The sequence below is a fragment of the Salvelinus fontinalis genome, chromosome 22 (assembly GCF_029448725.1).
Source record: "Salvelinus fontinalis isolate EN_2023a chromosome 22, ASM2944872v1, whole genome shotgun sequence".
Taxonomy (NCBI): Eukaryota; Metazoa; Chordata; class Actinopteri; order Salmoniformes; family Salmonidae; genus Salvelinus; species Salvelinus fontinalis.
In genome coordinates, this window is record NC_074686.1 from 9,722,639 (window position 1) to 9,778,835 (window position 56,197).

The following is a 56,197-nucleotide window of genomic DNA, read 5'->3' on the forward strand; positions in this document are numbered from 1 at the left end:
TGCAGCTTGAGAGTGCTGTTTCACTAAGGGCCATATGCCTGTCATTCAATTATCCTCATAGGACACTAAGTAACCACTTTTATAATCTGATTCTATAATGTGTCTACTTTGTCTGCAAAAGTTCATAACCAAATTTCTGTTTTGATAAAAAAGGATCTGTCATAGAAACCAAGTGCTACTTGTATGTGAAGATGCATTTGCTGTGTTGATGGTCTACTCTGATGGAATGTAGTAATGAATCAGAGTGTTGATATCCTACTCTGATGGAATGTAGTAATGAATCAGAGAGTTGATGTCCTACTCTGATGGAATGTAGTAATGAATCAGAGTGTTGATGTCCTACTCTGATGGAATGTAGTAATGAATCAGAGTGTTGATGTCCTACTCTGATGGAATGTAGTAATGAATCAGAGTGTTGATGTCCTACTCTGATGGAATTCAGTAATGAATCAGAGCGTTGATGTCCTACTCTGATGGAATGCAGCAATGAATCAGAGTGTTGATGTCCTACTCTGATGGAATGTAGTAATGAATCAGAGTGTTGATGTCCTACTCTGATGGAATGTAGTAATGAATCAGAGTGTTGATGTCCTACTCTGATGGAATGTAGTAATGAATCAGAGTGTTGATGTCCTACTCTGATGGAATGTAGTAATGAATCAGAGTGTTGATGTCCTACTCTGATGGAATGTAGTAATGAATCAGAGTGTTGATGTCCTACTCTGATGGAATGTAGTAATGAATCAGAGTGTTGATGTCCTACTCTGATGGAATGCAGTAATGAATCAGAGTGTTGATGTCCTACTCTGATGGAATGCAGCAATGAATCAGAGCGTTGATGTCCTACTCTGATGGAATGCAGCAATGAATCAGAGTGTTGATGTCCTACTCTGATGGAATGCAGCAATGAATCAAAGTGTTGATGTCCTACTCTGATGGAATGTAGTAATTAATCAGAGTGTTGATGTCCTACTCTGATGGAATTCAGTAATGAATCAGAGTGTTGATGTCCTACTCTGATGGAATGCAGCAATGAATCAAAGTGTTGATGTCCTACTCTGATGGAATTCAGTAATGAATCAGAGTGTTGATGTCCTACTCTGATGGAATGCAGTAATGAATCAGAGTGTTGATGTCCTACTCTGTTGGAATGCAGCAATGAATCAGTGCCTTTAAGTGACTCTGCTTATTCTGCCCTGACAAATGAGGCCTATGAGGAGTTATGTCATGCCTGAACTTGATATGTTGCGCCATCTGGCCCCAGAAACTGCAGATGGAACCCAGTGCCCACTCTCTCCCAAGGTTTGTTTTATTTTTTTGGCCAATTAAATGTTTAATCACCCTCAAAAAACACTTCAATGCATAATATCAATTCTGATGTGTCCCTCTTTTATAAACACAAATGATCTATTAGAAACATCTCTGTTACATTTTTGTCAAAAAGTTGCACAGACTAACAGACTTCAAGTCTTTCATTTTATTTGTTTATTGGGATCCCCACGATCTGTTACAAAGCAGAAGCTACTCTTCATGGGGTCCAAAAACTATAAAGTTGTATCCAAGTATATTTGACATGTCTTTACAGGACAATTGAACAGTGTTGGTAGCAGTGGATGGGCTTTTTGGTTTGCCTTGGAAAAAGTTGTCTGGATCAAGTTATGAGCCACCAAAACATGAGGAAAAGTACTTTGCAAACCAAGTTGATGTGGATTGATTCATTTGTAAGCCCATGCCACCAACAGGGGTAAAGTGGTAACAAACTGCCTGAATGTAATATGCACTGCATTTTAAGGATAACATGCATTGTTACCTTATGCACAACTTCCCTAGAAGGGAATGTGAACGAAATCTAGAATTATTTTAACTCATGATATCAAACATTGCTACTAATTCAAATGTAAATGATGCAGTTTTCCCTCCACTTCATCTGTTTGACTCAGTTGTTTTATGGTTGAAGACGGTGTATCGGTATTGCGTATGTTGAATGTAATATTATTGGTTGTCTCATGCAACATCCATTTAGGCACTGAACCTGGCACCACTGTGTTTGATCTGCTTCAGACAGCAGCTAAGTAGGTTATACCTGTACTGTACTTGATATTTAAAAAAATATGTAGGGTTGTCAGGGATTTGAAGCAGGCAACGCGATCAGGTCCAAACCCAAAACAACGAAATTCGATGAGACAGGCGTGTTGGGAGTTTCCTGCGAGCATGAGCACCGCTTCACTTCCTGAACATGAAAAAGGGTGAAAGGTGGAATGCAGTAATAATGAGTTGGTTTTTTTCTTTTTCATTATTTTTTTCAGTGTTTGGTTAATTTAGTATGCAAATAAAGATGCATCTCTTCAGTAGTTTGTCAAATGCAGTGTACCTGCTGCGAGAGGAGGGGATGAGAGGCAAGAACATCAATCTCATCTTCATGTATGACATTGTATGAAAGATGCAACCACATGTGCAAGTAATTCACCTTTTTTATTCAAGATCTCGTTTACTTTAACATTTGAATAGCAGTTTTCACCCAAAATATTATTTTACATTTACATTGTGTCCATCATTTTTAAAGAAACTTTCCTGAATTGAAGCTTGGGACCAAATTCATTGTGCCAGTTTTCCATGCTGATGGACATGACTTGCCATGTCAGGTATTTGAACATGATCATTAATATGATCAGTAGGTATTTATTTATATTTTATAAGTTTTAACCAAATAACCCTTTTACTATGGTATTACATGATCTTATATTTCTAAATGAAATTCAACACAAGATATGTGGAAGGTGCTGGACTGGCAGATGGGGAGCAGATGGAGAGGCTGTGGTCGTATCTGAGGTGCTTTGGGAATGTCACCAAAGGGATGTCGCTGTCCCATTGTATTGACCTCCTGATTGATGCCCTTCTCCACCATGGGAAAAAGATGCACCAGAGGCAATGTTAGTATTCAGGCAACACACTTGGAATTGTAGGCTGGACAATATTACGAGTCACAATTCACCCAAGGCTGAAAAACGGCAAAAGAACTTTGGCTAAGCTGGAACACTAGCGCAAGCCCATAGCAAATGAATGGAATCAAGCTTTTGCCTGTTTTGACTGGAGTGATGCTTACAATTCAATTTTGCCTAAATGGCACAAAAAAATGTATCCCTTTTTATTTTACCACTAAAAATCTGTTCATCGGACGAAACTGTAAAAAAACTACTTGTGTAGAAAGTAAACATCCGCACCTCGATGGTGTCAACTGTGCTTATGTTTGTGTAATGAAAAAGTAGGGGGAAAATTAAAACTTCTGACTATTTCTGGTCTAGTGATCAATGAGAAACGAGCTCGCTGCCCAGACTTACATAATTACAAAGAGGAGATTCTCCTGATTAAAATGATGCCCGACGTAAAAAAAAATCTAAATATACACATTGGGAAATATTTGGCGAAATAGACCGGCATGCCTCTCCATTGGAAAACAATGGGGGGAGCTCAGCGTTCCAAGGGAAAAAAGTATTTTGGCGCTAACTGTCACGCCCTGACCATAGTTTGCTTTGTATGTTTTATGTTTTGTTTGTCAGGGTGTGATCTGAGTGGGCATTCTATGTTGTATGTCTGGTTTGTCTATTTCTATGTGTTTGGCCTGATATGGTTCTCAATCAGAGACAGGTGTTTTGCGTTGTCTCTAATTGGGAACCATATTTAGGTAGCCTGTTTTGTATTGTGGGTTGTGGGTTGTGGGTGATTGTCTATGTGTAGTGTTAGTGTCAGCACTATTGTTATTTAGCTTCACGGTTGTCACTTTGTTGTTTTTTGTAGTGTTCAGTTTCTTTCATTAAATAATGACGAACACTTACCTCGCTGCGTATTGGTCCTCCGATCCTTCTCTCCTCTCCTCGTCAGATGAGGAGGACGAAGACATTCGTGACACTAGCATTTGATGACAAACGAGCTCGCTGCCCAGACTTACATAATTAGAAAGAGGAGATTCTCATGATTAAAATGGCGTCCGACTTGAAGAAATCTAAATGTACACATTGCGAGATATTTGGCGAAATAGACAGACATGCCTTAATTTCCCCTATAGGAAACAATGTGACGACCTCAGAGTTCCATGAGTGATTTTTTGCTGTTGTTTACATTGAACTATAAACAACGTGAGCAGGTCTGATTGTCGACAATAGCGAAGCAGGCATTGTGACGTAGAACAATAATCTGGGAATAGATTTTTCGGAAGGTGAGTTGGTGACACAGTGCTCAATAGAACTAATAGGAGCTGGCAGGGTGAAAAACGCCCTACAATAAGGCCTGTTTTTTCGTGATCACTTCAAAACTCGACGGAAGCAACTAGGAAATATGGTCATATTAGGAAATTGGGCTCCACGGTGGATGCAATGAACTATCTTTTATCAGAAAAAAGTGTCCATGTCACGCCCTGACCTTAGAGATCCTTTTTATGTCTCTCTTTTGGTTTGGTCAGGGTGTGAGTTGGGGTGGGTATTCTATGTTCTATTATTTGTATTTCTATGTTTTGGCCGGGTAGGGTTCTCAATCAGGGACAGCTGTCTATCGTTGTCTCTGATTGAGAACCATACTTAGGAAGCCCTTTTTCCCACCTGTTTTTGTGGGAAGTTGACTTTGTTTATGGCACTTAGCCTACAGCTTCACGGTTTGTTTTGTAGTGTCTATTGTTTTGTTCTGTGTATTTTTCTAATAAAGAGAAAATGTACGCTCACCATGCTGCACCTTGGTCCAGTTCTTTCAACGGCTGTGACAGTCCAACCTTCTACTAGTGATGTTCCTAACATTTCCTGTTCTGTTTTAGTGGACTCTGCCACAGCGGCTTTCCCCAGCAACAGAAGTTGCAACAGAGGCTGAAAGGGAAATGTCAGATATTGCACAGTCTAACAGGTACGCCATTGTTTCAATTCTCTAAGCATAGATTGTCAGTATTGATTAGAATTTGTTGTCACATCTGTCAATGTTTTTATGTTTTAGAAACAACACTGGACACCATTGGGGATTGTGTCAGAAATGTCAGTGTCACACTTGAGAGGCAATATGTTGCAATTCTCCAGCAACATACAATTGCAACGTATGTAATTAATTTCAGATGACTGAACAGTTATTTTTTTACAGGCATCCATTTTTATTTTCAGGGCATAGCAGGAAAGTGGCAATGGAACTGCTGTTGGTCTTGCTTGTGCAGATCAATAGGTACTTCTTCAGTTAGTTTGGAACAGTGTTATATCAATGAATATAATTGATCTCCCTGGTAAAAGTATTTAGAACCTTTCTGATGACAGAAAAGGCGTGGAGAGGAAGAACAGCATCCTCAATCGATGGTCCACCACCAGTAGTGGCTTCAACTCATATATGCAAACACAATAATACATTTTACTTTTTGCTGTTTCTGAACTTGTTTCGGTTGGTAATGGTCTATTGTCAGATGGTAATAGAGTAATTGTATAGCAGCTCTTGTCATTTTTCAATGTTTTGCCTTTGTCTATTTGTTGTGTGTTACTTGTTTATTGAACATATCCATTCTGTTTTAACACAGCGCGCCTCCAACCCGGAAGCCAGCCGCACCAATGTGTCGGAGGAAACACCGTGTACCTGGCCCCCCTTGGTTGGCGCGCACTGCGCCCGGCCCGCCACAGGAGTCGCTGGAGCGCGATGAGACAAGGATATCCCTACCGGCCAAACCCTCCCTACCCCGGACGACGCTATGCCAATTGTGCGTCGCCCCACGGACCTCCCGGTCGCGGCCGGCTGCGACAGAGCCTGGGCACGAACCCAGAGACTCTGGTGGCGCAGTTAGCACTGCGATGCAGTGCCCTAGACCACTGCCCCACCCGGGAGGCCGGAGCCGTTATTCTTAACAATGCTGTACAAATTATTTTCTCATATCGTTACAGTTTTATAACAGACATATTGGGGGTGGCCTGAGTGCCAGTAGGTTTGTGCTATCATGCCAAAGAGTTGGTAAGAGAGCAGAAACAGTACCCAGGCTATTTAAAAAATATATTTTGTGTGATTTATTTTTCTATGTAACTGTTAGGTTGAGGATTACAATCATAAATGTGTATATACGGTTGATTTAATATCTGATGACATCACACCTCATCAGATACCGTCCCCTTCATTCTCTGGTACACAGGCTATACAGCTCATCTAGTTACTTGACCTTTGACCCCTCAGGCCAGTCACCAACATGGCTGTTACGACACAGTTACTGTCATCACTAATCAGACGTATGAAAAGAAAACACACAACTACAACCCTCATTATAGTTCACTCGTGGGAACAAACATGGCAGACAAGGTAGACCTATGTAATAGACAGGATTTGAATGACCAGTTGTCTACTGGAGAAAGACTAGTGAACTGGTGTAGACTATGTAAGCATTATTGATGCCTACATATCAGTGGTTCTCAAACCTCTCCCCAGGAACCCTATAATTAAATGTATTCATCAGTATCACCATTAAAACATCTCAATAATCGATTACATTTACTTGCACTTTCTCTTTCAACTTATGTTTCTCAGTTCTGCCTGGTGCCTGATGACATTGTAATTCTTTCATCTTCTATTGGATCATAATTCCTCCACTGGTGTGTTTTCATGTCATCTACTGCATCATACCCAACAGTCACTCATTGTTATGTTTTATGTGTGAAATAAAGATAACACCATAGCAAACATTTGGTGGCTGTATTGGCAAAAAATAGAAATTATACAGTATTGTAATGAAACAGGCAGCGAAACAGATCTCGAAACCTGGACCTTCTAGCCAGAAGTCCAGCGCGCTATCGACTGTGCCGCAAAAGCATGCTCGAACGGCAGAGCCGATATCCGCGCTTACACTATATATAATTAAGTGATCCTATTAAGCTTCTAATGTCATTCAAAATGTAATCTTGCTGAAATACTTTTACACATCCAATTAACAGAAGAAATCAGATGCCTTTTCAGTAGAAAATTTACCCTTTTTGGGGGAGGGGAAGCTCATCCTAGATCTATAACTAGGGGAAACTTCACCTGACAGACACCCAAAAGTGAAGTGACTCATCATGTGATTTCTTTGAAACAGTAGTGAGGAGAGTTACAGTCTACATATAGATGGCACTGTGGCATCGTTTATCCTTCACTGTAGCCTATGTGGCGGCTGGTTTTTGACCCTTTTATTGTTCTTTCCAGGGACTTTCCATTCACAAACTGAACTTGATTTGGTTATTCCCGTCACACACATACCAGAACACACTGTGGGAATGGACAAGAATTCCAGAACATGGTTCCATCTGGTAGAGAATGTGTAATTATTGGTGAACAATAAGATGAGACCTGGTTAGTGCTGTAGTTACTTTACAACATGGCCAAAGAGTTTACATCTATTATCTACTGCCACTGTATTTCATTTAGTATATACGTTTTACATAGAGTGAGACAAAAAACCCTTGTTGAATAGCAATATTGTATGTTCATGACAGTAACAAACAAATCATATTTATCAATGCAAAGCATCCCAGTCAGCAGTATGGATATGTAAAACCATCCATGTATAGGCTACTAGAACTAGATGATGAGTCAGTGTCGGCCATCTTATGATTGAGGATAGACAGACACAAGATGGCTGCATGCTGACGCTCTTACTGGAAAGGGTGTGGGACTTACCTCAACACTGTTTGACTCCTCCCACCTCTGTATGTACAAGGTACTTACCATTGCATTTCTATGCTGTATTATTTTATTGCTGTGTTTTTCAATGTGATGATATAAAACCATTTCCTATCAAATGGAGCTGGATCCAACACAATGCACCTCCTTCAATGGGTTACATAATTATGCCAAATAAACCTCCATGGACCATAGCCTGAGGCCGTGTCTAGACTTGACAGTTCATGGAGATTTATTATTCTGATCATAGAGTTCTGATCATGGAATTCAGAATGTGTCATGCTTCTACAACTACATTTAAATGTGTCTACCGTGTTCGGATTCCCTTTTCCCGCACTATATTCAAATGACAGCATGCATTCTACAAATGCTGGAATTGTCATGTTTTGTCATTGATCATCATGTCTTGTCCCTGTGCTTCCCTCTGCTGGTCTTATTAGGTTCTTTCCCTCTTTCTATCCCTCTCTCTCCCCCTCCCTCTCTCCCTCTCTCGCTCTCTCTCTCTATCGTTCCGTTCCTGCTCCCAGCTGTTTCCCATTCTCCTAACTACCTCATTTACTCTTTCACACCTGTCCCCTATTTTACCCTCTGATTAGAGTCCCTATTTCTCCCTCTGTCTTCCGCTTCTGTCCTTGTCGGATTCTTGTTTGATGTTTGCTGTTCTGTGTCCTTGTTCCGCCCTGTCGTGTTTTTGCCTTCTTCAGATGCTGCGTGTGAGCAGGTGTCTATGTCAGCTACGGCCTGTGCCTTCCTGAAGCGACCTGCAGTCTGTGGTCGCGTCTCCAGTCGTTCCTCTCTTCTGACGAGAGGATTTCAGTTTCCTGTTTTGGATTTACCTTTGATAATATCCAGGAGAATCATTGTTTGTTTAAGACTGGAATAAAGACTCTGTTTCTATTACGTCGCTTTTGGGTCCTCATTCACCAGCATAACAGGAATAGGCTAAATATGATACTAACACAACAACAACTGATGGCAGTAGCTAACTACTGTAGCTAACTAGCCAGCTAACCTCTGTAGCTAGCCAGCAAGCTAGCAAGCAACGCTAAAGGGATTGCAAACAGGTTAGGATAACTCTAGCCAAACAAAAAGGTGTTTTTTTCCTAAATATTAGCTTGCTGGCTAGCATTTATGAGGCCAGCTAACATGTTCCTCACACGCTAGGAACATATTTCCTCCAACGTTCTAAGTTTTCTGGAGACTTGTGGGAGGAGTGCTGATCAGTAGCCTGATTGCATCCAGACTGAGGAGTAATCCGCACACAATGCATCCCTGACCACCTCCTGAAGTGGTCAGCCAGATCTGAACACAATCTGACCACAAAGCGACTTTTGTGCGTCTAGACCCGTCTTTTCGATGTGATCTTCGTATTCTGATAGCAGAAGTTGCATGTAAGTGTCAAGTGTAGACATGACCTAAGACAGCTCTATTGTGCAATCCTCCCAAACCACAAATCCTCTGAGAATACTATAGGAAGAATACATCGTTTCTCCTCTTTCTCATCAAAGTCATCCTCCTCCCATGTTATTGATTTTAGTCAAGGCCATTGTAAGAACTTAACCTACAGCAGCAGATTGCTGGAAGACCTCCCTGTATGTAGGCCTACCACAATACACTTGCAGGTTATCTAGACTGGCTTGTCTTAGATTAGAAATATATTACTTTATTGTCAATTGTCACAGACTATTTGTCTTTTTCCTTTATCCCAATAAATCTGATATATGCCAAAGATGACCTGTCAACACTTTGTGGTACATTTTAGAGGTGGGGGCCAACAGTATAACTACATGAACTTGGCAAAGATCGAGATTACATGTTTTACATTTTATTTAACCAGGTAGGCCAGTTGAGAACAAGTTCTCATTTACAACTGCAACCTGGTCAAGATAAAGCAAAGCAGTGCGACAAAAAACTGAGTTACACATGGAATAAACAAAAGTACAGTCAATTACACAATAGACAAATCTATATACAGTGTGTGGAAATGGAGTAAGGAGGTAAGGCAATAAATAGGCCAATAGTAGCAAAGTAATTACAATTTAGCAAATTAACACTGGAGTGATAAATGTGCAGATGATGATGTGCAAAAGAGCAAAAAAAAGCAAATAAAAACAATATGGGGATGAGGTAGGTAGTTGGATGGGCTATTTACAGATGGGCTGTGTACAGCTGCAGATATGGCTTCTCATTCACAAGTCTGCCCATAATACTGGTCATTCTAAACAGTGTTAGGTCCTCTCAGTGAGGGGGTGGTCTTTTACTGTATGTTTCTGCATTAACGCCAAATAACTATCATAGACTTAATTACATTATGACATCAGACATTCTCTTCTGTTTCAGATCAAATACAGCTTTACATTAGTTTGCTTGTCTGTATGTCTGTCCTCATTTTCCCCTGCAACACGTGCTGTGTTTTCATGACAAGTTGATACTGAAACCTACAAACTCATATCCGTGCTGGTGTGATGCTGTTTGGGACACTGCTCTGTTAATATACATGATCTCAGTCTAACAGAAGGAGGAATAGAACAGAGATGAACAACAACCTCAAACTCTAGTGCAGATGACCATGACAATGAATCAGCATACTCTAATCTAGACTTCAGAGAGGCATGTGAGGTAATGACATAGATATTGACATAAATAATAATTAACATTATTGACGTTGCTCATTTATAGGCCTTTAGTTTGTCCCTATATTTGAACCCGCATGCACTCTCTGGAGACACTGTTTTGGGCCTAACGGTTGATTGAAATTCATACAACTTACTTTCAGCTACGTAAAACATTGTATTTTTTAAATCAAGCTCTGCTGGTTGGTTCCACCCAGATTTTAGGCTACTGGTGCTACAGGAAAAAATGGTTTTCACTTTTGCTAACCTGTAACACTGAAGTTGTTACAAACTAAGTCCTTAAGTTATGCTGTGCCACAGTGTCAACACCCTGGAATAAGGAGTATCACAATTGTCTTAATAAAGATAATATTAATAACTTCAAGCTTTTGGATTATCTTTCTGCTACACAGGTATACCAATCAGAAAATGGAAACCTGGAAAGTGATTACATCAATGTAAAACTAGTGATAAAACTAAAATGATGCCACATTTTAATCCCCTCAAAATATATCCCTGGGTTTTTGTGATACATACTCCCTGGTGTCCAGCAATGCTCTGCTACATCATTGTATAGTTGTTTTATTCTTAACTATGCTGTACAAATTATTTTCTCAGCTCTTTACAATTTTATAACAGACATATTGGAGGTAGCCTGAGTGCCAGTATGTTGACTCTGATTTCAGAGGGCTTGGGTTAAATGCGGAAGACACATTTCAGTTGAAGGTACCGACTGGCACTCAGGCTATGTTGGAGGAGGTTATTTATTTTATATATTTTGTGTAATTACAATTTCTATAAATAGAATTCTTGGGTGGAGGATTGCAATCATAAATGTGTATATACGGTTTAATTTCAGAAATAAATGGTTGCTAACTTACTAAATGTGTTTGTGCTTCATATTGTTGTCAATGAGCTTTGAGGAGCTTCAATCAGCAGCCAAACAGAACATGCACCCTGGTCACATGATGTAGTTCTGAAAATACTTAATTCACTAGTGTTTGCTACTGGGAATGGACAGATATTACATACTGGACTTCATACCCCTTCATTCTCTGGTACATACTGTAGTCCTCTCATCTAGTTACTTGACCTTTGACCCCTCAGGCCAGTCACCAACAGGGCTGTTAAGGCACAGTTACTGTCATCACTAATCATACGTGTATGAAAAAGAAAACACACATCTACAACCCTCATTATAGTTCACCCATGGGAACAAACATGGCAGACCAGCCAGACCTATGTAATAGACAGGATTTGAATGACCAGTTACCTAATGGAGAAAGACTTGTGAACTGGTGTAGGCTATTAGTGAGGCCTATATATATATCACATAGATATTTATTGTATATAACTATAAACAATATATAATGTTATTTATTCACTAGTATCACCATTAAAACATCTCAATAATCAATGACATTTACTTGCACTTTCTATTTCAACTTATGTTTCTCAGTTCTGCCTGGTGCCTGATGACATCGTAATTCTTTCATCTCCTATTGGATCATAATTCCTCCATGGTGTGTTTTCATGTCACCTACAGCATCATACCCAGAAGTCACTCATTATTCCATGATGTTTTCTTTTTTATGTGTGAAATAACATCCACAACACCACAGCAAGCATTTGAACCATAAAGACTTTATTGCTAAAACATGTTTTTTGTTATAATGAAGAGATCCTATTCAACTTCTAATGCCATTCGAATATTGCCTAATATGTTTTATATATCCATTCAACAGATAAAATCAGCTAACTTTTGAATAGAAAATATCTTATTTTTCAGTCTTCCCGGGTCGGAATGTCACAGAATATACAGACTGTTTGCAGAATGCAGAGAAACAAGGTACAAGAAGGATTCCATGACCTGATACTTTCATCTGATTAACAAGCTATGGCTTCTGCTCTGATGATCTTACTTCCTGGTGCATGTGCCAAATTCCAGTTCTCTGTTGACATAACAACTGGCTTTGCCAGAGGGAGTCGATAGAAGTTTCCCCCAACCACTGATACAGTGTCAGATATTTTTTTCACCACCCATTTTTTTAGTTAAGATTGGAAGTAGGGTAATCTGATCCAAGATTTGTGATGAGAGGCAACTCCTACATTGAACATGACCGAGACAGAGTAGGGTGAAGTTGCCCTAAGACGCTGATCTTGGGTCAGTTTTGCATTTTCCCCAATAATGATTAAGGATTGGGGGAGGGGAAGCGGATTATAGATCTGTACCTAGGTCCTGGAGGAATCTTTACCCTGGAGCGACAAAGACACCCAAAAATCAAGTGACTCATCATGTGATTTCTTTGAAACAGTAGTGAGGAGAGTTACAGTCTACCTATAGATGGCACTGTGGCATTGTTTATCCTTCACTGTAGCCTATGGTTTGATCCCTTTTATGAATCTTATCAGGGACTTTCCATTCACAGACTTATTAACTAACTGAACTTGATTTGGTTATCCCCTCCATATACATATTAGAACACACTGTGGGAGTGTTGAACAATTCCACAACACATTTTCATTGGGGAGAGAAAATGAGAAAATATGATCAACGATGACTTGGTTGGACCTGTAGTTACTGTAGTTATGATCAACGAGTTTTCAGCTAGGATCCACTGGCTCTGTTTAAAAGAAAATCAGTAGCCTAGTCTTTGTGAGACAAAAACACTTTTTAAATTAAAATAATGTGAGCTAACAAGCAAAGAATGTTTCAACGTAAAGCATCCCACTCAGCAGTTTGATTATGTTAAACCATCCTAGTTTACTAGAACGAGATGATGCTTCAGTGTGTCGGCCATCTCAGGTTTGAGGATAGACAGACACAAGATGGCTGCATGCTGACGCTCTTACGGGAAAGGGTGTGGGACTTACCTCAACACTGTTTGACTCCACCTTCCACTGTATGTAAAAGGTACTTTCCATTGCATTTCTATGCTGTATTATTTTATTGCTGTGTTTTTCAATATGATGATATAAAACCATTTCCTATCAAATGGAGCTAGATCCAACACAATGCACTTCCTTCAATGGGTCACATAAAGTATGCCAAATAAACCCTAAATAGCCTGAGATAGCTCTAAAGTGCCATCCTTCCAAACCACATACAGCCCATTGAGAATACTTTACACAGGCTATAGGCATAGGTTTTTCCTCTTTAGCATCAAAGCATGTTATTGATTTGAGTCAAGACCATTGTAAAAACTAGGCCTACAGCATTAGGTTGCTACCAGACCTCCCTGTATGTAGGCCTACCTACCACAATATGCTTGCAGTATCTAGGCTGGCTAGTCTTAAAATTATTTATTGTCAGTTTGTCACAGAGACACTGAGATTTTAATTTTTCCATTATCCCAATACATCTGACATACTGTTTGCTCAAGAAGGACATGTCAAATTTCAGAGGTGGGGAATTACAGTTGAAGTCGGAAGTTTACACACACCTTAGCCAAATACATTTAAACTCAGTTTTTCACAATTCCTGACATTTTATCCTAGTAAAAATTCCCTGTCTTAGGTCAGTTAGGATCACCACTTCATTTTAAGAATATAAAATGTCAGAATAATAGTAGAGAGAATGATTTATTTCAGCTTTTATTTCTTTCATCACATTCCCAGTGGGTCAGAAGTATTTGGTAGCATTGCCTTTAAATTGTTTAACTTGGGTCAAACGTTTCAGGTAGCCTTCCACAAGCTTCCCACAATAAATTGGGTGAATTTTGGCACATTTCTCCTGACAGAGCTGGTGTAACTGAGTCAGGTTTGTAGGCCTCTTTGCTCGCACACGCTTTTTCAGTTCTGCCTACAAATTTTCTATAGGATTGAGGTCAGGGCTTTGTGATGGCCACTCCAATACCTTGACTTTGTTGTTCTTAAGCCATTTTGCCACAACTTTGGAAGTATGCTTGGGGTCATTGTTCATTTGGAAGACCCATTTGCGACCAAGCTTTAACTTCCTGACTGATGTCTTGAGATGTTGCTTCAATATATCCACATAATTTTCCATCCTCATGATGCCACCTATTTTGTGAAGTGCACCAGACCCTCCTGCAGCAAAGCACCCCCACAACATGATGCTGCCACCCCGTGCTTCACGATTGGGATGGTGTTCTTCGGCTTGCAAGCCTCCCCCTTTTTCTTCCAAACATAATGATGGTCATTATGGCCAAACAGTTCTATTTTTGTTTCATCAGACCAGAGGACATTTCTCCAAAAAGTACGATCTTTGTCCCCATGTACAGTTGCAAACCGTAGTCTGGCTTTTATATGGCGGGTTTGAAGCAGTGGCATCTTCCTTGCTGAGCGGCCTTTCAGGTTATGTCGATATAGGACTCTTTTTACTGTGGATATAGATACATTTGTACCTGTTTCCTCCAGCATCTTCACAAGGTCCTTTGCTGTTGTTCTGGGATTGATTTTCACTTTTCGCACCAAACTACATTCGATTTTCTTTTCTTTTGATTTTTCCATGATGTCAAGTAAAGAGGCACTGAGTTTGAAGGTAGGCCTTGAAATACATCCACAGGTACACCTCCAATTGACTCAAATTATGTCAATTAGCCTATCAGAAGCTTCTAAAGCCATGACATCATTTTCTGGAATTTTCCAAGCTGTATAAAGGCACAGTCAACTTAGTGTATGTAAACTTCTGACCCACTGGAATTGTGATGCAGTGAATTATAAGTGAAATTATCTGTCTGTAAACAATTGTTGGAAAAATTACTTGTGTCATGCACAAAGTAGATGTCCTAACCGACTTGCCAAAGCTACAGTTTGTTAACAAGAAATTTGTGGAGTGGTTGAAAAATGAGTTTTAATGACTCCAACCTAAGTGTATGTAAACTTCTGATTTCAACTGTACATCTACAAGAACCTGTCAACGATCAAGCTGTCTTTGCATTTAAAAGTCATAAATAATACAGGGTCATTCTAGCAAAGGGCTAGGACTTCTTACTGAGTCGATTAGGTGTGTTAGGAGTGATGCTGGTTGGGACCATGTTCTGTTTTTACATGATCTCAGTGTAACAGGGAGATACAGCACTAACAGAACAGAGATGAAGAAGAGCCTCAAGCTCTAGTGCTATGACTAACTGACCATGAAAAATGATCTGCATCACTCTCTGGAGACTCCATTTCAAGAGGCAAGTGAGGTCAAGTTAAAAGTTGACAGAAATCTTTGATGTCCTTTATGCACTGGAATATCGATGATTGCATAATTTCATTCAAATTCAATTGAAAGTATACTGTGTAATCAAAAACATCTGCTATGACAAATTAATTTTGAATATATAGTCAATGAGAAAGAAGAAAGAAAAAATGTGTATGTTTTTCATTCATAGACCTTTTGTTTCTCACTATATTTGAACTTGAACACACTCTCTGGATTCATACACTACCGTTCAAAGGTTTTAGAACACCTACTCATTCAAGGGGTTTTCTTTATTTTTCCTATTTTCTACATTGTAGAATAATAGTGAAGACATCGACACTATGAAATAACACATATGGAATCATGTAGTAACCAAAAAAGTGTGAAACAAATCAAAATATATTTTATATTTAAGATTCTTCAAATAGCCACCCTTTGCATTGATGACAGCTTTGCACACTCTTGGCATTCTCTCAACCAACTTCACTTGGAATGCTTTTCCAACAGTCTTGAAGGAGTTCCCACATATGCTGAGCACTTGTTGGCTGCTTTTTCTTCACTCTGCGGTCCGACTCATCCCAAACCATCTCAATTGGGTTGAGGTCGGGTGATTGTGGAGGCCAGGTCATCTGATGCAGCACTCCATCACTCTCCTTCTTGGTCAAATAGCCCTTACACAGCCTGGAGGTGTGTTGGGTCATTGTCCTGTTGAAAAACAAATGATAGTCCCACTAAGCCCAAACCAGATGGGATGGCGTATCACTGCAGAATTCTGTGGTAGCCATGCTGGTTAAGTGTGGTTGGAACCAAAAATCTCCAATTTGGACTCCAGACCAAAGGACAAATTTCCACAGGTCTAATGTCCATTGCTCGTGTTTCTTTTATTTATTGCTTTTATTTTTTATTTTTTATTCGAAACATACAATATACTTGCAGTGAAGCCGCTCAACAACTACATCATATCAGTCATCCAACAGATTCCCATTCAGAGCGACACACAGAAGCATCCAGGGTCAATGCCCTGCTCAAGGGCATGTTGACCGATCTACCACCAGGCCAAAAAACGTGAACACGAACCCTCCAAGATCCCCCCACAGTTCCCCAATAGCTGTCCCTCAAGTTAAACAAAGGACATCAAGGACAACTAAAATCATGACAGCAATGCCAACTGTATATGTTTGTGTGCATGTCTGGCACGATTACATGTAAGTGTGTGTTCTTGTATGTTTTTTTTATGAGAGTGTGTGTTCATGCATGTGTACAAACACCTGCACGGCATCAGCCTCAGGCAAACCGGCATTAGTTGTAAAAACACTGCCACTTAGTGTTATTGAAATGTACTTTTATTATGTTTTATTTTGACTTGTTTTAAATTATTTTTTACAACTTTTATCTTTGACCATAATTCTATCTCCCACACAGCAACTCCACTCCCACTTGTCTCCAATTCCACATACCAACCCTCAGCTTCCCTCAGCCTATCCCATCTATCTCTGCTGGCCACCCACTTCAGGTTTCTACGCAACACATACAATTTCAATCTATCTAATCGAATAGAATCCATAGATTGCGAGTTGAAGATAAATACTTTTACTAAGAATATTAGTATATTAGTAATTGACTGACCCGGTCTCTCCAGATCTCCTAACAGTACTATTTCTAGGGTCAATATTAGATCAATGATATGCATTTTCAGCTATTCTTGAACCTGAGAACAGAAACAAGCAACCTGAGGGCAATACCAAAATAAATGGTCTATTGATTCTCTATCCTCACAACAAAATCTGCAGAGCTTCGATGATTTTAAGCCCCAAATATCCAACATTTTGTTGGTGGCAAGAATCTACACAATAATTTTTGCTGAAAAGCACGAAGTCTTGAATCTTGCGTTGTTTTATATATCAACTCATACACCCTGTACCATGGAATTGGTACATCAAAAATCTCTTCCCAACTATTTTTCAATCTGTATGGTGCAGTTGTCAACATCGTGGTCCTCAAATGAAACTGGTATACTTTCCTATTTATGCTATTTTTATTCCTCCGCCAGTTTTGATCCTTTATATTGGGCAGACAGACCATTTCCCTACCTACTCCCGCTGCCACCTGCCTCCTCCATTTTTGGGGTAAAGCTGTAATCAATTGGTTGTACTCTTGAATTGAGCAGACCTTTCCGTACAATTCTGATAACTCCATGAAGGACATAACTCTAAATCAAATAAAATTTTATTTGTCACATACACGCGCTACCATTCCTATTCACAATATAATTTAAGAACAATATACCCTTTTCAAACATCTTTCCCATAAATACAGGTGTTTTATCAACCAGCACATTTGAGTTCAGCCATAATATTTGTTGTAATATTTGTTCTATCTTTTCAGGGGGATGAAATTGAAATTGTAGCCAGCTCTGCAAGGCTTGTTTGAAAAAGAGAGATATTTTGAAAAAAGTATCATTTTCAATTAATCGAAAATGAGACATGGCAATCTGCACAAAGGCAAAAAGGCCATTTTTAAACAATGGATGAGCTTTTCTTAGTAATCTACTTGAGAACCATTTAGGGTTCAAATAAAACTTTTGAATGAGTGAAGCTTTTAGAGAGAGGTTTAGTGCTTTTATATTTAATAATCTCAACCCACCCAATTCATATTCATCATATAGATAGGCACGTTTTATTTTGTCTGGTTTAGCGTCCCAGATAAAGCGAAATATTTTTTGCTCATATGATTTGATAAACGAATCATCAGGAGTAGGCAGCGCCATAAGTAAGTGAGTAAACTGAGATGACTAAGGAGTTAATCAGGGCAATTTTCCATAAATAGACAGGTATTTACCTCTCCATGGTTGCAGGATCTTGTCCATTTTTACAAGTTTTCTATTGAAATTCATTGTGGACAGCTTATTTATATATTTTGTGATATCCTTTGCTCGTGTTTCTTGGCCGAAGCAAGTCTCTTCTTCTTCTTATTGGTGTCCTTTAGTAGTGGTTTCCTTGCAGCAATTCGACCATGAAGGCCTGATTCACACGGTCTCCTCTGAACAGTTGATGTTGAAATGTGCCTGTTACTTGAACTCTGTGAAGCATTTATTTAGGCCGCAATTTCTGAGGCTGGTAACTCTAATGAACTTATCCTCAGCAGCAGAGGTAACTCTGGTTCTTCCATTCCTGTGGCGGTCCTCATGAGAGCAAGTTTCATCATAGCGCTTGATGGTTTTTGCGACTGCACTTGAAGAAACTTTCAAAGTTCTTTAAATGTTCAATATTGACTGACCTCCATGTCTTAAAGTAATGATGGACTGTAATTTCTTAGCTTATTTGAGCTGTTCTTGCCATAATATGGACTTGGTCTTTTACCAAATAGGGCTATCTACAACCATTGGCTTAAACACATTAAGAAGGTAAGAAATTCCACAAATTCACTTTTAACAAGGCACACCTGTTAATTGAAATGCATTCCAGGTGACTACCTCATGAAGCTGGTTGAGAGAATGCCAAGTGTGCAAAGCTGTCATCAATGCAAAGGGTGGCTACTTTGAAGAATCTCAATTATAAAATATATTTTGATTTGTTTAACACTTTTTTGGTTACTACATGATTCCATGTATTATTTCATAGTTTTGATGTCTTCACTATTATTCTACAATGTAAAAACTAGTAAAAAATAAAGATAAAGCCTTGAATGAGTAGGTGTTCTAAACTTTTGACCGGTAGTGTACATTATCTTGAGTTGCAGTAAACCATCAAAGTTAGTCGTGAAAATATCTAGACCCCCATCCCGAGGCCCAATGAGAGCACTATTGGGCTGGTTGGGATGGTTGGGAATGGTTCACTGACTACACACAACTTACTTTCAGTTTCGTAAGTTAACCTTTGCTGCTCAGTTCCAACCGGATTCTATTGATGCTTGAGCTAGCTAAATTATCATTGGCTCAAAAAACGACATACACGCGCATTATAAATTGATGCGAAAAAAACGTCACCACATTCGTTCCTTACTGCTGAAGTGGGTAACGCTGTTAGAGAGAATCTAACACGTACTTCGGAATTGATGGACGTCAACATGAAGGGTTTTATCTTGCTGGTGCTGGGAATAAGCCTTCTTCATACAGCATCTGCTGGTCAGTATAAAGTTATTTTAGATTTTACAGAAATATATATATTTCCGTGTATGTAGGTAATTTATTTAAAGCCTATCGTTATGCTGACATGAATTATACGGCATTTTTGCAATGAAGTCTTGTATCTACTTCCTCAGAGCCAGATTAACTCGTAGATATCATTTTTATGTCTGCATGCAGTTTGAAGGAAGTTGCTACCTAGCGTTAGCGCAATGACTGGAAGTCTATGGCTACAGATAGTCATTGCGCTAACTAACGTTAGTTAGCGTTGGCTCGCAAAACTACCTATAACTTCATTCGTACTGGATGCAGAGACAAACTACAGCCTAGGTCTACGTTCTTTATTCCGATACAAAAAAAGATGTTTGAAGGATTTATGCAATATGGTAATTAGAAATAAAATAAAATGTAGATCTGTAGGAGTTTTGAAATATTCAAAATCACTGTTGGGTCTGCCACAAAAATTGATATTTTTTTATTGAACCTTTTATTTAACTTGGCAAGTTAGTTAAGAACAAAATTATTATTTACAATGACGACATAACCCGGCCAAACCCTCCCCTAACGAAGCTGGGCTAATTGTGCGCCGGCCTGTGGGACTCCCGACCACGGCCGGTTGTGATACAGCCCGGGTTCGAACCATGCTCTCTAGTGACCCATACTTGCACTGAGATGCAGTGCCTTAGACACTCGGGCTACTTTGTTGAACAGTGTTGGATTTATGAAATGTACAAACCTGAAGATTTTCTGTCCATTAAGTTACGTGACTCCCCCTGTCCTGCCAAGTAATACCTTGATAGGACTGCTCCTTCACCTAACTGACCAGATGATAGTGGGTTGGTACTAGATAAAGTGTTCACCTGAATGTAATAAGCATTTGAGGGGTGCAATCACGGCCTGGGAATGTGTACTGTAATTCTAATATTTTTAAGTTACAGTAAGTTCAGTTTCAGTTCCAATCTTTTTGTGATGAAGGTGAAGATGTAGGATATTATGAAAGTACGTCAATTTGGCCTGCAAGGAAAAGAGGTTTGACATGTTATTTTGCAGTAACATCCTCAAGGTGGCAGTATAATACCAGAAATAGAGTTACTCTGCTGTCTCTTATAGAAGCAAGCATCCCATTGCCTATCAAATCAAATTTGTCACGTGCCAAATTCAAGTTGAAGAATTTACTGTGAAATGCTTACTTAAGAGCCCTTTCCCAACGATGTTGGATTCAAATAATAATACAATGATACTGAAATGAAATATACAAGAATGAGTCTATATACAGGGAGTACCAGTACCATGTCGATGTACAGAGAGAGGTACGAGGTAGTTGAGGTAGATATGTACATATAGGCAGGGTAACGTGACTAGGGATCAGGATAGATAATAAGAGTAAGAAAATAGTAGCAGCAGCGTATATGTTGAACATTGTTAGAGCGTTGGGCCATGAACTCTGAGGTTGGTGGATTGAATCCCTGAGCTGACAAGGTAAAAATTTGTCTTTATACCCCTGAACAAGGCATTTAACCCACTCTTCCTAGGATGTTATTGTAAATAAGAATTTGTTCTTAACTAACTTGCCTAGTAAAATAAAGTTTGTCAGACCTGGGCAGAACGTTTTTTATTTTGTAGTTTATGTGAAACTTCAAATACTCAAGGTTGTCAACTATAATTTATATAGTTTCAACTGAAAGGCAACAATTTTCTTAGATATTCAAATACAGGTCTCAGGGGAAAAAACGAATATTTGATAGCATTTTGAATACCTCTCAGAAAACCATTTGAAAACAGCTTGCTTAGAGCCGCAGACAGGACTCACTGCGCAGCAACAACAAAAAAAACCGAAAGAAAAAACAGGGCACTCACCATTCGCACCTTTCATTAGGTCCTGTACTCTCAATATGGCATATATGGCAAGTTATTTGAAAGAAATATATATATTTATTTGATGGCTGCCAAATATCTGATGAAGAATCAAAAAACTACAACAGTTAGTTGAATTAGTAAAAATATGAATTAGTCAAAATATATGATCATAAGCACATGGTTTCGAGGGCTCTTGTAAATGGATTTTAATATAGCCTATAATTAAATACATGAAGGACATGGAATCACCTCAACATTGAATCACCTCAAGCATGGAATCACCTCAAGCATGGAATCACCTCAAGCATGGAATCACCTCAAGCAGACCACTATTGCAGCTTCAAAATGACAAACAAACATATGTTCTTAATGAGTGACATCCTGAGTGGCGCAGTGGTCTAAGACACTGCATCTCAGTCCAAGAGGTGTCACTGCAGTCCCTGGTTTGGATCCAGGCTGCATCACATCCGGCCGTGATTGGGAGTCTCGTAGGGTGGTGCACAATTGGCCCAGCGTTGGTTGGGGAAAGTTGTCATTGTAAATAAGAATTTGTTCGTAACTGACTTGCCTAGTTTAAATAAAGGTTATGATAATAATAAAAAAACAATGTTATACAGTTGACATCGAGATCTTATTCGTGTGTAGTAACTTTGATTAATAGCAACATTGTTTTTACGTCGGACTTTGGAGATTGCATAATAATGGAGTTATTATATAAGTGTAAGAAGGAACAGTTACTGTTCCTCTTGTGTTCAGTACTTAAAAACACTCCCAGGTCATTGCTATGCAATTGCAAAAGTATTATGCTCCAAAAGTAATTAGTGTTATTACACAGGCATGAGAACAGTTTAATGTTCAGTGTTACTGAGAATGCTAACGGTAACAAAATGTTGCTATTAGGCTAAGTGTTGAAAGAAAACTAAATATCCAAAAACGAATCAACTATAGCCAAGGTAGGTGGGAAATCATGTTAGTTTGTATTTTGAGTAACTATCCCTTTTTAAAGATGGTTCAGTGTATGTTTGAAACAAGAACTGTTACCCTCAGATGGACAAAGAGTTTCACAAGTTGTTTTTGCTAAGCATCCAACTTGCTGTTTGCAAATGGCTTTGAATTACCCAGCAGTTTTTCAGGTATAATAAAATTAATTAACATTTTCAGTGGCGTACAGTAGTTGAGCATCACACCATTTTTACTTAGTTGAAGAGAATCCATAAAAAAACATGCCACTTTGAGAACTTACACAGCAGGCTAGGATAAGTAACGTAGCAGGTTAGGAAAATTAGGTTAAGGTTAGGAAAGGGGTTAGAGAAAATTCTCTCCTAACCTGTTACAAAAAGTTGTAATGTATTGATTACATGCTGATCATTCACAGTAGAGTGTTTTTAGGGAGTCATATCAGTTGAAAGCATCCAATCCAATAGTTTCAGGAAAGAAAGATTTGTATTCAAATCATTATAAATAGTAGTTGCTTTCTGAGATCTGTGTTCAGATAGTTTTCAAAAGTAAAACTATAGTGATCCCTTGTCTGGTGTGTGTGTGTGTGTGTGTGTGTGTGTGTGTGTGTGTGTGTGTGTGTGTGTGTGGCGTCAGTATGTGTGTGTGTGCATAAGTAGTGTATGTGCGTGTGTGTTGGTTTGTGTGAGCGTGTCAGTGTAAGTGAGTGGGTGGGTAGAGACTTGTGAGTGTGCATAGAGTCAGTGCAAAATAGGGTCAATGCAGATAGTCCAGATAAGCATTTGACTAACTATTTAGCAGTCTTATGGCTTGGGAATAGAAGCTCTCTCGGGGCCTGTTGGTCAGAGAACCGATGCTCCTGTACTGCTTGCTGGTCTGTAGAGAGCATTCTATGGCTTAGGTGGCTGAAGTCTTTTCGGGCCTTAACACTGACATCGCCTGATATAGAGGTCCTGGATGGCAGGGAGTTTGGCCCCTATGATGTACTGAGACACGGGACGATAGTAATTTAAGGTTCCTTGGAGTTTCTGGAGAACAGGGATAATGGTGGTCAGCTTGAAACATGTTGGGATTACAGACTGGGGCAAGGAGAAGTTAAAAATGTCTGTGAAGACACTTGCCAGCTGGTCTGCGCACCCTCTGAGAATGTGCCCTGGTATTCCGTCTGGCCCAGCGGCCTTCAATCAATCAATCAAATGTATTTATTAAGCCCTTCTTACATCAGCTGATGTCACAAAGTGCTGTACAGAAACCCAGCCTAAACCCCCAAACGGCAAGCAATGCAGGTGTCGAAGCACGGTGGCTAGGAAAAGCTAGCTAGAAAGACCAGAACCTAGGAAGAAACCTAGAGAGGAACCAGGCTCTGAGAGGTGGCCAGTCCTTTTCTGGCTGTGCCGGGTGGAGATTATAAGAGAACATGGCCAAGATGTTCAAACGTTCATAGATGACCAGCAGGGTCAGATAATAATAATTACAGTGGTTGTAGAGGGTGCAACAGGTCAGCACCTCAGGAGTAAATGCCAGGTGGCTTTTCATAACCGATCATTCAGAGTATCTCTACTGCTCCTGCTGTCTCTAGAGAGTTGAAAACAGCAGGTCTGGGACAGGTAGCACGTCCGGTGAAAGGGTCAGGGTTCCATAGCCGCAGGCAGGACAGTTGAAACTGGAGCAGCAGCACGGCCAGGTGGACTGGGGACAGCAAGGAGTCATCAGGCCAGGTAGTCCTGAGGCATGGTCCTCCGAGAGAGAAAGAAAGAAAGAGAAAAAAAGAGAGGGAGAATTAGAGAGAGCATACTTAAATTCACACAGGACACCCTGTGAGTGTTAACCTGTTTAAAAGTCTTAATCACATCGGCCTATAGCTTGCTCAGTGACAACAGTGGGGTGCTACTGACATATTCAGAAAGAGGCTAAACAGTCAATTCTGCCAGCTTTGAGAAGCAGAATTGACCATTTACCTTCCTCTCTGAATATGATGTCAGTGTCACCCCACAGTACTGTGAACATTGATAGGTTTTTCCCCTGGAATACAAAAATCAAGAAAATGTTCATATGTGTTTTTGCAGTTATCTCCCTTTAATTAAATATAATCCGCTAATAGTCTGTCACAAAAGTCTATTTTGATGCCGTATTACATTTAGCTGAGTCTGCACTGAATCAAATAGTATAGATCACTTGGTAGTTCTTATCAGGGGACGAATACAGTATAAGGTCCCGTGTGGCTCAGTTGGTAGAGCATGGCGCTTGCAACGCCAGGGTTGTGGGTTCATTTCCCACGGGGGGACCAGGGTTCAAATCCCACGGGGGGACCAGGATGAATATGTATGAACTTTCCAATTTGTAAGTCGCTCTGGATAAGAGCGTCTGCTAAATGACTTAAATGTAAATAAGGTTGAATGTAAAGGTGCTAAAAAGTAGTGCCATCTTATCTATTAGTCTTACAGTGATAGTGGTCTTGGGCCTGAGTTATCAGTGTATGTCTGACACATTCATTCCAAACATGAACACGTACGGTACATTTTAAAGGGATACCGTGCTTTCACTTGTGTATATCACAGGTAATGAATCCACAGAAATATCTGCTATGAATGTCACATTGTTCCATTTCAGAATACTTTTCTTAATGTTCAGTGTCTCCATCTGTATATCAGACACTGATTCCAGATAATTGTCTTGATAAAACGTTATTGGTTCTCCATGTCTGATACACAACATGTGTAGTATCTAGGTGTTACATGGTGTCTGAGCAACTTTCCTTATAAATGTCATCCTGCAGTACAACAAAAACACCTATTTTGGTAAAAAGGTAAAGTGTTCAAAGTAATATGTAATAAACAACCAGTTTATTAAACAGTAGTGTGGAGGAATCTAAAACGTAAATATAGAGAAAATGTAAATCTCAGTTTACCACATGAGTTTGAAAACGATTGTCTGTTCAGAATTCAACATTAACATTGTCTTGTTTTCCCTCTAGTGACTCACTCCCTGAAGTATTTCTTCACCGCATCTTCTGAAGTTCCCAACTTCCCAGAGTTCGTAGTTGTGGGGATGGTGGATGGTGTTCAGATGTTTCACTATGACAGCAACAGCCAGAGAGCGGTGCCCAAACAGGACTGGATGAACAAGGCAGCAGAAACACGGCCACAGTACTGGGACATCGAGACAGGGATTTGCAAGGGTTCCCAGCAGTCTTACAAAGCCAACATCGATATTGCAAAGCAGCGTTTTAACCAAAGTGGAGGTAAATACTTCATCTTTACTTCATCTGATCAGTTGCACTTGTGTTTGTGCTTCTAAACTATCAAAACGGGCACTTCCTTATTCTAGGAGACAAGAATTACACAGGATTAGAGAAGTGATCGCTAAAGTTACAGATCTAGAATATCAGGGATGTACAGATCCACTCCTCCCGTCCTGTTTCTGTTTCCTCCATACACTTACCACAGAGCATCATTTGCTGATATCAGTATTTCAAAGCATCTAGCGTGGTCTCCTTTGTTTCTCTGCTTATGTTTACTGTATGTATGGTCCCAATTCTTTCTCCTGGACACCAGCACAGCATTCATTTTATAACTACTGTGTACTGTTTTAAGTGTGTGAAGTACAGACGACTATGACCATACCACTACTGTAAATGGCATCAAACTATAAGCATGCCATCTTTATGCATGTATGGCATTGGTAAGGTCACTCTCCAATCACCTGAATGGCAGGTTGGTGAATGTCAGATCTCTATGTGATGTCTCTTTGAGATACTTGTGTAGGTTTAATTTGTCAGTCATTACCTCAGCGAGTCCCTCTAGTCTGATCTGTGGGGCTTCAAGCTGTGTATGTACTGTGTGTGTGTGTGTGTGTGTGTGTGTGTGTGTGTGTGTGTGTGTGTGTGTGTGTGTGTGTGTGTGTGTGTGTGTGTGTGTGTGTGTGTGTGTGTGTGTGTGTGTGTGTTATCCACACAGCCCAGCTGTGTGCTCCCCCTCACAGTAGAACTCTAGTCTCCTCAGCCTCCCTGAGTGTCTCTGATCTGATGGGACTGTAGAGCTGTAGTCTCCTCAGCCTCCCTGAGTGTCTCTGATCTGATGGGACTGTAGAGCTGTAGTCTCCTCAGCCTCCCTGAGTGTCTCTGATCTGATGGGACTGTAGAGCTGTAGTCTCCTCAGCCTCCCTGAGTGTCTCCCTGATCTGATGGGACTGTAGAGCTGTAGTCTCCTCAGCCTCCCTGAGTGTCTCTCTGATCTGATGGGACTGTAGAGCTGTAGTCTCCTCAGCCTCCCTGAGTGTCTCCCTGATCTGATGGGACTGTAGAGCTGTAGTCTCCTCAGCCTCCCTGAGTGTCTCTGATCTGATGGGACTGTAGAGCTGTAGTCTCCTCAGCCTCCCTGAGTGTCTCTGATCTGATGGGACTGTAGAGCTGTAGTCTCCTCAGCCTCCCTGAGTGTCTCTGATCTGATGAGACTGTAGAGCTGTAGTCTCCTCAGCCTCCCTGAATGTCTCTCTGATCTGATGGGACTGTAGAGCTGTAGTCTCCTCAGCCTCCCTGAGTGTCTCTGATCTGATGAGACTGTAGAGCTGTAGTCTCCTCAGCCTCCCTGAATGTCTCTCTGATCTGATGGGACTGTAGAGCTGTAGTCTCCTCAGCCTCCCTGAATGTCTCTCTGATCTGATGGGACTGTAGAGCTGTAGTCTCCTCAGCCTCCCTGAATGTCTCTCTGATCTGATGGGACTGTAGAGCTGTAGTCTCCTCAGCCTCCCTGAGTGTCTCTGATCTGATGGGACTGTAGAGCTGTAGTCTCCTCAGCCTCCCTGAGTGTCTCTGATCTGATGGGACTGTAGAGCTGTAGTCTCCTCAGCCTCCCTGAGTGTCTCTGATCTGATGGGACACTAGAGAGAAGCAGAGGAGCAGAACATGATGATGATAGTGATGACGATAGTTATGATGGTGATAATTATGATGATGGTCCTAGTGATGGTGATGTATGTTTGGTCTTCTCTGCTCTAATGGACCAAAGCTCCCAGTGACTCCCTGTGGGCTCTGCTGCTGGAGCTGATCAGGTCTCTCAGGGGAACTCTCTACTAGGACTGACCATATTTAGTCGACTGGTTGAAGGTTTGGTCGTTTGGTCGCTAGGCTGTTGGTCGACTGAGATTTCTTTAGTGGAGCAGTTGCAAATTGTTTGTTTTTTACACGGTGCACACGCCACCTGTCTGATTGGCTCCTGTCTCAGTAGACTAATCCATTAAGGTGATGATGGCACAGTCCTTCAAAGACATGCTTCTGAAAATGGATATGTTTCTATTATATAAGAATAAAAATAATATTATTTTATATCAAATGCGCTTTCGCCCGCGTTGGTAGTTGTCGCTGTCCGGAAACAGCCCTTGCCTTAATTGAGAAAGAAAGGTGAGGAGAGAGGAACCACCAATTTAATAAGGTCTGTAATCAACAGCCCAACTGTTAAACGTTCCTAGCTTTGTAAATCATCCATATATATCTACAGAAATAAGACCGATCCTGCTTGTGTTGCCTGGTTGAGTGTTTGTTTAATAGCCTCCTGATTCCAAGCCTCGTGCAACTGCAACATGTCGGATAAAACAGTTTCACAAATTCTGATGTTTTTAATATTTGCTATGCTGTAATAAAGGCTTGACTATATTTTTCGTTAGAAAAGACTGGTATTACTTATACTTGATTCAGTGTTGTTTACACTGCTCCAAACGGGCAGGAAAATTATATTGTGTTTTAACAGCACCTGTTTTGTCACACAATATGCACGCAGCTCTCACGCCTATACCCTCCTTTTTCTTGATCATCTCTTTACTGTTATTATTAAAGTTATTATTATGATCATCATTATAATAATAAGTGATGAAGTTATCATTAGTAGGCTTCGTAGAGTAGTAGCCTTGTATAACCAGCATTGAGCTGGAGGCCTAAGAGCACGTCCTGTTTATTCTTAATACCGTAACTTACTTAATGGCCAGTGTTTTAATATATAGGCTACTGTATCAATCGATCAATCGTTCGGTCATGTCATCACACAGACGAGTCATTCATGCGTTGAAATGCAATCAAACGTTTTAGTTTTAAAACGAAATAACAAAGGGAGAATTTAATAATTAGCCTAAACTGTGCATGCAGCTGTTTTTAGTCTTTGCTATTGTAGTGGTGATTCCCTATGAACAGCCTCTGACACAGGAGAGAGCTGTCCATAACACGTCCACAAGAATCAGCGTTCCAAATGTTACTCTTTTAGGGTGAAGTTCCCATTTATTGCGCATATCAAGTATAAGTAGCTCTAATACACATGTTCCTGTAGAAAAGGTGCAGAGAGATGCTTCTATCAGCTGTATCTGTGATACGGTACAACTGTATGTCCTCTCCTCTCTCCTGTACTAACCCTTCCTGGTCACCTGTGCTAGCTATATACACACACACACGTGACCAGCGACCCATGACCCCAACATATAGTCCCCTCTAGTGTACAAAACAGGTTAAAATAACCCTTGACAGACAACATACACACAACACATAAACAGGACAAAACGGCTCCTACACACCGGCCCCTAATTGTTCTCTGACTTTAGCAAGAAACAATGATACAAATGCAAAGAAAGGAGCCAACAATGTGTGTGTGTTTGTGTCTTCATGGAGGGATGATCTGCAGGACCAGAGGGTGCTAGCACTTAGCCCCATCTCAGCCTATAACAAGTACAGCTCTGTAGTCGCTTAGCCCCATCTCAGCCTATAACAAGTACAGCTCTGTAGTCGCTTAGCCCCATCCCAGCCTACAACAAGTACAGCTCTGTAGTCGCTTAGCCCCATCTCAGCCTATAACAAGGTCAGCTCTGTAGTCACTTAGCCCCAGATCAGCCTATAACAAGGTCAGCTCTGTAGTCACTTAGCCCCAGATCAGCCTATAACAAGGTCAGCTCTGTAGTCGCTTAGCCCCATCTCAGCCTATAACAAGTACAGCTCTGTAGTCGCTTAGCCCCATCTCAGCCTATAACAAGTACAGCTCTGTAGTCGCTTAGCCCCAGATCAGCCTATAACAAGGTCAGCTCTGTAGTCGCTTAGCCCCATCTCAGCCTATAACAAGTACAGCTCTGTAGTCGCTTAGCCCCAGCTCAGCCTATAACAAGGTCAGCTCTGTAGTCGCTTAGCCCTATCTCAGCCTATAACAAGTACAGCTCTGTAGTCGCTTAGCCCCATCTCAGCCTATAACAAGTACAGCTCTGTAGTCGCTTAGCCCCAGCTCAGCCTATAACAAGGTCAGCTCTGTAGTCGCTTAGCCCCATCTCAGCCTATAACAAGTACAGCTCTGTAGTCGCTTAGCCCCATCTCAGCCTATAACAAGTACAGCTCTGTAGTCGCTTAGCCCCAGATCAGCCTATAACAAGTACAGCTCTGTAGTCGCTTAGCCCCAGCTCAGCCTATAACAAGGTCAGCTCTGTAGGCACTCAGCCCCATCTCAGCCTATAACAAGTACAGCTCTGTAGTCGCTTAGCCCCATCTCAGCCTATAACAAGTACAGCTCTGTAGTCGCTTAGCCCCAGATCAGCCTATAACAAGGTCAGCTCTGTAGTCACTTAGCCCCAGATCAGCCTATAACAAGGTCAGCTCTGTAGGCACTTAGCCCCATCTCAGCCTATAACAAGGTCAGCTCTGTAGGCACTCAGCCCCATCTCAGCCTATAACAAGAACAGCTCTGTAGTCGCTTAGCCCCATCTCAGCCTATAACAAGTACAGCTCTGTAGTCGCTTAGCCCCATCTCAGCCTATAACAAGTACAGGTCTGTAGTCACTTAGCCCCAGCTCAGCCTATAACAAGTACAGCTCTGTAGGCACTTAGCCCCATCTCAGCCTATAACAAGTACAGCTCTGTAGTCGCTTAGCCCCATCTCAGCCTATAACAAGGTCAGCTCTGTAGTCGCTTAGCCCCAGCTCAGCCTATAATATGGTCAGCTCTGTAGTCGCTTAGCCCCAGCTCAGCCTATAACATGGTCAGCTCTGTAGTCGCTTAGCCCCAGCTCAGCCTATAACAAGTACAGCTCTGTAGTCGCTTAGCCCCATCTCAGCCTATAACATGTACAGCTCTGTAGGCACTTAGCCCCATCTCAGCCTATAACAAGTACAGCTCTGTAGTCGCTTAGCCCCATCTCAGCCTATAACAAGGTCAGCTCTGTAGTCGCTTAGCCCCAGCTCAGCCTATAATATGGTCAGCTCTGTAGTCGCTTAGCCCCAGCTCAGCCTATAACATGGTCAGCTCTGTAGTCGCTTAGCCCCAGCTCAGCCTATAACAAGTACAGCTCTGTAGTCGCTTAGCCCCATCTCAGCCTATAACATGTACAGCTCTGTAGTCGCTTAGCCCCATCTCAGCCTATAACAAGAACAGCTCTGTAGTCGCTTAGCCCCATCTCAGCCTATAACAAGGTCAGCTCTGTAGTCGCTTAGCCCCATCTCAGCCTATAACAAGTACAGCTCTGTAGTCGCTTAGCCCCATCTCAGCCTATAACAAGGTCAGCTCTGTAGGCACTCAGCCCCATCTCAGCCTATAACAAGGTCAGCTCTGTAGGCACTTAGCCCCATCTCAGCCTATAACAAGGTCAGCTCTGTAGTCGCTTAGCCCCATCTCAGCCTATAACAAGGTCAGCTCTGTAGGCACTTAGCCCCATCTCAGCCTATAACAAGGTCAGCTCTGTAGGCACTTAGCCCCATCTCAGCCTATAACAAGTACAGCTCTGTAGTCGCTTAGCCCCATCTCAGCCTATAACAAGGTCAGCTCTGTAGGCACTCAGCCCCATCTCAGCCTATAACAAGGTCAGCTCTGTAGTCGCTTAGCCCCATCTCAGCCTATAACAAGTACAGCTCTGTAGTCGCTTAGCCCCATCTCAGCCTATAACAAGTACAGCTCTGTAGTCGCTTAGCCCCAGCTCAGCCTATAACAAGTACAGCTCTGTAGTCGCTTAGCCCCAGCTCAGCCTATAACAAGGTCAGCTCTGTAGTCGCTTAGCCCCAGCTCAGCCTATAACAAGGTCAGCTCTGTAGTCGCTTAGCCCCATCTCAGCCTATAACAAGGTCAGCTCTGTAGGCACTCAGCCCCATCTCAGCCTATAACAAGGTCAGCTCTGTAGTCGCTTAGCCCCATCTCAGCCTATAACAAGGTCAGCTCTGTAGGCACTCAGCCCCATCTCAGCCTATAACAAGGTCAGCTCTGTAGTCGCTTAGCCCCATCACAGCCTATAACAAGTACAGCTCTGTAGTCGCTTAGCCCCATCTCAGCCTATAACAAGTACAGCTCTGTAGTCGCTTAGCCCCAGCTCAGCCTATAACAAGTACAGCTCTGTAGTCGCTTAGCCCCAGCTCAGCCTATAACAAGGTCAGCTCTGTAGTCGCTTAGCCCCAGCTCAGCCTATAACAAGGTCAGCTCTGTAGTCGCTTAGCCCCATCTCAGCCTATAACAAGGTCAGCTCTGTAGGCACTCAGCCCCATCTCAGCCTATAACAAGGTCAGCTCTGTAGGCACTTAGCCCCATCTCAGCCTATAACAAGGTCAGCTCTGTAGTCGCTTAGCCCCATCTCAGCCTATAACAAGGTCAGCTCTGTAGGCACTTAGCCCCATCTCAGCCTATAACAAGGTCAGCTCTGTAGGCACTTAGCCCCATCTCAGCCTATAACAAGTACAGCTCTGTAGTCGCTTAGCCCCATCTCAGCCTATAACAAGTACAGCTCTGTAGTCGCTTAGCCCCATCTCAGCCTATAACAAGTACAGCTCTGTAGTCGCTTAGCCCCATCTCAGCCTATAACAAGTACAGCTCTGTAGTCGCTTAGCCCCATCTCAGCCTATAACAAGTACAGCTCTGTAGTCGCTTAGCCCCAGCTCAGCCTATAACAAGTACAGCTCTGTAGTCGCTTAGCCCCATCTCAGCCTATAACAAGGTCAGCTCTGTAGGCACTCAGCCCCATCTCAGCCTATAACAAGGTCAGCTCTGTAGTCGCTTAGCCCCATCTCAGCCTATAACAAGTACAGCTCTGTAGTCGCTTAGCCCCAGATCAGCCTATAACAAGGTCAGCTCTGTAGTCGCTTAGCCCCATCTCAGCCTATAACAAGTACAGCTCTGTAGTCGCTTAGCCCCAGCTCAGCCTATAACAAGTACAGCTCTGTAGTCGCTTAGCCCCAGCTCAGCCTATAACAAGGTCAGCTCTGTAGTCGCTTAGCCCCAGCTCAGCCTATAACAAGGTCAGCTCTGTAGTCGCTTAGCCCCAGCTCAGCCTATAACAAGGTCAGCTCTGTAGTCGCTTAGCCCCAGCTCAGCCTATAACAAGGTCAGCTCTGTAGTCGCTTAGCCCCAGCTCAGCCTATAACAAGGTCAGCTCTGTAGTCGCTTAGCCCCAGCTCAGCCTATAACAAGGTCAGCTCTGTAGTCGCTTAGCCCCATCTCAGCCTATAACAAGGTCAGCTCTGTAGTCGCTTAGCCCCATCTCAGCCTATAACAAGGTCAGCTCTGTAGTCGCTTAGCCCCAGCTCAGCCTATAACAAGGTCAGCTCTGTAGTCGCTTAGCCCCATCTCAGCCTATAACAAGGTCAGCTCTGTAGTCGCTTAGCCCCAGCTCAGCCTATAACAAGGTCAGCTCTGTAGTCGCTTAGCCCCAGCTCAGCCTATAACAAGGTCAGCTCTGTAGTCGCTTAGCCCCAGCTCAGCCTATAACAAGTACAGCTCTGTAGTCGCTTAGCCCCATCTCAGCCTATAAAAAGTACAGCTCTGTAGTCGCTTAGCCCCATCTCAGCCTATAACAAGTACAGCTCTGTAGTCGCTTAGCCCCATCTCAGCCTATAACAAGTACAGCTCTGTAGTCGCTTAGCCCCATCTCAGCCTATAACAAGGTCAGCTCTGTAGTCGCTTAGCCCCATCTCAGCCTATAACAAGGTCAGCTCTGTAGTCGCTTAGCCCCATCTCAGCCTATAACAAGGTCAGCTCTGTAGTCGCTTAGCCCCATCTCAGCCTATAACAAGGTCAGCTCTGTAGTCGCTTAGCCCCATCTCAGCCTAAAACAAGTACAGCTCTGTAGTCGCTTAGCCCCATCTCAGCCTATAACAAGTACATTTCTGTAGTCGCTTAGCCCCATCTCAGCCTATAACAAGGTCAGCTCTGTAGTCGCTTAGCCCCATCTCAGCCTATAACAAGGTCAGCTCTGTAGTCGCTTAGCCCCATCTCAGCCTATAACAAGTACAGCTCTGTAGTCGCTTAGCCCCAGCTCAGCCTATAACAAGTACAGCTCTGTAGTCGCTTAGCCCCATCTCAGCCTATAACATGTACAGCTCTGTAGTCGCTTAGCCCCATCTCAGCCTATAACAAGTACAGCTCTGTAGTCGCTTAGCCCCATCTCAGCCTATAACAAGTACAGCTCTGTAGTCGCTTAGCCCCATCTCAGCCTATAACAAGTACAGCTCTGTAGTCGCTTAGCCCCATCTCAGCCTATAACAAGTACAGCTCTGTAGTCGCTTAGCCCCATCTCAGCCTATAACAAGGTCAGCTCTGTAGGCACTCAGCCCCATCTCAGCCTATAACAAGTACAGCTCTGTAGTCGCTTAGCCCCATCTCAGCCTATAACAAGTACAGCTCTGTAGTCGCTTAGCCCCAGCTCAGCCTATAACAAGTACAGCTCTGTAGTCGCTTAGCCCCAGCTCAGCCTATAACAAGTACAGCTCTGTAGTCGCTTAGCCCCAGCTTAGCCTATAACAAGGTCAGCTCTGTAGTCGCTTAGCCCCAGCTCAGCCTATAACAAGGTCAGCTCTGTAGTCGCTTAGCCCCATCTCAGCCTATAACAAGGTCAGCTCTGTAGTCGCTTAGCCCCATCTCAGCCTATAACAAGGTCAGCTCTGTAGTCGCTTAGCCCCATCTCAGCCTATAACAAGGTCAGCTCTGTAGTCGCTTAGCCCCATCTCAGCCTATAACAAGGTCAGCTCTGTAGTCACTTAGCCCCAGCTCAGCCTATAACAAGGTCAGCTCTGTAGTCGCTTAGCCCCATCTCAGCCTATAACAAGGTCAGCTCTGTAGTCGCTTAGCCCCAGCTCAGCCTATAACAAGGTCAGCTCTGTAGTCGCTTAGCCCCATCTCAGCCTATAACAAGGTCAGCTCTGTAGTCGCTTAGCCCCATCTCAGCCTATAACAAGGTCAGCTCTGTAGTCGCTTAGCCCCAGCTCAGCCTATAACAAGGTCAGCTCTGTAGTCGCTTAGCCCCAGCTCAGCCTATAACAAGGTCAGCTCTGTAGTCGCTTAGCCCCATCTCAGCCTATAACAAGGTCAGCTCTGTAGTCGCTTAGCCCCAGCTCAGCCTATAACAAGGTCAGCTCTGTAGTCGCGTAGCCCCATCTCAGCCTATAACAAGGTCAGCTCTGTAGTCGCTTAGCCCCATCTCAGCCTATAACAAGGTCAGCTCTGTAGTCGCTTAGCCCCATCTCAGCCTATAACAAGTACAGCTCTGTAGTCGCTTAGCCCCATCTCAGCCTATAACAAGTACAGCTCTGTAGTCGCTTAGCCCCATCTCAGCCTATAACAAGGTCAGCTCTGTAGTCGCTTAGCCCCATCTCAGCCTATAACAAGGTCAGCTCTGTAGTCGCTTAGCCCCATCTCAGCCTATAACAAGTACAGCTCTGTAGTCGCTTAGCCCCATCTCAGCCTATAACAAGTACAGCTCTGTAGTCGCTTAGCCCCATCTCAGCCTATAACAAGGTCAGCTCTGTAGTCGCTTAGCCCCATCTCAGCCTATAACAAGGTCAGCTCTGTAGTCGCTTAGCCCCATCTCAGCCTATAACAAGGTCAGCTCTGTAGTCGCTTAGCCCCATCTCAGCCTATAACAAGGTCAGCTCTGTAGTCGCTTAGCCCCATCTCAGCCTAAAACAAGTACAGCTCTGTAGTCGCTTAGCCCCATCTCAGCCTATAACAAGTACATTTCTGTAGTCGCTTAGCCCCATCTCAGCCTATAACAAGGTCAGCTCTGTAGTCGCTTAGCCCCATCTCAGCCTATAACAAGGTCAGCTCTGTAGTCGCTTAGCCCCATCTCAGCCTATAACAAGTACAGCTCTGTAGTCGCTTAGCCCCAGCTCAGCCTATAACAAGTACAGCTCTGTAGTCGCTTAGCCCCATCTCAGCCTATAACATGTACAGCTCTGTAGTCGCTTAGCCCCATCTCAGCCTATAACAAGTACAGCTCTGTAGTCGCTTAGCCCCATCTCAGCCTATAACAAGTACAGCTCTGTAGTCGCTTAGCCCCATCTCAGCCTATAACAAGTACAGCTCTGTAGTCGCTTAGCCCCATCTCAGCCTATAACAAGTACAGCTCTGTAGTCGCTTAGCCCCATCTCAGCCTATAACAAGGTCAGCTCTGTAGGCACTCAGCCCCATCTCAGCCTATAACAAGTACAGCTCTGTAGTCGCTTAGCCCCATCTCAGCCTATAACAAGTACAGCTCTGTAGTCGCTTAGCCCCAGCTCAGCCTATAACAAGTACAGCTCTGTAGTCGCTTAGCCCCAGCTCAGCCTATAACAAGTACAGCTCTGTAGTCGCTTAGCCCCAGCTTAGCCTATAACAAGGTCAGCTCTGTAGTCGCTTAGCCCCAGCTCAGCCTATAACAAGGTCAGCTCTGTAGTCGCTTAGCCCCATCTCAGCCTATAACAAGGTCAGCTCTGTAGTCGCTTAGCCCCATCTCAGCCTATAACAAGGTCAGCTCTGTAGTCGCTTAGCCCCATCTCAGCCTATAACAAGGTCAGCTCTGTAGTCGCTTAGCCCCATCTCAGCCTATAACAAGGTCAGCTCTGTAGTCACTTAGCCCCAGCTCAGCCTATAACAAGGTCAGCTCTGTAGTCGCTTAGCCCCATCTCAGCCTATAACAAGGTCAGCTCTGTAGTCGCTTAGCCCCAGCTCAGCCTATAACAAGGTCAGCTCTGTAGTCGCTTAGCCCCATCTCAGCCTATAACAAGGTCAGCTCTGTAGTCGCTTAGCCCCATCTCAGCCTATAACAAGGTCAGCTCTGTAGTCGCTTAGCCCCAGCTCAGCCTATAACAAGGTCAGCTCTGTAGTCGCTTAGCCCCAGCTCAGCCTATAACAAGGTCAGCTCTGTAGTCGCTTAGCCCCATCTCAGCCTATAACAAGGTCAGCTCTGTAGTCGCTTAGCCCCAGCTCAGCCTATAACAAGGTCAGCTCTGTAGTCGCGTAGCCCCATCTCAGCCTATAACAAGGTCAGCTCTGTAGTCGCTTAGCCCCATCTCAGCCTATAACAAGGTCAGCTCTGTAGTCGCTTAGCCCCATCTCAGCCTATAACAAGTACAGCTCTGTAGTCGCTTAGCCCCATCTCAGCCTATAACAAGTACAGCTCTGTAGTCGCTTAGCCCCATCTCAGCCTATAACAAGGTCAGCTCTGTAGTCGCTTAGCCCCATCTCAGCCTATAACAAGGTCAGCTCTGTAGTCGCTTAGCCCCATCTCAGCCTATAACAAGTACAGCTCTGTAGTCGCTTAGCCCCAGATCAGCCTATAACAAGGTCAGCTCTGTAGTCGCTTAGCCCCATCTCAGCCAATAACAAGGTCAGCTCTGTAGTCGCTTAGCCCCATCTCAGCCAATAACAAGGTCAGCTCTGTAGTCGCTTAGCCCCATCTCAGCCAATAACAAGGTCAGCTCTGTAGTCGCTTAGCCCCATCTCAGCCTATAACAAGTACAGCTCTGTAGTCACTTAGCCTCATCTCAGCCTATAACAAGGTCAGCTCTGTTGTCGCTTAGCCCCATCTCAGCCTATAACAAGGTCAGCTCTGTAGTCGCTTAGCCCCATCTCAGCCTATAACAAGGTCAGCTCTGTAGTCGCTTAGCCCCATCTCAGCCTATAACAAGGTCAGCTCTGTTGTCGCTTAGCCCCATCTCAGCCTATAACAAGGTCAGCTCTGTAGTCGCTTAGCCCCATCTCAGCCAATAACAAGTACAGCTCTGTAGTCGCTTAGCCCCATCTCAGCCAATAACAAGTACAGCTCTGTAGTCACTTAGCTCCATCTCAGCCAATAACAAGTACAGCTCTGTAGTCGCTTAGCCCCATCTCAGCCAATAACAAGTACAGCTCTGTAGTCGCTTAGCCCCATCTCAGCCTATAACAAGTACAGCTCTGTAGTCGCTTAGCCCCATCTCAGCCTATAACAAGGTCAGCTCTGTAGTCACTTAGCCCCATCTCAGCCTATAACAAGTACAGCTCTGTAGTCATCCAAGGCAGAATCCTGTAGCACGGAGCGTGTCGTTCCTGCGTGTCTCATGTAGATGGGGTGGGCAGTAACAGCAGGGCAGTCAATCTGTCCCGGGTTGTCACCACCTTCTCCTAAGGGACCGCCGGAGACCCACACCAATCGGGTCCCAGCGGTGTGAGGTCCATCTCCAACACTCGTCATCAGCGGGGGCGATGGCCTGTGGAGCATCGCTGCCAATCAGCAACTGTTTCACACAGTCCACAATTTGAGTCGTCTTCCATTATACATCTGTCAATATCTTAAATGTTCTGCTGATATCTTCAGTAAACATTTTCTCAGAGCAGTTGTTCTCCACTTCCTTTACAGTCCGTCTTCATCTCACGCAGCCCATTCAGCAGAATGTTTATTCAATGACATGACGCCACTCTTTGCCTTTTCACCAGTGTTAAGGTAATACAGAGCCCAACACTCTGTTCTAATGTTCAGAAATGAAGCGTCAACATGTTGGATAGCATTTCCCTATGAAACCCTGGCTCCACTTCCTATTCCACAACGCTACAGTTAACAAAACAGTGTTCAACGTGCATCGCGCAGCACAAGAGTGAAGCACAAGTACCAATGTCCTTTGGTGAGCAACGGCGCGGGAGATTTGCCTCCTGGATTCTTCTCGTTTCTCCGGGAAATGTTTGCCACGACCCTTGTTCGTTGTCATAGGCACAGCAGGAGTGATTCCAATAATCCGACATGCTACATGCAAAGATCCATTAGTCCAATTTCCAACGAGACTTAAGCTCTTACTATTGGCGATTCCCTATGAACAGCCTCTGACACAGGAGAGAGATGTCCATAACACGTCCACAAGAATCAGCTTTCCCAAACGTTACTCTTTTAGGGTGAAGTTCCCATTTATTGCGCATATCAAGTATAAGTAGCTCTAATACACATGTTCCTGTAGAAAAGGTGCAGAGAGATGCTTCTATCAGCTGTATCTGTGATACGGTATCAACTGTATGTCCTCTCCTCTCTCCTGTACTAACCCTTCCTGGTCACCTGTGCTAGCTATATACACACACACGTGACCAGTGACCCATGACCCCAACATATAGTCCCCTCTAGTGTACAAAACAGGTTAAAATAACCCTTGACAGACAACATACACACAACACATAAACAGGACAAAACGGCTCCTACAGCTGTAATAAAGGCTTTATATATATTTTCTATTTTATTCATTAGAACAGACTCTCTGGTACACTTATCAGTTAATTAGTGTTGTTTACACTGTTCCACATGGTCAGAAAACATGATATTGTAATGTAACAGCACCTGTTTGTCACCCATCATACTCACACAGGGCTTTCTCCTGTACACTCCTTTATCTGGATCTCCTGTACACTCCTTTATCTGGATCTCCTGTACACTCCTTTATCTGGATCTCCTGTACACTCCTTTATCTGGATCTCCTGTACACTCCTTTATCTGGATCTCCTGTACACTCCTTTATCTGGATCTCCTGTAGTTTCCACAACTCAGTCAAATGTCTTCCACACGTCTGACTTCCCGTTTCCCTCCTGAGCAACCAGGAAACATTCCCCCGTTTCCAGTTTCTTTTTTACGTCCTCCGCATCCTTTTAGTTGTGTTGCGGTGTTGGGCGTTTGTTCTAACCAGTGTGTTGATGTGACAGGCTATAGATCCGGCCCTGTTGGTCACGTGCATGCGATGCTGACACGTGTCACGTAAAGAGAGCGAGGGTTGAGGGAACGGGGAATGTTTTTCCTAAACAAATGAGGGATTTCGGAAACAACTTCTCAGTCCGAGAAACAAGTTAGAAACTACACGGCTGTCATTGTGTGGCAGCTTCAGCGCGGACAGCGGCGATAAACGCTTGCTGTGCTGTGGTGCCTGTTCGCTGTGCTGTGGTGCCTGTTCGCTGTGCTGTGGTGCCTGTTCGCTGTGCTGTGGTGCCTGTTCGCTGTGCTGTGGTGCCTGTTCGCTGTGCTGTGGTGCCTGTTCGCTGTGCTGTGGTGCCTGTTCGCTGTGTTGTGGTGCCTGTTCGCTGTGCTGTGGTGCCTGTTCGCTGTGTTGTGGTGCCTGTTCGCTGTGCTGTGGTGCCTGTTCGCTGTGTTGTGGTGCCTGTTCGCTGTGCTGTGGTGCCTGTTCGCTGTGCTGTGGTGCCTGTTCGCTGTGCTGTGGTGCCTGTTCGCTGTGCTGTGGTGCCTGTTCGCTGTGCTGTGGTGCCTGTTCGCTGTGTTGTGGTGCCTGTTCGCTGTGCTGTGGTGCCTGTTCGCTGTGTTGTGGTGCCTGTTCGCTGCAGCGGGGAGGAGAGAGAGACGACGTGCGCCAGTCACAGGCACACAGCGTCGCCCTCTTGAGTCATTTGTTTGTCTTCAGTATTTCATCAAACAGTCTATATGTAGAAAAATACACGTTTTGACAAAGAACAGACATCTCTCGGTCGACCAAGATTTTGTTTTGTCAGGGGGCAGCCCTACTCTACACACACACCCACACACTCAGGATCTGGGGATCACACACACACACACACACATTGTATTGCTCCAGTAGACTCACATTATTGAGAGATCATCTTCCTCATGTGAGTCTCTCCGTCTCTCTCCTGTTGTTCCTGACTGAACAGAGGATCCTCTCTCACTTCCTCTATTTATCTCTGACATCATCACTAGAGGACAGTCTTCATTTATCAACAGGGTTTTATTCGTTGACACACCTCACTGAAAACTACAGTCTTATACAACATCCATTAGTTAGAATAACACTACTGTACTGAACACAATGTGTATCTTCAACACAGTAGATAGAACCAAGCCAACATCAGCTGGTGTAGAATAGATCCACAGTCTCTGAGTTTCCTCATCAACTCTCTCTGTCTCTGTGGTGAAGGTGTGACGTCATCATCACACTGTAGTGGTCTGAGCTGATCTGTTTCCTTCCAGTCTGGTTGAACAACTAACACATGATGATAGAGATCCCACTGGCAGACTGAATCTGGAGGACAGATGGAGCTGTTGATTTACTGTCTGTGTGTGTTTTCCACACGGCCCAGCTGTGTGCGCCCCCCTACAGTGGTTCCTCATTTAAAAGTAGCATCGTACTGCCGCACAGCTTGCAGGGCGCTGGGCTACGGTACAGCTTGTTACAGTGCTTGACGTCAGAGTAATTTACTGTCAGCCATCGATGCCGTTGATGCTCGTTGAAACCACCAGCGGCATCTTTTAGGGCGTCTTCATAAAGCTTTGCTTACTTCCCCAAGTACCCTATCAGAGGTCCAATCAGACCAGACGGTTTGATTGCTGTACCCTATCAGAGGTCCAATCAGACCAGACGGTTTGATGGCTGTACCCTATCAGAGGTCCAATCAGACCAGACGGTTTGATTGCTGTACCCTATCAGAGGTCCAATCAGACCAGACGGTTTGATGGCTGTACCCTATCAGAGGTCCAATCAGACCAGACGGTTTGATGGCTGTACCCTATCAGAGGTCCAATCAGACCAGACGGTTTGATTGCTGTACCCTATCAGAGGTCCAATCAGACCAGACGGTTTGATGGCTGTACCCTATCAGAGGTCCAATCAGACCAGACGGTTTGATGGCTGTACCCTATCAGAGGTCCAATCAGACCAGACGGTTTGATGGCTGTACCCTATCAGAGGTCCAATCAGACCAGACGTTTTGATTGCTGTACCCTATCAGAGGTCCAATCAGACCAGACGGTTTGATTGCTGTACCCTATCAGAGGTCCAATCAGACCAGACGGTTTGATGGCTGTACCCTATCAGAGGTCCAATCAGACCAGACGGTTTGATTGCTGTACCCTATCAGAGGTCCAATCAGACCAGACGGTTTGATTGCTGTACCCTATCAGAGGTCCAATCAGACCAGACGGTTTGATTGCTGTACCCTATCAGAGGTCCAATCAGACCAGACGGTTTGATTGCTGTACCCTATCAGAGGTCCAATCAGACCAGACGGTTTGATTGCTGTACCCTATCAGAGGTCCAATCAGACCAGACGGTTTGATTGCTGTACCCTATCAGAGGTCCAATCAGACCAGACGGTTTGATTGCTGTACCCTATCAGAGGTCCAATCAGACCAGACGGTTTGATTGCTGTACCCTATCAGAGGTCCAATCAGACCAGACGGTTTGATTGCTGTACCCTATCAGAGGTCCAATCAGACCAGACGGTTTGATTGCTGTACCCTATCAGAGGTCCATGCAGGCCAGACGTTTTGATTGCTGTACCCTATCAGAGGTCCATTCAGCCCAGACGGTTTGATTGCTGTACCCTATCAGAGGTCCACGCAGCCCAGACGGTTTGATTGCTGTACCCTATCAGAGGTCCACGCAGCCCAGACGGTTTGATTGCTGTACCCTATCAGAGGTCCACGCAGCCCAGACGGTTTGATTGCTGTACCCTATCAGAGGTCCATGCAGGCCAGACGTTTTGATTGCTGTACCCTATCAGAGGTCCATGCAGGCCAGACGGTTTGATTGCTGTACCCTATCAGAGGTCCATGCAGGCCAGACGTTTTGATTGCTGTACCCTATCAGAGGTCCATGCAGACCAGACATTTTGATTGCTGTACCCTATCAGAGGTCCATGCAGACCAGACATTTTGATTGCTATTCCCTGTCTGAAAGCGCATAACAACGTAATGAATTTCCTTGACATGAAGCAACCCATAGCCTCAGCTACTACAGCACAGAGAAATACTTCTTAAAACACGCTATTCTGTTCTTTTGAAATAAACAGTCTTAGTATCATGTTTAGTCTGTTATGATCTTTATCTTAATGTAGGCCTACTGCTAGAGTGTAAAATACACATATTTGGGTAAATTCAGGGACAGTTGGGTTCAAGGTTATGATTGTAATGACATGGAGCTGTAGGACTGTTTACTGCAGCTGTCACTTACATACCGGCCTGAAGGACAACTTCAATATACTGGATATCAATCAATCATTCATGGATTTGTGCGTGTCATTACCCCAGGTAGCACACATACTGGTCCCGCGTGGGATTCAAACCCACAACCCTGGTGTTGCAAGCACCATGCTCTACCAACTGAGCCACACAGGACTGGACCAGACTGTTAGTGATTTTGTTTGTGGGTAAAATGAAGAGAGAAGAGTCATGTTAATGTCTAGTTTATGAGGATGTTGCTACACCATCAAGTTGTTTAACAACTCCAGCACAGATGACAAGAGAAAAGAGCCTTGAATAATAAAACGATAAATAGGAATGAATTCAACTGTTATTAATCTTGGCTTTACTAAAGACTTTAAAACCTTTTTTGTTAGAATAGACTATATGGGATTGATTCTAATTTGTTAGTAAATTATTCTTGTGGTTGTTGCGTTTCCACTGTTAGAAATGCTCAGAGAAAAGATGAATCATGCGTACTGTAATAAGCAGGCAGAGCTGGCTCCTCCTACCCTCCTTGATCTCCGTCTTCACGTCATTATCATTAGTAGATAAACATCCATTAAACGTCCATTAATACATCTCAAGTCCCTAAAAATAGAAATCAACTTGGCAAGAGTCTGTTGTCCTGCTAATGGCCCATCGTGGGTGGATGGATTGCTGCCTCTGCCTGTCGGAGGTGGAGTTCCAGAGCTCTGTGCCTGACATTGTGACTCCCATCTCGTTCCTCGCCCTCTTCAGCGCGTCATTCTCCGCCTGACTCTCCGTCAATGCCGCCTGACTCTGGACCAATGCATCAGCTGTCACCCGTATCTCTGCACTCATAGAATGTTTCTCTCTCTGCTGATCTGCCTTCAATGACTCCATCTCCGTCTTCAAAGTTTGAATCTGATCCGTGTGCACCTTCATCAGACGAGCGGAATGGTACGGCCCTGAGCCCCCATCCACTCCTTTACACACAAATGCTGGGTACAGAAACACATTTTAACAATCTAGCAAACCCTCTTTCTTGGCAACCATGTGTTTTTGGGTGCGCCCCGTTGTCCAGCCCTTTGTCCACTGATCTCCACGAATGGTTGTCTGCATGGTTGTATGCGCTGCAAACACACGTTCACGTTTTTAGTGCACAATTATCGATTATATTACACAGTATGCCTACACATTGATAGGCTATTATTTTGTATCGAAAATGCACTGAAACCAAAATACCTTTAGTTTCAGTGATCCTCTCAGCTCCGGCTCATTTTCAAGTCCTCTGGTGGTTACAGTCCTAACCCTGGAGCGGGTAGCACCACAGAAAGAAGCTGGTGGTTACAGTCCTAACCCTGGAACGGGTAGCACCACAGAAAGAAGCTGGTGGTTACAGTCCTAACCCTGGAACGGGTAGCACCATAGAAAGAAGCTGGTGGTTACAGTCCTAACCCTGGAACGGGTAGCACCACAGAAAGAAGCTGGTGGTTACAGTCCTAACCCTGGAGCGGGTAGCACCATAGAAAGAAGCTGGTGGTTACAGTCCTAACCCTGGAGCGGGTAGCACCACAGAAAGAAGCTGGTGGTTACAGTCCTAACCCTGGAACGGGTAGCACCACAGAAAGAAGCTGGTGGTTACAGTCCTAACCCTGGAGCGGGTAGCACCACAGAAAGAAGCTGGTGGTTACAGTCCTAACCCTGGAGCGGGTAGCACCACAGAAAGAAGCTGGTGGTTACAGTCCTAACCCTGGAGCGGGTAGCACCACAGAAAGAAGCTGGTGGTTACAGTCCTAACCCTGGAGCGGGTAGCACCACAGAAAGAAGCTGGCTCGCTGAAAACTATGTCCATTCGGGCTGTTCTCTTTGGCCGCAATGAAACAATTCTGAGATAAACAGATGATTTTTGAATGGTAACTGTGTTCAGGGTGGAGTTTGGGGCGGGGTGAGGAGTACAGGAAAGGTGTGACTCTAGGTTACAATAGGCCATCAGTCTACAGCAGACCTCCCACTGTCCTCGCTGGGATGATGCTGTAACACATAATGTAGCATCACGACCAGGATCTCTATTCAGTTAAGTCAGCCGATTTGGGTTTTCAGGAGGAATGGAAATGTTTCCAAAATACTATTAGACTTGGGGGGGGATTACGGTCACGGACAGTGCTATTCTCAAACACTATCGTCAGACTCCTGTGTTACATAGTCCAGTTACAGCTTCTTCTGACAAAGTAGAAACAAAAAATGTGTATTTTTTTGAGTATGCGCGCGGAACAGAGGAAGAGTAATTCTTACGCGGTTGTTTTTAAATTCAATCACTCTCTTCTTCTTCGTCCTCATCATTCAGTTCATTCAAATTCAATTGTAATACATTTTGTCTCCCGTTCAACAACTCCAAATCACTTTGCATGTGCTCCGAAGGGATAACTTTGACATAACAGGATATAGGTTCATGAAATAATCATCCCTCTACACACTCACCTGTCACCCTCAGGACCTGGGGGTCACACACGTATAGCTCCAGTAGGCTGACATTAGAGCCTATTGCCCTGAGAGAAAATGAAAGAAAGTGACCCGGCTCTACGTATTTTACTAGTTTGTGACTCACCGACTCCGCCCCCCGGTTCGAGGGGAATAGGGGACAGCCGAGGGTGACGGGGGAGTGTGTAGAGAGTTTCCCTGAGAGGCCTGATCAGCTCCAGCAGCAGATCCCACAGGGAGTCACTGGGAGCAGTCCAGGAGTTATTAACACACGGGAACTTCATTCACACACGGGAGAACATGAACATGGGGGTGAAAAGTGGGAACGGTAGTGGTTCTGTAATGGACAGAAACAGAGGGAATGAATACAAACATTCCCAATGACTACAGCAGGGCACAAAGGCACAGATACAGAATGTTACAGAATATAGCAGTAATGACTGTATAGATTGCGTATGCCACCTGTAGAGTATTACACCACAAAGAGGGGCAACATGCAATGGACAACAGTAGTAACTAACTATGAAGAACAATATACACACGTCACACAACTCACTATGGGCAGCACTCCAACCCATCCAGAGATATGAGGGAGTCCAGTTGTTGACGGGCAGAGACAGAGATGTTGCTCTCTGACACTGCTTGAGGGAGACTGACAGTATTGTAGAGACAGACTGCTTGAGGGACACTGACAGTATTGTAGAGACAGAGATGTTGCTCTCTGACACTGCTTGAGGGAGACTGACAGTATTGTAGAGACAGAGATGCTGCTCTCTGACACTGCTTGAGGGAGACTGACAGTATTGTAGACAGAGATGCTGCTCTCTGACACTGCTTGAGGGAGACTGACAGTATTGTAGAGACAGACTGCTTGAGGGAGACTGACAGTATTGTTAGAGACAGAGATGTTGCTCTCTGACTGCTTGAGGGAGACTGACAGTATTGTAGAGAAGGAGATGATGCTCTCTGTAACTGCCTGAGGGAGACTGACAGTATTGTAGAGACAGACTGCTTGAGGGAGACTGACAGTATTGTTAGAGACAGAGATGTTGCTCTCTGACTGCTTGAGGGAGACTGACAGTATTGTAGAGACAGAAATGTTGCTCTCTGACTGCTTGAGGGAGACTGACAGTATTGTAGAGACAGACTGCTTGAGGGAGACTGACAGTATTGTAGAGACAGACTGCTTGAGGGAGACTGACAGTATTGTAGAGACAGAGATGTTGCTCTCTGACACTGCTTGAGGGAGACTGACAGTATTGTTAGAGACAGAGATGTTGCTCTCTGACACTGCTTGAGGGAGACTGACAGTATTGTGTGACCTGCAGAGTCAAGAGGACGGGGAGATGTCCAGCCCCCTAGTAACCTCCCTAGCAACCTATCAGGGCACAGGTCATTCAGGTCAGAGAGAGTTTGAGAGGCAGGTTTATGGTACCCTCTAGATCAGTGTTTCTCAGCTGGTTTTGCCCGGGGACCCAAAATTGACCATGACAATTGAGTCGTGACCCAATATTATGGACTGTCGATGATTACCTTTTGTAATGTTGTATTGCAGCTGCCTTCCTGGGCAGGTTTCACTTGCAAAATAGACTGTCTCAATTCTGGTGGTAAAGAAAGTCATTACACAGCCATATTAACTGAGAAAACATTTACTATCAGTTCAGGAGAATGAGCCATTTAATTAGGAGACCAGTTCAGGAGTGAAGTGTAATACATGATCAGAGTCAGAACATCAAAACCAGTCCAATAATGTTAATGAACAGTAACACATACCAGTGTTTATAATAGAGAAAACAACAGTCGTTAGGAATTCTTAATCATCAGTTACCATGGGAATAGTTTCACCACCTTGAAATGTTGTTTTTAAAGGTGTACGTTTTTAACCAGTTCAATAAAATGTCATATGAATGTCAGAGCTAATTAACCATAATAATTAACATAGTGAACAATAACTAATGAACCTGTTTATTTAATGTGTGTGTGTGTGTGTGTGTGTGTGTGTGTGTGTGTGTGTGTGTGTGTGTGTGTGTGTGTGTGTGTGTGTGTGTGTGTGTGTGTGTGTGTGTGTGTGTGTGTGTGTGTGTGTGTGACCTATCGGTGGGAAAGCTGGGGGGGTTCTGTACTTTGATAAGTTCACTGAAGTGGAGATGGTTGACAGGGCAACTTGGAGGTCATGCTGGCTGCCCAGTTTGTTTCTGCTTTTAGTTTCCAGCACGGCCATAGCAGAGGAGCCACGTTCACACAGACAGATAGTGCTGAACGGTAGCAGGATTCATGACAGGCGAGAGCAGGATACTCTCCCATTACGCCGCAGCAGAACTGTGGTGGTGGCATTTCTCCGGAAGCGCATGCTCAGTCCACCATCAAATAACAGCTCCACCAGCAGATCCTTCTCGTTGCTCGGCAACGGGACGCTTCCCATCTCCACTCGAAAGGGGTCACTTGTCCAGTCATCTAGTCCCGTTCTCCTCCGGGAAGTAGTCACAACTTTCCCTGCAGCTTGACCAGATGGTGTTTAATTAAGGGTTTTTCTTCAGTGTGTCGCGGTGCGCTATGTTGATCAGATTCTGAATCTCTACACCAGCGTTGGGAAACATTGTCAATCCTCCCACTAGAAACATGACTTCCCCAAACCGTAAGCTTCATCTTGGAAGGCATCCACTCTGTCCCTCTGTTCAAATCGATTGCGCCCCCTCCCTTGCATTGACACATTGAGAGAATTCAGACGGTCAGAAATATCCGCCAGGTAGGCATCCTGCGCGAGCCGTTCCTCACAATGGAAATGTCCGAAGCTCATAAAAGCGACTCAACACTTGACCCCTGGAGAGCCAGCGGACCTCTGCATGATAAAGCACCTACTGGTGCTCGCTCCCCATATCCCTGCAGACGGCCTGGAAACACCTGCTGGTGCTCGCTCCCCATATCCCTGCAGACGGCCTGGAAACACCTGCTGGTGCTCGCTCCCCATATCCCTGCAGACGGCCTGGAAACACCTGCTTAACGTGGAGCTCTTTTTGATATAGTTGACACGCTTGATCACATCGTGGAGGGTAGCGTGGAGCTCAGGCACCATGTCCTTCGCCGCCAAAGCCTCCCTGTGTAGGAAGCAGTGGTTCCCTGTCGCACTCGGTGAATCTCCAGGATCTGATTTACTACTCCGGTGTGTTGCCCCGTCACGGCAGCTGCCCCATCAGTGGTCACACCGACGCACCCATCCCAGCCAGTCCCACGGAGCCCAGGTACATATCCACTGTGTTAAAGACAGCCTCTGCAGAGATGGTGGAGAAATCAGCACTAAAAAGGAAGTGCTCCTCGAGGCTGTTATCCCAGACGTGTCTGACACAGACCATTAGAATGGCATGGTGAGCCACATCTGTGGATTCATCAGGCTGCAGTGCGTAATGGCCATTTGTACTGATGCTCTCTGATGTCTGGCGCGTTATGTCCTCAGACACGTCCTGGATTCTCCTCCTCGCGGTGTCATTGGATAGGGGTGTGGTTTGAAGTGTGTTGGCGGCTGACTCTCCCACGGGTTCAGTGCACATATCAACCGCAGCAGGGAGAATGAGATCCTCTGCGCTGGTGTGGGCTTTTTTGCACTTAGCAATACGCTGGGCCACAAGGTATAATGCGCAAAGTGCCTTTTCTTGTACCGTTCATACGTTGTTCAATGAATCTTGTGAGGCCTCCAGATACTGACATTTCCTTTTTTTTAAAGTCAGCTTATCTTTGTGGCTTGTATCCTGGTGTCCAGATGCCTTTTCATTTTGGAGGGTTTCATGCTCTCATTAGCTAACAGCTGGTTGCGTAGGACCCACTGCGGTCTACACTCACCCTGACTGTCTTCTATGTATGTAAAACCATATTTGATGAAGTCGTGGCGGTGTTTTCTCTTCTGACGGGGACCGGTGTTGTCTGCCTTGTTGTTGACGTTGGACGCAGCAGTAGATGAAGAGGGAGCTGCATGTTTTTAAAATGTTACACTGACAGCTAGGCTACATGAGTTGAATGACAGCTGACTATCCACATGTGCAAGGCCTGCAGAACACATCTGTATAGTTATCTGTCAATCAGGAGATCTGTATTATCTGATTGGACGGGTCACATTTAAAGCTAAACAATGTTGCAGAATGACATTTTTATTGGATCAGTGTGTCAAATCAAATGTTTATTGGTCACATACACATATTTAGCGGATGTTATTGGGCGTGTAGAGAAATGCTTGTGTGTGTGTGTCGAGAAATCTGAAATTTCATTGGATCAGTGTGTGTGGGGCGAGAACGTTACTGTATTGGTCAGTGAGTGAGTGCGGCGCGAAAACCCTCCGTGTCTGAACGTAGCTAATCGTTTCACCACTGTGGACGCACTGCATCTGTTAAGTCAGCAACAATAAGTGGTGCAGCGGTATCCTGTCAAAATAAAAGTTTTGGTGTGGCGGTTACCTTTCAAAATATATATATATTTAGTTATTTTTGTATTATATTCTTGCATAATAAGTCTCGCGGCCCCTTAAAATCTTCCCATGGGGGTCACGACCCCCCAGTTGAGAATCACTGCTCTAGACTGTCAGGCTCCGGTCCTGGGGGATGGGGAGTGGAGTGTGCAGCTCAAGGTTGTGAGGTGCTGATAACAGTCACCAGCAGGGAATTAGTAACAGTTAATCTTCCTCATGTTAGTCTCTCTGTCTCTCTCCTGTTGTTCCTGACTGAACAGAGGATCCTCTCTCACTTCCTCTATTTATCTCTGACATCATCACTAGAGGACAGTCTTCATTTATCAACAGGGTTTTATTCGTTGACCCACCTCACTGAAAACTACAGTTTTACACAACATCCATTAGTTAAAATAACACTTCTGTACTGAACACAATGTGTATCTTCAACACAGCAGATAGAACCAAGCCAACATCAGCTGGTGTAGAATAGATCCACAGTCTCTGAGTTTCCTCATCAACTCTCTCTGTCTCTGTGGTGAAGGTGTGACATCATCATCACACTGTAGAGGTCTGAGCTGATCTGTTTTATTCCAGTCTGGTTGAACAACTAACACATGATGATAGAGATCCTACTGGCAGACTGAATCTGGAGGACAGATGGAGCCATTGATTTAGTGTGTGTGTGTGTGTGTGTGTGTGTGTGTGTGTGTGTGTGTGTGTGTGTGTGTGTGTGTGTGTGTGTGTGTGTGTGTGTGTGTGTGTGTGTGTTATCCACACGGCCCAGCTATGTGCTCCCACTCTGTCCCCCACAGTAGAGCTGTAGTCTCCTCAGCCTCCCTGAGTGTCTCTGATCTGATGGGACTGTAGAGCTGTAGTCTCCTCAGCCTCCCTGAGTGTCTCTCTGATCTGATGGGACTATAGAGCTGTAGTCTCCTCAGCCTCCCTGAGTGTCTCTCTGATCTGATGGGACAGTAGAGCTGTAGTCTCCTCAGCCTTCCTGAGTGTCTCTCTGATCTGATGGGACAGTAGAGAGAAGCAGAGGACCAGAACATGATGAGGATGATGGTGATAGTGATGATGGTGATAGTGATGATGGTGATAATGATGATGATAGTTGTTATGATGGTGATAGTGATGATGGTGATGTGTGTTTGGTCTTCTCTGCTCTAATGGACCAAAGCTCCCAGTGACTCCCTGTGGACTCTGCTGCTGGAGCTGATCAGGCCTCCATGGGGAACTCTACTAGGGCTGACCCCATTTAGTTGACTTGTTGATTGTGTGGTTGATAAGCTGTTGGTCGACCGAGATTTCTTTAGTTGAGCAGTTGCAAATTGTTTGTACTGTGCCATCATCCCCCAATGGATTAGTCTGAGACGAGCGCCAATCAGACAGGTGGTGTACCTATCTGATTGGCGCTCGTCTCAGTAGACTAATCCATTGGGGGATGATGGCACAGTCCATCAAAGACATGCTACTGAAATTGTACCTGTTTCTACACATACACGTATACTGCCAGTAGGCTCACGTTATTGAGAGATAATCTTACTCATGTTAGTCTCTCCATCTCTCTTTCTCTCAGGTGTGCACATTAACCAGAGGATGTATGGTTGTGAGTGGAATGATGAGACTGGCGCCACAGGGGGTTATTTTCAGGATGGATATGATGGAGAGGATTTCATAGCATTTGACCTGAAGACAAAGACATGGATCGCTCCAAAGCCACAGGCAGTCATCACCAAACACAAGTGGGACAGTGACACAGCTTACAATGAGCAGCAGAAAAACTACCTGACCCAGGAGTGCATTGAGTGGCTGAAGAAGTATCTGGACTATGGGAAGAGCACTCTGATGAGGACAGGTACAGAGACTTGATATGACGAAGTAGATCCGTTAAAACAACAGCGATGATGTAATATTTCACTTATAATTTCACAATGCGTTGTATTGAAGTCGCATGACTTTAAAAAAAAATCTCTTCTACCATGCTCTGTCATTTTCTCTCCCAACTCTTTCTCTGTGTGTCTGTCTATTCCTATAATATGCACTCTCTCTTTCTCTCCCACCTCCTTCTATTTACTTCTCTACCTCTTCCCACCCCACCCTCTCTCTCCAGTCGGTCCCTCAGTGTCTCTGCTCCAGAAGACCCCCTCTTCTCCAGTGACCTGCCACGCTACAGGTTTCTACCCCAGTGGAGTCATGGTGTTCTGGCAGAAAGAAAGACAAGATCACCATGAAGATGTGGAGCATGGAGAGACTCTCCAGAACGATGACGGAACCTTCCAGAAAAGCACCCACCTGACAGTGACGTCTGAGGAGTGGAAGAAGACACAGTATCAGTGTGTGGTTCAAGTCACTGGTATTAAGGAGGACATCATCACGGTTCTGACTGAGTCTGAGATCAAGACCAACTGGAGTAAGAAGCAGAGATTCAAATATACACTATAACCAACCCTCCTACTGAATGTGCCCAATATTCTTCATTTCTAAGTTCACTCATCTGCTTAGTGGCGCTACCTTTCTGACTGCATGTTCTCCTTGACCTTCTGACCTTTTATTGACATTGACAAGGATGCTGCTTATAGTAAATTTTCGACAAAAATGGTCCATCTAGCACTATTGTCTAAATGCTCTGTTCTGATGATTACAGATGCCCCAGCCTCCAACTTCGTCCTCATTGCAGTGGTGGTAGCTCTCCTGGTCATCGTTGCTGTTGCTGTTGCTGTTGGGGTCGTCATTTGGAAGAAGAAGAGCAAGAAAGGTGAATGAGGAGAGAAAGACCCCTTTTATTTTCCTATGTAGTCTGCACTGTCACCTCAGGTATTATCAGCAGGGTTTTAGTTAGTAGTTTAGAAGTAGTAGTCAAGTCATAGTACTGGTTTACAATCAAGTGTTGTAGTTAGTGATGGTAGAAGTATGTTTGATTGATGATTCACATAGTCATGATGTCGCTTACTGTATATGTGATGTCTGCAGTAGGATATGAAATAGAAAGACAGGATTCAGAATACTCTCAAACTAATGTTCTCTTGTAATATTCCACCAAACCAAGCTATCAGAGTCAATAATAACATCACTTACATCTCTGTGTTTCAGGCTTTGTTCCGGCCAGCAGTAAGTGCCTGCCTTCATGTTGTTCTCTATTCTGAAAAGATCACTGATTTGTGTTTGGTTGTATGATATCTATTTTAGTGTGTGGTTGTGTCTCTTTTCCTTGTAGATTCTGATGCTGGTTCAAACTTAGATGTCAATTGATGTAGCTACCTAGTTAAAATGGAAAGCTGCATTTATTGTGAAACATGCATTAGGAACTTGTAAATTAACCTGGATTTATGGATTATCTATCAGTCTTTTTTTCTAACATTGGGGTTTATTTCTGTTTTAGCTTCTGACACTGACTCTGAGAACTCTGGGAAAGGTGCCCAGAAGATTTGAGAGACCTCTGCTCTTCTGTAACATCAGAGTAAGTCACTTAAGGTGTCCTCATATTAATGAGCAGGCTGATACAACCATTACCACACTGGTACACAATCTGACTGTCTGTACTGTGTGTATGTGTGTGTAACCTCTCTCTTATGTGTTTTAGGAAGGAGCTGAAGAGGAACTTCTCAAGAACATAACACATGTATACTTGCACACACAACACACACAACACACACACACACACACACAACACACACACACACACACAACACAGGAGGTTGGTGCCACCTTAATTGGGTAGAATGGGCTTGTGGTAATTGCTTGAGTGGAATGGTACCAAATACATCAACACATGGTTTGATCTACTCCGTTCCAGTCATTATTATGAGCTGTCCTCCCCTCAGAAGCCTCCTGTGACACACACACACACTGTACACACAGATCCATACATCAACAAAAAAATCAGCTGTCAAAAATATTATTTGGTGATTTTCATTTGAACAGTTTTACTTTCATTTAATCTATGGTTTGGCTTTGTTGTAATGTGTTGTAATGTGTTTTTAATTGTTAAATGTTATATTGCCACTTTGTGAGGTATATCTCATTCTTACAGGTATACTAGAATCAATGGAACACCATGAAAGTGTCTTTCTGGAAAGGATTAGATTGTTGTGAGATGTTAAATTAAGATTTTAACTTAGATTATTCTACAAATAAAAAAATTAATTAGCTTGATTTTCTCTTAACTGAAGCCATAAAAACAACCACATTTAAAAGATATTGCTGTAAACCAGAAAAACGTCATTATTTTGTGTAGTGTAGCTGCACATGTGTGTAGGTTTTAGTGGGATAACATACAGTAAGTGTGTGTGACATGTTCGAACTTTGCTCACACTGTCTCGTTTAATTGTATGGCCATAAACCAGACAAGGCCTATCATCCACATGTTCCATTTGTAAATGTTTCTCTTTTAACAGAAGTGGCTTTATTGCTCTAGTTTTTATGATACGTTTGATTTCTGATATGTTTCGGGGGTAGTTGGTTGTGTAAAAATAAGTTGGTGATGGGGCAAGTTGAACAATTATTTTATTGCAACTGTTTGTGCTTTGTACATTATGGATGCTCTCTCTACACAGCAATGATCTACCAAATATAATACAAGTCCAGAAAACAGCATAGCAAATGTGATCCATTTAAGAGATACATAATGAAACAGCGAAACAACAAATTAGAGACCAAATTCATGCGTTCTGTCATAATGTTCTTACACTTTCAATAAAGTCTACAAAATTTTAATCAAAGTGTCATACTGGGCCTTTTAATAATGTTTGCAGTAAGATATGTTTTAAACCGCAAAGGATTTGAAGTGAAACGATATCATTTTGTATATAGGCTAAAGAAGAAGTCGTATATATTTTGATGATCTGTATGAAATATGATGGGGTGGCAGGTAGGCTAGTGAGTGTTGGGCCACTAGCTGACTAGGTCAAAATCTGTCTGTTCCCTTGAGCATGACACTTAACCCTTATTGCTCCTGTAAATTGCTTTGGGTAACAGCGTCTGATGACTAAAATGTCAAAAATAAATGTTTGAATAAAATACTTCTTAAAAAAGGGGGATAATCTACACTGTTTATTTTGTCCTGAACATTTTCATATGATACAGATTAGGATAAATCACTGCTAGTTTTCATTTTCCATTATCTTCTAATCAGGGACTGAGTCAGACCTGGAAAACCAGGTGAGTGACCTCTGGCCAATGAATCAATGATATGTATTGATCAATAAACAGCCAGACAGAAAAGCTGAAGCAGTAAATCTGCCTTCTAGGGCTGAAATGAATAGTGATATAAAAACCTGTTGTACAGAATCCTGCCTGGCAACATGACATCAACGTTGGGTTCATTTTAAAACGGGCTACTGTTGACCTGTAAGACTTTTATGGATTGGTGTTGCTATATTGGCCGCAATTCTCTATAATAACACTGGGACCTATACCACACTCTCCATGTAGCAACTTGTCTACAGTGACTCATTTAAGCTGAGAAAATGTACAGGTTTTATGGCAAATTCATTCCAATAATTTAAGCACCTTATTAGACCATGTCACAGTAAAACGTCCTCTGATAGCACAAACATTGTGTTTGTAGAATTTAATTTGTACAATTAATTACAAAACTAGGATGTAACTATGGTATGGTGCCAATCAAAAGATACCTGTGTCCCGGGTAAACAATTATGCTGTAAACAGTGCTTGATTTGGGAAGGAGCTCACTGGAGCTGAGTACCGGCACCTCAAATGTTCTACTGCTTGAGCTCCTGTTCCTCTTATTGTAAACAAGCATTTTATTCAATCGTCTTTCATACAGGGCAAAAAAATATCTCAAATTTGATTTGTCACATACTGTCACGCCCTGACCATAGAGAGCTTTTATTCTCTATGTTGGTTAGGTCGGGGTGTGATTAGGGTGTGTCATCTAGGTGATTATATTTCTGTGTTGGCCTGGTATGGTTCCCAATCAGAGGCAGCTGTTTATCGTTGTCTGATTGGGGATCATATTTAGGCAGCCATTTCCCCTTTGTGCTTTGTGGGATCTTGACTATGTATAGTTGCCTGTGAGCACTATTGTAGCGTCACGTTTCGTTTTGTTCGTTTAGTTTTGAGGTTCACATAGCAATGAAGACGTGGAACCCAGATCACGCTGCGCTTTGGTCCAGTTATTATGACGATCGTGACACATACGCCGAATACAACAGGTGTAGACCTTACAAACCCTTAACCAACAAGGCAGTTAAGAAAATACCTAAAAAAAGTAAGTGATAGGAATAACAAATAACTAAATAGCAGCTGTAAAAAAAAACAATAGCGGGGCTATACACAGGGGGTACCGGTACAGAGTCAATGTGCGGAGACACCGGTGTCGAGGTAATGGAGATAATATGTAGTACATGTAGGTAGATATTGTTACAATATAATAGGCTTTTATAAATAACATTTTAGATATTTTGTTGACCTGTATGAAAGACGTTTGAATAAAATGCTTTTTAAAATGGGATAATCTCTGCACTGTCAATTTTGTCCTGAACATTATCATATGATAGAGAGATTAGAATAAATCATGTTCTGTCTCTTCACGTGTCTGGAGGTCCACAGCACTGCTCCTTACCGCCTTCTAATCAGGGACTGATTCAGACCTGAGTGAACTCTGGCCAATGAATTAATGATATTTATTGATCAATAAACTGCCAGGGAGAACAGAGCAACTGTATCAGTACTTCTGCCCTCTAGGGCTGAAATTCAATAGCCGATCATAGGTATTCACCAAGACCTATTGCACAGAATCCTGCCTGGCAACAGATGATATTAATGTTGGTAGACTTATGG

At 43.4% G+C, this 56,197-nt stretch overlaps 1 protein-coding gene across 1 annotated transcript; it reads left to right on the plus strand.

The window, feature by feature from the left end:
• Positions 1-19,259: 19,259 nt before the first annotated feature.
• LOC129819741 (H-2 class I histocompatibility antigen, Q9 alpha chain-like) lies at positions 19,260-54,429 on the plus strand. The gene is made up of 8 exons (XM_055876284.1): positions 19,260-19,537; positions 25,326-25,592; positions 50,973-51,251; positions 51,507-51,806; positions 52,041-52,151; positions 52,487-52,504; positions 52,776-52,853; positions 52,977-54,429. Exons 1-7 carry the CDS (start codon positions 19,468-19,470, stop codon positions 52,823-52,825), a joined length of 1,095 nt encoding a protein of 364 aa, XP_055732259.1. The 5' UTR covers positions 19,260-19,467; the 3' UTR covers positions 52,826-52,853; positions 52,977-54,429.
• Positions 54,430-56,197: the final 1,768 nt, after the last annotated feature.

What these genes read in the sequence shown, in the direction of transcription:
- LOC129819741 (XM_055876284.1), top strand. Translation starts at nt 19,468, where the DNA reads ATGGACGTCAACATGAAGGGTTTTATCTTGCTGGTGCTGGGAATAAGC. An exon ending in TCTTCATACAGCATCTGCTG is followed by an intron (nt 19,538 to 25,325) that starts GTCAGTATAAAG and finishes TTTTCCCTCTAG; the next exon opens with TGACTCACTCCCTGAAGTAT. An exon ending in TGAGATCAAGACCAACTGGA is followed by an intron (nt 51,807 to 52,040) that starts GTAAGAAGCAGA and finishes TGATGATTACAG; the next exon opens with ATGCCCCAGCCTCCAACTTC.